General features: G+C 44.0%; 1 non-coding gene and 1 pseudogene across 1 annotated transcript; one reads left to right on the top strand and one right to left on the bottom strand.

Annotated features, from left to right (window-relative positions):
* Positions 1–37,178: 37,178 nt before the first annotated feature.
* Positions 37,179–42,078, bottom strand: LOC136319261 (large ribosomal subunit protein eL18 pseudogene; annotated as a pseudogene).
* A 22,834-nt stretch (positions 42,079–64,912) lies between these two features.
* Positions 64,913–65,071, top strand: LOC136321373 (U1 spliceosomal RNA). The gene has a single exon (XR_010728631.1). It is a non-coding gene; the product is annotated as a U1 spliceosomal RNA (small nuclear RNA).
* Positions 65,072–72,089: the final 7,018 nt, after the last annotated feature.

The raw sequence follows: 72,089 nt of genomic DNA, 5'->3' as shown, positions 1-72,089 counted from the left end.
ATGGATAATCCTGATGGATCTGAGCTAACCACATGAGCCCTTTAGATCTGGGTCTAGAGGTCAGAGATGCCAAGTAGGTGTCTGTGCGTGTGAGTGTATGCACAGGGGAGGGCATCTACTAGGATGGTGGAAATGGGGTTAGGTAGCTCATCATCTGCGATTAGTGCAGGGGCGAAGTCAGGTTGGGTGGGGCGATAGGCTTCACATGTGACTGTGCACTGTGTGTGCTTGAGTACGTGGTGATTGTGTGAGTGGGTACTGGGAGGGCCTGTGGTTGGTGGCAGTGTGGCGGAGGGGGCAGAGAAAGGGGGTGTATTTATGCTTCAGCAAGTGTCACTTGCACTCTCCACTGACTCACAGGGGTGTACATTTCCAAGCGCTGACGCCCCCGGCTTCCAGGGGCCTGAGGCTGCATTATATCTTCCTAATGAGGAGCCCTGTCTAACCCAGCTGTCTAACAGCCGTAATTGCCCAGTAAGGCACAGGTGGAGTTTAGGGGAGATAGAGTTCTGTCTCCCTAAGCGGCCCCTCAAATGAGAAGCTGGTCTTCTCGGATACCTGTACGACAGGGCAAGATAATATGAGAGCCTGAAGTCCAGTGGGGCGGTTTGTCTGCAGAAGTCCTGTGTGTGGCGTGTGTGTGGCGTGTGTGTGGCGTGTGTGTGTGTACATGTGTGTGCTTTTTTAGAAAGAGCCATGGCTTTACCAAGTTCAGTTCTTGTTTCTTCAACAAGAGTCTCGATTCTTCTCATTATCTTTAAAAAGTTATTCTTTTGCTCGTTTTGCTAGTTTACTGATAAGCTGGAAGGGCCTGCTGATCGCCTTGCCCAGCTTGGGAAACAGAGCAGCACTGGGCAGCTGCCTCCTGTCTGAATGTCCTCAAAGCCCTCCCTCCCAACTTAGCTTGAGTTCTGTCTGTCTTCACTGTTGGGAACAATGCTCTGGGCACTTCTGAGCTGCTAGAGTTGGGACTCACTTTTCTTTTTCCTTCCCCTTGTCTCTGGTGCGGCTGAAGGGTGCTTGATTAGCCACAAAGAACTACTGAGTTTCTGTGGCGGTATGATGCCTAAATGTAACTTGAACAAATATGTTTTCCCGGAAATCTTTTAGATAGTTTGACCTGACGTTTACTAGGTGGCAGACACTATCAAAGGCATTTCCCCCTGTCCTCATCCTTTTAACCTACTATGGGGAAGGCATTGTCTTACAACCTGAAAGCGGGATAGGAGATGATGGAGAGAAATTCTCAGAAAAAAATAAGTAAAAATAAAATATGCCTCGTTTAGGGGAAAGGGTTCTTGGAAGAGCAGCACCCAAAAGACAGAGCTGAGCCCTCAGCATCACAATGACCATCAGCATCACAATGACCATCAGCCTCACAATGACCATCAGCATCACAATGATCATCAGCCTCACAATGACCATCAGCATCACAGTGACCATCAGCCTCACAATGACCATCAGCATCACAGTGACCATCAGCATCACAATGACCGTCAGCCTCATCCTCACCAAAAGCCCCGTAAGCAGTGGATCATTGGTCTCACTTCTTCTGATCTCAGATCCATATTAAAAGGGCAAAAGATTATTGATCTACCCTAAGCCTTGGCCCCTTCAGTGAGGGTTTCACAGACCACAGACTTTATGGGATCACCTCTCTGCCCACGATCATTCTACTCTCTAGTCTAACTTCAGATCAAACCCAAATTCTTCTGACAGCTGATCAGCATTCACCACGCGCCGTTATCTAAGGTGTGGATTCATCCTTCCTCAGCACTTGCCACACAGTGCCAGGCTCTGTGAACTGGGGATCCAGAGAGGGTAAGCAATACAGAGCCTGGTCTCTGACCACAGGTAGCTTGCAGTCCAGCAGGAGGGGCAAGGGGCTGCAGAGATAAGGACAGCCAATGCGGGGAGAAGGGTGGTCATGGAGGGTCGATAAAGCAGACACTGGAGCTGAGCCTTGAGGACCATGCACCAGGGTTCTAGGAGAAGAGAGAGAGAGGCCCACAGACTGGGATGGTGTCCTCCATTGTGCTCTCTGGCTTAGACACTACACGCTCTAACCTCCAGGCCTTCCCTGACAATTTCTACTGTTAGAAATGTCTGCCTCCTCTTCCCTTAACCTAGCGACATCCTGCCTGCCCTGCAGGGACCAGACCCAACCTTAGCTTTGCCATGAGGCCTTCCCAGACCCCTGGATCCATCTTCCCTCTCTCCTCCCTGAACTCCTGCAGTCTGTCCCAGACCACTGTGTCCAATATCACTCACTTGATGATGGTCTTGTTTTCTACTGAGGAAGAAAACCTGAGGACAGGAGGTCCAGCTCTTCCCTTGGAACCGTGACCTGGTAAGGCAGGGCAGTTCAGAAAGCCAGAACAGTGTGATGTTTATTTAGAGGCACATTTATAAAAGCCAGACTCTGAGACTTGAGCCTATGAGAGTCCAGTGCTCAACAAATGTGTAACTTTCAGAAAGTTATTTGAATTTTCTGTGTCTCAGTTTGCTCATCTGTAAAATGGGAATGATGAAATAGATTTACTGCCAGACTTAAGTAAGTTCATAAGTGTAAGGCCTTTAGTATAGCACCTAAAAAGTCTACCAGCCTCTCTGCTCTATAGACCAAGAGGCACAGAAAGGGGATGTGACCTTTCTAAAGTCACACAGCTAGTGAACAGCAGAGCTGGGACCAGAACACGTGTGTCCTAGGTCCTAGCCAGAATAACACCCCTTTTTACCCTTCCCACAGAGCCTAGCCCATTCTTAACTGACAGCTCCATGTGTGACTGACCATGGAACCCAGCCAGATGTCCCCAGAAATACTGGCTGGAGTGTAAAGAGAACAGCGGAACAGATCCAGATTCCGGTGACCCACACTCCAGAGAAGACATTGCCTATGGGCCGGAAGAAAGGAAGAGTCAAGGCAGTTGGAAACTAATGCACTTGGGTTGGGCTTAAACACTCCACCTTCCTCCCTCTCCATCTTCTGTTCCAATCTGTAGGCAACTTAGCTTATGCCGGTTTAAGAAGCAGCTCCATTTAAAAGCCATTAGTTGTTTAATTGCAGAGAGATTGCTCTCCTGCTGCCTTTCTGCAGGCTCTCACTGAGTCCCAGGTATCTGGGGCGGGATGCTTCCGGCAGCCAGCCAGCCATGCCCCATGCCCCACAGAGCAGAGCTGGCCGGACGCTCTCCCTAACCCTGCCCAGGTCCTCTTCCTACCTGAAGGTTCTCCTCCTGACATGGTCACACCAACTGGAGGCTGGGGAGACAGGCGCTATCCTGCATTCTGTTCCTTCCTCAGCTGTAGACTTGCTCTGTGACCTTGGGCGAGTTCACGTGGCACTCTGGGCTGATGTCCCTTCATGCCAGTAAAGACCATTTACTGAATGTTTTTTACGCATTCAATTCAGGCCCCTCCTAATTCATCTAACAACCTGGTAGAGAAGGTGTTGTTGTCTAGGGTCAGAGAGGGAAGTGTCTTGGCCAAGGTGCTGTGGTTCATATGCGGTGGAGCCCGGACTTGGAGCACTGTGGTAGAATGGGAGGAGCTGGAAATACCTGGTATTGGTCCAGATTCTGCCAGTAGCTGTCAGGCATTCTTGAGCTTGTTCTTTCTGCCAAGTAGCAAAGCCTTCTATTTGAAAAACAGCTGTATGTTTGATATTCTGTGATGTGGCCATCTCCACACATGCCTACATATCTGACTCACCACTGGAAGCTTGATTGAAAACAGAGTCCTAAACTTTCATCTAAGCATAGAGCATCTCCAATCTCTGTGGATGGGACCTGGAAACGTGAAGTTGAGCGAACACCTGTCTGACACTTGGGGAGGTGTGGTGGTTCACCAGTTCTCCCATTCTATGAGAAGGAGCCTGTGTTAGTCAAGTGCAGCAGAGTAGAGCAGTGATAGACACATCCCACATTGTGCTATGCAACAGAACACCAAAAAAAAGGGTTCGTTGCTCCTGTAACATCTGTTGTCAGCGTGGGTGCTTCTCCAGCGTAGCTGTGCTCCATGTGGTGGCTCCCACCCAGGAGTTCTTGACCATCCTACGGCAACATGTGACACTCCCTGGCCAGGGAAGAGAGCCCTGGAAGTGGGATACTTTCACCCAGAAGTGACACGTGCCACTTTTGCTTATATTTCATTGTTCAAAATAAGCCCCTCTGGCCAGTTGGAAAGCTTTTGTTAGGCAAATAAGGGCAATCATCCCTGTGTGTCCCAACGTAGAGATGACCTGGGTATCGGTAAACAATAGTAGTGCCCATGACCATGACCTCATGGAGATGCTTGGATAAAGTTTTATCTTCATCTGGTTGTGCAGATAGGGAATAAGAAGGAAGGCTGAAGGGGCAGGAGTCATTCTCAGGAGTGGAAATAGCTACTCACTCATTTATTTGTTTACTCATTCATCCAAAAAATACCCCCCGAGCCCTCGCTATGTGTTAGGCACTGACCCAGGGAGTGAAGAAATGAAGATGAGTCACACGCAGGCTGCTGAACCGAAGGCATTCAGTCAGGTGCACAGGAAAGGCTGGTGTGTGTGTGTGTGTGTGTGGGGGGGGGGTAATGAAATAAACTGCCACAGATGCCAATTGAAGATAAGAGTACAGAGGATTTTCCAAATGAGGAACAGCATGTTGGAAGCCATGGGAAAGGTGATTCAAAGAGTATTGACTGACAGGCCACTCACAGAAATGGATTATTTAAACACAGCAGGCGTTCACAGAGTTTGATGAAGGTCAAGCTTCATATCTATTTTTCAAGTGATAATGCACAAAGAATCCAGACCTCGTGAGGAATCATGAATAGTGCAGTAAAGTTCTAGGGTTCCCGAATTTTCCACTAGCAGATAGATGATGTAGTATATTTGCTTACAGTCCAGGTTTGGGGGCAAAACAGACCTAGGTTTGAATTTCTGCTTTTTACTAACTGGGCATTACTGACCAAATTTTCTGCATCTTGAAACCCTAATTTATTGGGTTTGTGTGAACATTAAACAAAGTACATGACTAGCACTGTACCTTGATTAAATCCTTAATATGTATTAACTGTTATCACCATGTAGTTATTATTGCTAACATGGTAATTGTGAGCCCAAGAGTCAGACTCCCTGGGTTTGAATCTATCCCACACTGCCCCTTATCAGCTACATGGCCTTGTCCATCAAAAGTAGTATAATAAAACCTGTCTCCTAGGGTTGTGGGGGATGTTAACCTGAGTTAATAAATGTCAAACATGTAGAATAATACCCAGAACATAGAAGACTCCCACCAATTCTTAGCTGCTCATATTGTTACTGAGGCCTCTTTGTCTTCTTTTTGCTAGGAATTCCACAGATTGGAAAATGTGGTCTATTCAGTCACGGAAGAAATGTTTAATTTCTTCTCTCTCCCACCATTTCATTAAAGCAGACCAAAGACATTCGTGGCTGCAAATGTAGATTTCTGAATAGAAAGAAATGGGGATAGTGGCGGGGGACCCAGCCATGTTATCAGACTCATTCCAGCCAAAGCAAAAGCTTTTGGCATTTTTGTTAACCAGTGAAGGAGCATTGTACTTCTTACTGCATTTTGAAAACTTTTGAAATAACCCTAAACCTAGAAAAAAATTTACCAACCCAATATCAACACTTTTTCCGAAACCATTGGAGAGTAAGTAACCTGATGTCCATTTTCACCGGAATTCTTTCATGGGTGCTTCCCACGAGCAGTGACATTCTCCTACATAACCACAACTCAGCCCTCGCACTGGGGAGTTAGCATGAATATTTTAGCAATAGCCACTAATAGACCCACACATGTTTTTCCAAACTGTCCCGTAATTTCCCTCATGGCTAAAGGACTAGTCATAAATCATGCATTGAACTTCATGTTATGTGATTTTTTTGTCTCTTTCAGTCCTTTCTCAGTCTTTCTTTGGCTTTCATGACCTTGACAGTCTTGAAGAATACAGGTCATTTATTTTGAGGAATGTCTCTCTCAATGTGATTTTATATTCGCTTACGATTAGATTCAAGTTATGCCTCCTTGTCAGACATATTACAGAAGGGACGCTGTGTTCTCTCCACTGTAGCCCATCGGTGGTAACTGATCCTGTTTCTTTTACTTTGATCTTTTGATAAAGGTGGTATCTGCCAGGCTTCTCCACTGTAAAGTCATTCCTCTTTACTTTGTAACTAATATTTTGGATACTATGTAAAAATGCCATTGTCAACAAACTCCTAAGTTATTTTTATCAGTCTGGGTTCATGGTTTCCTATTGTATTCACTGTGTTCAAATCTATCACTAGCATGTATCTGATTACTTAAGTTGTCCTCAGTTTGCCCAGTGGGGTTCCATGCACTGGTCTTTGTGCCCCTTTAGTCTATTATTTTTCTTGATCACAAAATGTTCCTATCTCATCTTCTACTTTCCCTGCCCCACCCCTGAAATTGGCAATTTCCAAGGAGTTCTGTTTTCTTTTCGTGGAGAATAGTGTTAAGAAACCAAGACATGAGTTCTAGGTGTGCTCATGGCTATTGGGATGTCACTACCCCAATACCTTCTCAGTCCACAGGTCCGGGAATATGTGTGTGCATAGCCACACATGCATTCATTTCTATCTAGCATTATGAAAAACCATGAATTCGTTCCCACCGCAGTCTAGCATGACAATTATTACTCTTATTTTATGCCTTTCCATACTTGTATCTCCCTTCTCGAAATGGTCCCCACCATCCCTACTTTATTTACTTATTCAGTCAGTAACTTGTATGTGACTCATCTCCCATCTCCACTCTCCCCCAGCAGATGTCCCCCCACTCCATTTGAATTCGAACATCGCAGGGGGACCAGCACAGTGTATGGACATCCTCCTTACCCTGCTGGGTCTTTAACACCCCTGCACCATCCCCACATACACTCATGATCCTACTTGGAGTTTGGCACCACCCCTGCAGGCTACCCCCTCACTGTGGTCATGCTCTGACCCTCTGCTATGAGCTAATCCCTGACCCTGTCCCTCATGACATCCCGCAGACTGTCCTCATGGGAGTCATGCTCTTCATCCTGCTCAAATTCTGACTTCCCAGGGTGGGTACTGCCCCCTCGACCCTGGATAGACACCCTCCTCACCCCACTTGGGCTCTGAGGGCTGCTCCTCTTTGTGAATGTCCCCTTACCACCCTTGAGATGACTCTTACTTGAGATGGTCAAACTCCCTGCACACTCCAGCCAGACGTTTCACATCACGCTGACCCCTTGCATGGACACTCGCCTCCCATGACCGGGCTCAGGTCAGTCTGCTTGCTGGGCTTGACCCCCACCGCACAGACACAATACCTGTTTTCTTCTGTCCCATCTAATAGACATAGGACTGAGTTATCCAGCAAAGAAAGAGAAAGCAAGGGGAGGACATAGAAGAAGAGAGAAAGTAGAAGAACAGAGAAATGTTTGAGGACAGAATTGTTCTTCAACAACTAACCTCTTGGTTTTTACAAATATGTACATAAATTAATTTTTAAAAAGCAAGACCCCTACTACTTTTGAGAAGTATCATTTAAAAGAAAAACATAGACTTAAAGAAAAAGGTTATTTTAAAATATTTTCATGCAGGTAGTGTTTTCAAGTACGTAAAATTGAAGTCTATCACTTCATCTTTCAAATAGGATTAAAGTTCTATCCCCAGCCAGTGCTGCAGAGGGGCTGTAAGGATCAAATGGGAAGCCACCCTCAAACTGCCAAGTACTATCCCAGGGAAAGAAGAAAATGCCCAAGATAGAGTCTCTATTCTCTACACACACAGGAACCCTGTAATTTCCACAACTCTCATTATTGTGCTCTAGGAAAAAAAAGAGGGCCACAATCCATCTTTCTTTCTTTCCTGTCTTTAATGCTCCCTGAAGATATACCAGGCGCAAGATCACAGCATTCCCCCATGGAGGAGCAAGGGTTGGAAGGAGTGCCTGATTCCAGGCTATGGGACCCATGATCCCAATGGGTGGTGCTTTCAAAGGAATAAAAGGTTGATGGATATATTCTTCTCTGTCTTCTTTCTACAAGGCAATGATGGTACAGGCTGCCCTCTCTTCCTCTCCCTGTTGGCTGCTCTCTTTTCTTTCAATAGACAGTGTGGCCCATCGGTGTTGCCCTGCACTGAGGGAGGTCTGTGGGCAGCCTAAGCAAGCCTGAGCTTCCACGAGTGGGGCAATGTTCTTTTTTCTCTGGATCCTTTTTCTATGGTGCCTCTAGGTTTCTTGAAATAATTAGGATACATATGTGAATAATGGGAGGAAATAGACAATGATGGGCCTTCATCTTGATCTGTTCAAGGCTATATTTAGAGCTAACCAGTGTGGGAGATAAAGAGATCCTACAAGAGGCTGAGTGTTGCTTATTAGAGCTCAACTCTCATGTAAATTGCCCACCTTGATCTTCTTTCTTTGTGTACATAGTTCTCCTAGGAACCATAGGAAGGAGATGTGGCTCATCCACGCTAGCGTGTGGATCTTCTTGGATTTTCTTTATTCACTCAGTAACTGTTTCTTGAGCTCATATGTGCTAGGCACCTTCTAAAGATGCTGATCTATAGTGGTAAGCATACGCAATATGATTCTTCTCTAAAAACAATATGGATAATGGCAAATTACATCTCTTGAAGCTATGGCACTTAAACCAAGTAGAAAGTAGGCAGCTAGGGTTCAAAGAAACATGTATCAGACAGCAGCAACAGTGTGTACAAAGGCCCTGGGATGAGAAACAATTTGATAGGTTCAAGGGAAGAAAGGAAGGGTTTGCTGGTCAGAGAGCAGTGAGCAGGGGGAATGGAAATGTGAAATTAGACTGGAGAGGCAGGCGGCTGCCAAGTTGCACTAGTCTTGCAGGCTGGTAAGACTTTCTGGCTTTATCCTGAGTCCATGAGACCCTTTGAAATATCTTAAGCGGGGGAGTAGCATAATTTATGTTAAAGATATTCTTGCTACATTGAAATGAGCTGAACAGGAGCAAGGTTAAAATGCAGCAGGCCATTAAGGAGCTCTCGCCCATCACCTGAGTGAGAAATGATGACAGCTTGTACCACCAGTGCAGCTCAGGGCTCCCACCCCCACCCTCGGGGTCCCAGGCCGGCCTGAAGGTGGCAGACCCACATGAGGTTTTCGGACATGACTTTACCTTATTAAAGCAATCTCCTAATTTTTGGCCAAACCAGCCATAGTAAAATATGGTTATTTCCTTTCATTTGAGAATCAGACCCATTAGCCTTCGTAATACTTGGGGATAGTCACCAATTCCTCGTTCTACAAATTACAGAGGACATTTGAGGTAGTTGGCCTCGAAAGTGGCCCACTATGAGACACACCTCTTGGTATTGATACTTTGTGTCATGTGCGTCCCCGGCCCCTTGAGTATGAATGGGACTTAATCTCTTCTAATGAACAGAATTCAGGGGGTCTTCAGGTTGCAACAGTCTTGGCATACGACCTTTCGAGTTTATGACACTCACTCCCATAAACACTTAAAAAAATTGAGAGGTGAGAGTTTCAGCTTATGCCATTAGCATCGTACTTCCCACAATGTGGGCGACCTCCGCGTGGCGGAGGAATGAATACGCAGTGACGTAGTGTGTGAGTGAAGGACTTGGTGTCCCCCAGCACGCTTACCTATGCCATTTTGGACTGTTAAAAGCACAAGTGTTCTATTTGTGCTAGGATAGGATATGTTTTGACTTACACCAAAATTTGGGTTATATCACTGTCATAGGAACAGAGCTGTGTCGTAACCCGAGGATCCCCTTTACAAGAGAAATATTGATTGTCACTTCAAAAATTAATGGCCATAAAGACTGTGGCTTGCTCACTCTGAAGGAAGCCTGAAGCCCTTTGGTGAGCTGCTCTGTGAAAAGGCCACACGGGGACCTGAAGTCCACCACAGCCACATGAGGGAGTTTGGACATGGATCTTCCCCCAGGCCAGTCCTGACTGTGGTCCCACCTACCACCGTGGTTGCAACCTGTGAGAGACCCCAAGTCAGTGGCACCCAGCCAAGGTGTCCTCGGAGTCCTCACCCACCGGAACTGGGAGAGAACAAATGTTTCTCGTTTTAAACTGCAAGTTGGAGGGGGAAATATTTTGCATAGCAATGAATACCTGTATTAAATACCTAATACAGAAACATTATAAAATGTCTCATGTGTTTGTGAATTGTCTCTAAAAATGATCTTGGTTTTGGACCCCCAACTTCAACAGCCATATGAGTGGGTCCATTGTGTCAGGACAGTAGTCACCAGCCACAAAGCAAAACGTTCCTGACACTTTGGTTTTAGACCAAGGAGAACCTTAGAGCTCAATGTCCAACCCTCCCAGAAATGAGTGAGTGGAGATTCAGAGAGGAGGCAGAGCTCCCAAGCTCACTGGGGACAGTGTCTCTGCTCTCGTAACTTCCAGATGGATCTGTCATCTCTGTGTTCTAGCTTTCAGGGCAATGAGCAAGATTCTTTGGTTGGAAACTTCTAGGTGATATTGAGAATGTTGGCACTGTATTATTTTCCTGTTGTTTTCATGATGAATAACCACAAATATAGCAGTTTAAAACAGCACAAATTTATTATATTATAGTTCTAGATGTTGAGAGTCTAAAATGAGTCTCACTGGGCTAAATCGAGGTGTTGGCAGGGCTGGATTTATTTCTGGAGATTCCAGGGGGAATGCCTTTACCCGCCTTTCCCAGCTTCTCCAGGCTGCCCACATTCCTGGGTGCTCGCCCCACTTCCACCTTCAGAGCCAGCGATGGCCAGCTGCGTCTTCCTCATGCTGTATCACTCTGCGTCCTGTCTTTGGCCTCCCTCTTCTCCATTAAAAAATCCTCTTGTGAGCCTGACCAGGCAGTGGTGCAGTGGATACTGCATTGACCTGGGATACTGAGGTAGGTCCTAAGTTTAATCTTAAGGTTGCCAGTTTAGGCACAGGCTCATCCGGTTTGATTGTGGAGTCACCAGCTTGAGCATGAAACCATAGACATGACCCTATGACCACTGGCTTGAGCAAGGAGTCACTGGCTCAGCTGATGCCCCCAGTCAAGGCACGTGTGAGAAAGCAATCAATGAACAACTAACTAAGGTGCCACAACTATGAATTGATGCTTCTCATCTCTCTCCCTTCCTACTGTCTGTCCATCTCTGTCAGTCCCTCCCTCCCTACCTCCCTCTTCTCTCTCTCTCTCTGTCTCTTTCTAAAATACATAAATAAATAAATAAGCTATGTATTAAAAAAAACTCTTATGATTACAGCAGGTCCACCTAGATAATCCAGGATAACTGACCCACCTCAAAGCTAGCTGATTGGTAACCTTAATTCTATTTGCCTTAATTCTTTGCCATATATGGTCACAACACAGGTACTTGGGTGTGGACATCTTTGGGATGGGGGCATTATTCTAGGGACCACAGGCATCTTTCCTCTACCTCCTCGTTGATTGTTATGGAAATGTAGCATCATTATTTACCAAATATATATGCCCTTCCCTCTCTGCTTTTGAGTTACACCTTCAATCTGCCCCTTCAGAGTCCATCGCATTGTGGGTAAGCCATTGATCCAGCGTGTCAGTCACTAGGTTTTCACTACAGGTATTCGCAGTCTCAGGTGCTGAGTCAATAGGTAGTGAAAAGCACAGTGGGGCTTTTATGGGGACCGAGACCAACACTTGGAAATTTAAGAGCATGCTGGCGTGTGCATCAGCCTAGACTTTCTGCAGGCAGAGGACGCTGCCTGGTGTGTGGGGATGGCCACATGTCCTGTCATCCCAAGGACACGTCATGTCTTCATTTTCTGTGGGGATCTTTGTTACTGCCTGAAGCTCACAGGGCTTGGGAGATGAAGTATGAGATGGGAAAGGTAGAAGAAAAATTTCTTGTTTCAGGTGCATAATTCATGAAGCCTGAACATTAATATTAATGGTCCTGTCCACCAGAGTCAGACAGATGAAATATGCAAAGGAAGATAAACTTGGAAGCTCAGAAACTTTAGGTCTTTCAGACTTAGTTCCCCTGAGGGTATAGCTATAAAAGTAGAGCCAGATTTGTATAGCAAAGGGTAGCTTGCTAAGAACCTAGATGTTGATTAATTTATGTGTTGCTCACACTAACCCTGTAAAGTAGGGGAGACAGGGGAAGCTTCCATTTTATGGATGAGAAAAATGAGGCCCCACCAGAGTCCCACAGTTGGACAAGGCAGAGCTCAGGCTAGAATCCAGGTGACCGGATTCCAAACCTCATGCTCCCTCCATGACCTCACTCTGCTCTGTTGGTTGTTACATGATATAATTAAGATGACACACATGGCCCTCTTAATGTTAAACAAAATAACAAATAAAAGCCACTGTGCCAAGGACATTTTATAACCTCTCTGACTTGTAAAATGTCTTTGTCTATAAAATGAGATCTAAGTAGGGCTCATTGCATAAATTTCTTGGATGATTAAGTGATATAATGTACAAGGAAAAGTCAACAGGGTGCAGGAAAATAGCAAGCATTCGGGGAACGGCAATTATTACAAGAACTAAGTAGGTATAGAAGATAGTGTTTCAGGCAAAATTACCCTTATTTACTTATTCAGTTATTCATTCAACAAGTATTTATTGAACTTTTTAACAGCTTTGTTGAGGTGTAATTTATATATAAAGTATGCACACATTTAATGCCCACAATTTGATGTGTTTGAATATATGCACACACCTGTGAAGCCATCACCACCCTCAAGGTGACAGACATTCATTATCTCTAAAACCCCCTTGAGTTCCCCCACTGCTTTTTTTTTTTTTTTTTTTGTATTTTTCTGAAGCTGGAAATGGGGAGAGACAGTCAGACAGACTCCCGCATGCGCCCGACCGGGATCCACCCGGCATGCCCACCAGGGGGGCAACGCTATGCCCACCAGGGGGCGATGCTCTGCCCCTCCGGGGCGTCACTCTGTCGTGACCAGAGCTACTCTAGTGCCTGGGGCAGAGGCCAAGGAGCCATCCCCAGCGCCCGGGCCATCTTTGCTCCAATGGAGCCTCAGCTGCTGGAGGGGAAGAGAGAGACAGAGAGGAAGGAGAGGGGGACAGGTAGAGAAGCAGATGGGCGCTTCTCCTGTGTGCACTGGCTGGGAATCGAACTCGGGACTTCTGCACGCCAGGCCGACGCTCTACCACTGAGCCAACCAGCCAGGGCCACCCCACCGCTTTTTTTGTGGTAGGAACACTGAACCTGAGTGTTAACCCCAGAGCCTCTGCTACAGACCCACATACCTGTTCTGAATGCTGAAGTTGCAATGCTGAACAACAGAGACAAAGATCCTTCTCATTCACCTGTTAGAGCAGGGGGCTGACGACTAACAAGTACGAACAGTAGTCAACTGGAGATGGAATGGAGGTGAATGTGGCCGGGAGGGGAAGTGTATACCCAGAGTACCAAGAGGGTCAGAATGCTTTCTGAGGAGGTGACTGTGATCCACATGAAGTAAGGAATGAGCCCTAAGGCTCTCTTGGGGAAGAGTGGTCCAGACATGGAAAACAGCAGATGGCCAGTTCCTGAGACAAGACACTAGCTTGAATCTTGGAGGTTTTCAGGAAGACTCAAACTCAGGGTACCACGTGGTTCCATTCTCCCACACCTCCCCACGCCTGCTGGCATTCACGCCCCGTGTCTCTTCAAGAAGGCTCCCAGCAGAAGGTAGAATCGCACCCTTCACACTTTATTCCAGGGCACTTCCTTCTCACCACGATGCTGGTTCACTACATTCTCCACCAAACCCACACCCTATCTCTGCTTAGGCTCCACTAAAAACCCCTCCTACATCCTTATCATGCATCGCTGCCCTCTAACTACCTGTTTATTTAATTCAAAAATATCTGTTGAGAATCTAGTGTGGACTGGCACAGTTCTAAGCATGGATAGACAATCATTTGTCCATCTCTTCTTGGTTTTTGGAGGGCAGAGATTGTGACTTCTTAAGGTACCCCTGGAACTTGGGATTTTATTGATAAAAAGCATGAGCTTGAAAGAGATTTGGTAAATTACACTGAAATTCAATGTCTTTCTTACCATTCATGGCTCCCTACTTCTTAAGGTACCCCTGGAACTTGGGATTTTATTGATAAAAAGCATGAGCTTGAAAGAGATTTGGTAAATTACACTGAAATTCAATGTCTTTCTTACCATTCATGGCTCCCTACCTTTTCATAAAAATAATATTAAGTCTCATATTTTACCTCCCTGAGGTCCATGCAGCTCTTCTGTGTAAATTATCCCCCTGGGAATTAGGAGCCGTCAAAATATTCATTCACTTCAACTGGGTAATTGTACTTTGGAGAAATTATTTCAGGCAAGTGAAAAGAATCTAGTCAAATATTTGAGTGTAAAGGTACTATGTTCAGTATGATTTGTATTAATTAAAATTGATTATAATCTATATGCTGAGAAATATAGTAACAGTCACATAAACTATGTTCCTTTCCACACGTTTCCATCTTTCTTCTTCTCCTACTCTTTATTCTCATTCTCATTCATATTCTTTCTTTTTTTTTTTTTTTTTTTGTATTTTTCTGAAGTTAGAAACAGGGAGGCAGTCAGACTCCTACATGCACCCGACTGGGATCCACCTGGCATGCCCATCAGGAGGCAATACTCTGCCCATCTGGGGTGTTGCTCCGCTGCTGCTGGAGCCGTTCTAGTGCCTGAGGCAGAGGCCATAGTGCTGTCCTCAGTGCCCAGGCCAACTTTGCTCTCATGGAGTCTTGACTGCAGGAGGGGAAGAGAGAGACAGAGAGGAAGGACAGGGGGAGGGGTGGAGAAGCAGATGGGCGCTTCTCCTGTGTGCCCTGACTGGGAATTGAACCTGGGACTTCCACACACTGGGCTGACACTCTACCGCTGAGCCAACCAGTCAGGGCCCTCATTCATATTCTTATCCTCCATTCTATTTTCTTCTTTCAAAGAAAGCTATATTATCCAGGACTCAACTGAGAGCTTGCTATTTGAATGGTGAAGATTACAGGGTTGACATAGGAAGCTAGGTCTCACCTGGGAAAAAAACTATATCGAGTTAGTGTTTTACATCACTTAGCTATGCACATTTACCTTGGCACTTTACCTCTTGAAACAACTTGAGACAGGCTATTCCAAGGAGAAGATTTACCTATAATTTCTGCCAACTGCCTGGGGACAGGGTCTACCAGACTAGGACCATGTTAAATTAAATTCTTAGCCTGATATTTAAAGGACAAAGTGAATTTTGGCTGCAGCCTATAAGATGGCTGGTTTGTATTTATAACTTCTCATGGGACCCTTGCCTTTCCATTTATTGCCAAGGTTTCTTGGGCAAACTTTTATTATTGCAGGTTTTTTTGAATACTCCACGATGTGTCTTTCTACCCTCCCTATGTGCTAAAGTATACTAAAGCTTTGTAGAGTCTGGCTTTACTGGGGAGAATCTGTGCTAGACATACCCCTTCTTGGGTGGACTCTGGGTTTTGTCTTCTGTCTCCAACATGCGTAAGGCTGCAAAAACTTAAATTAAGTTTCACTAAATTCAGAAAATGCAGAAAATGCCCTCAGGCATAAGGCTGCCTCAGTGCTATGCTTACATCTCTAGATTCATATCATGAGCATGACTTAACTTCTTGCAGGCTCATAGAAGCATTCAAAAAGATGTTTTTAAATGTTTTATCCAGCATTGACAGTTCTTTGCATTAAGGGGATTGAGGGGCTGCTGGGAGCCGGTACCCAGTTTAGCCTGTGGCCAGAAACAGAAGCCCCTTACTCAGTATGAGAAATTGGACACAAACTCAAATGTGCCCACCTTTAAGAACGCTTACTCATTCTATTGCATACCATCAGAGCCATATTACATCTACTACCGGAACAGTGATGGTTTTCTGTATTCCAGTTGAGTCAGACTAAATGGGTGCTACGTTTACTACTAAGAACTCATGTGACTTCATGACTTACCACCAGAATGCACAACTGTGTTTCGCTCATTCCAAAGCAGACAGAGCTGAGCCTGGTGGCAGGAGAGCAGCCAAGAGCAGGTTAAAGAGCACAGCCAGGACTTGCTCCTTGGGGTTGTTCTGCCCCATGAGTGGTAATAAGTGACAGGGCAGCCCATCTTCCTGCTCATCCACCTCCGGACTCTTCCTTCCCTCCCTTGTCAACGTGGGTGGCATTACTCTCAGAATCCAAAAGAGAGGCAAGTTAAGATGAATGGACTCACATATTTATATAAAATCTGATTTTCCGTTTCCTCTTCAGTAAGACATGCTGTCACATTACGATGTGTAATACAGATGCCACAACAGGTAAACATTTTAGTTCCATTTCCTCCGACTCCATCTAAAGAAGGCATCAACTTTGACCTGATGTGTTCTAATAGAATTACCATGGGGAAAAAATGAGAGTAAGGAAAGTTGTTCTGGCTGCATAATTTATTTATGTAAGAGGAAACTAAAATTCTATACATACCTGAAAGGCAAAGGTGTCCTTTGAATGCATAGGTTGAGTCATCCATCCACTCATCTCATTACTCATTCATTAACTGGCCTGTTTGCCTCTGATTCAGTAAACTGATGGCTGCCTCCATCATCCATCACCCAGGCCATTACTGCCCTCCATATTTTATTTGCATCCATCCATCCGTCATCCATTTATCCAACCACAATTCTATCAATATATTTTCCATCCATCTATTTTTCCTCTCCACCCATTTATTCCTCTATCAATCTATTTAATCATCAACATTTTTATTTTGCTTCTACCCACATATCCATGTACCTATCAGTCCATCTCCTGATCCATTCATCAATCTATTCAAAAATATTTTAGAGCATTCATAATGGACAAGATGCTGAATGCAAAGATAAGTACCACTAGGGTGTACAGGAAAATATAGCAAGTACTTTCTTTTTTTAAAAAGTCTTTTTTAGATTTTATTTATTGATTTTTCTCGAGAGAGAAGAGAGACAGAGAGAAAGTCAGGAGGTCGGTGAAGAGTGGGAAGCATCAACTCATTGCTTCCCACATGTGCCTTGACCGGACAAGCCCCAGGTTTCAAACCAGTGACCTCAGCATTCCGGGTCGATGCTTTATCCACTGCGCCACCACAGGTCAGGCAGCAAGTACTTTCACATGAAGAAAGTGGTAAGGGGGATCTGAGACTGTAAGCAATTAGTGTTTCAGGAAAAAGAAGGATAAGATAAAGAAAAATGGCATTTTATTTGGTACTTAAATACTATGCTAATTTGTGAACACTGGATGGGTAGAGTTGGAGCTCACAGTGAACACAGGGTTCTCAGAGTTGTTTCAGTTCCCAGAGAGGTTCTGTATTCTTCCCAGCTATAGGAACCTTAAGTTCCCCTTTGGCGTAGGCTATATTGGGCTGTCTTTTTGCATTAGGACTGACAGTGTCTTGATTCTCAAAAAACTAAACCTAATTCCCCTATCTGGTGAGTGGCAGCATCATGTAAGAGCTTGAATTCTAAATCAGACAGAGCTTTGTTGAGGGTAGTAATTATTGTCTCATAAGGTTATAGGGTACTATTTAAAATATTTGCATATAGGAGGTACTCATTAAATGGTATTGTTATTAGATTTTTATGTAAGATCTTCAATAAGCAGTCATGTAGCCTTTGAATAAGCCAAAATTAACTCTGATTCTGTCTGTTTAGTATCCCTGGCCCTGGTCACCATTACCCCCATTTATTAATCAATTCAATAAACATCAGAAGAATACCTACTTCCATTCTATTTTAAGGTGCTCTGCATTTTACTATGATATCTTTCCATCCCAAACCCTATCAGAGAAGCATTGCTATCCCTAGTCTAAAAATAAAGTGACTAAGTCTCAGGGACACATTTCAAGTCAAGTGATCAGTAAGAAATGGCTGTGAGGTTCAAATTCATGTTTATTTAATAACCAAGGTAATAATAATACCCTCTCATGTGTGCTAGACATTGTGTTCAAGTTTTTCCAACCCCTCTCTTATGTTAGCATCCACAACACCTATGATATAGATGTTGGCACCTCCATGTTCAAGGTGGAGATGCAGAGAGTTGGAGAGAGTTTGCAAAGCTTTCCTTAGGTCACAGAGTTAGTAGTGGCAGGTCGGGCATGTGAACCCAGATCTCTCTGCATCGAAAGTCCATGTAGTGATCACAGTGCCTGGATTCCCTCTAAGATCTGTGGGGGTGGTTAGAAGCACATTTCATCATCATAATAGCAGTTGATAAGGGCTTATTGGTCAACAATGGACAGGCACAGGGAGAGATCTTGTCTGGCTAAGCAGAACCAGTGAAGACTTGGGATAGGAAGAAGCATTTAAGTTGAGCCTTAGCAATAAAGTAGGCCAGTGATTTTCAACCTTTTCACTGGGGGACCAGTGAAAATAGGAGAATGATTTTGGGGACTGCTAAGGCAGAAATCACCCTGGGCATAAGCGGATTCGACTGAGATCATTGGCTCTATTACCTTCCTACAGGGGTGGTTCATTCTTCTGCGGACCAGCGTGAAATTTCTGGTGGACCTTGTCCAGCAGTTGAAAAACACTGGACTAGGCTATACCAAAGAGGGTAGCACTGGGCATCCAGGCTTTGGGACAAATGATGAAGGGTCAAACCAGCAAGTATGCTCTGTATGGGACAAAGGGTAAGCAAGCCAGTCAGGCTGGAGGTGGGCATCTGGCATGCAGGAGCCCCTGCTCTGCTCACATACTCAGAGGTTGTTCTGCATAGAATTCACATTCCTGAATATAGAGGGGGAATATCCAGTAGTAGTAGTAGTAGTAATAATAATAATAATAATAATAATAATAATAATGGCCAGAACATCTATCTATTAGAAAAGGTAAAACAAAGCTGCCTCCCTCCCGATCCTGTACTTTCTTTCCCATGAACCATGTAGCCCAGAGCTTCCTGGAGTAAGTGGAGGTGAAGGCAGTAAAACTAACAGCGTTAGCACAAGGGGAAGCAGAGTGGTGGAGTTAAGCAACAGCATTAGAACAGGCACTGGGTTCAGACTCCCTGGACTTCAAGTCTCTGTTTTGCTGCTTATAGGCTGGGTGACCTCAAGTCAATGCCCTCAGCTTTCTGAGCCTTAGTGCCCTCATCTTTCAAATGGGGACAGTAGTGCCCACCTCATAGGAATGCTGTAACGATCATAGGCATGTACCTGGCATATGGTAGACTTCAATAAATATTAGCTTTACTCCCTTGACATTGTGGGAAACAAAAAACAAAGAAAGAGAGGTGGCGATAGAAAGGGAGGGAGGAAGAACCAGGGCACCAGTGAGGGATGGCAAAGGTGGCAGGTGCCTTCCCGGGGACTGTGACCTCTGTGCTGTCTTAAGTGTTTTTTCTCAATTCCACCCACATGGTTTCCTGCAGCGCTGATTATGTTTGGAGCTGGAATATCACACATTTTGGGCCTTTACTGCAGCAATTAAGAGCTCATAAAGGCATTCTTACGAGTCTATAATAAACAGCTACATTTGGAGTTGCCCGAGTGTGATTGCCATGCAGGGGACTCAGTGCGAACCCTGGAAAGGTGACATTGAAGACAGCAGATGTGAAGAATACTGTGGCCATAACTCTTCCCGCTCCCCACCAGGGAGGAGCACAGAAAAGACATGGGCAGGGGGAAGCTGTCAAGGATTCCACCGTGTGCCGGTCGGCCTGGCTTTGGCCTCATCGGTTCCATCAACAAGTGCTTTATTTCTCACATAAAATGTGCATTTCTGTCCCAATGTTGTGTTACCTGATCTGTAAATTCAGCTGAAATCCAGGGATTCTTCCACGACCCTTCAGCCTGTCCATCTGTTGAAGTGGGATGAACACGTGCTGGTTTCTCCCTACCCCCCAGTGCAACCCCAGTGCCCAGGAGGAGGCCGGCGCTGGACTGGGTCCCCTCTCAGCTCCTGCCAAGGCTGTCCTCCTTCTCGATCTGCATTCACCCACATGCCATTACTTCTGCCTGAATACTCAGTAAACGTTTTCTGAGAAAAAGGGAGGGTTGGAGGGAGGGAGGGAGGGTTGGAGGGAGGGAGGCGGGGAGAAATGGAGGGGGATCGGGAAAGAAGAGAGAGAGAAGGAGGGAACGAGAAGTGTGGTCCTTTTCCTCAGACATGCTCATCACTCCCTCGTATGTCCCCACGGCTGAAGTGGAGGATTCTGAGATCGCAGAGCCATCTGACGCAGGGAGCCAGATTCCCAAGTAAACTCTGGGTGCAGAGCTACCCACTTGAGCCATTTGACATTTAAGGGGCTGTGAAGGAGTGAGAAATAAACTTCTGTTATGTTGAACCACTGAGATTTATTTTGGGGTTTGTTGTTTCAGCAACTTGTGTTAAATATCCTAACTAATTAAAGCACTTACAATATGCCAGTGTATGCCCAACATATTTCTGAGCATCACAAGGTTTAAGAGGTTGTGTGTATACTGCCAGTAATGAGCTGTGAGATAGCCTCCCTTCCCTTCCTCTTCCTCCTCATTTCCTCCTCCTTAAACTTTGTTTACTGTCCTTCTTCTTACTCAGTAGCCCTGCAGCTGATGTTCCTGAGGATGCTTTCCTTCTGCAACCTGCACCAAGCTGTATCATACCTGGTGGCCATTTGGTTCTAATGATATGCTTGTCTCCCCATAGTTCTCATGCTCCTCCAGTGCAGGGTGGGTAGCTTGCAAATCAGAACCTCATTGCAGCTTCTACTGCATTGCTGGGGATATTCTGGGCACTTAAGAGCACCTGTCATAGCGCAGAAGCCTACCACCCTTCTCATTCCTGCCATGCCTGTGCTCTGACTATACCTTTGTAGAGGTTTTATAGCTCATTCTTCACTCACATCTCCCAACACCCTAAAGAGACAGACCTGGCAAAAAGTATTGTCTCCATATTAGAAGGAGGAAATTGAAGCATGGTGAAGGGGAGGGGCTCTTCTCAGATTACTCAAGGGGTCATCACTGAGCAGGTGTTACCCTCTAGGGTGCCTTGCTAGTGCTGTTCTCCCTGTGGTCACCTACTCTTATTCTCAGTGTGTGTACAGACTGCCCCAATCAACCATCCATTGTAGGTTCTTCATTGGGTGAGAGATGAAATTGGATCATCTGTAAGGCAGTCCAAACTGCTGTTAGGACACATTTACGAGGTGTAGCAGGTAACCCTGAGGGTGAAGAATATATGGTAAAAGTTTTGGGAATTCAGTCTCCTTTCTAAGCAATTCTTAAGGTGTGTCAGTGTCATTTTGAGCCAAAGACCAAAAATGTCAGCTCCCTGTAGTCCTTTGGAGACCTCTGCTCATGTCTTGGAATGGCCACCCTGAGCCATCACCAGAAGGGCCCTGCTGCGGGAAGCCAGCGCAGGGAGAACAGGGTGGAGACCGTGGCAGACAGTTCCCTCATTCCCACTCTCCGTGGCAGTTGTACTGGCCACATGTGATGAGTTCTGGCTCCTGGACAGAGCAAAACTGACCCTTCAGTGTGCTGCTGTGTGACTTCCGGTACCTCTCTGAGGAGAAGTTGATTTCTCTACCCCAGTGATGTCGACTTTGGCCACTGGAGTGTAAGCAGAAGAGATTAACATGCCACCTTCAAGCAGGAACCCTTGACATCATCCAGCCCTTTCTCTTTTCCCTCCGTAAGGATAATGGCAAGCTCCTTTGGCCTGAATCCTAGAATGAAATAGACTTGTGCAGTGGAGTTCTGGTCTACCTACAACCTGTATTGGAGCCTTGCAGTGCTACTGAAAAATAAGCCTTTGTTCTTAGATACTTCTGAGGCTGAGGGCTATCATCACAGTGTCACCTAGAAAATGCTGACCCGTACATCAACAACTGGCAGAGGCTCTGCACACCCTGATGGGACTTCTCCCCAGGAAGCCTCCCTCATCCATCTTCACTATAGTCTTGGTGAAGTCCGGAGTGACTGGGGTGTGGGTTTTGATGAAGGAGACCCCAGATGGGGCAATTCCACATGCTATTTGATGGTGGGGGGGTGTTGAGGAAACGAGGGCCCAGGTGACACAAGGGGCCTGAAGAACAAAGCTCTTGCCTGCGCCATCTACACAGCAGGAATCAAGGACTTCCATGGACCATGGTTTTGGAAGCCATCCAGGGCACATTAATTTAAATCACAATGGCCTCATTGATACCTGATCACATCAGGAATTTGCTCTTAATTAAACAACAGAAATTCATAAAGTTGCATGATTCACACTTCTGAAACATGATACTAATTTACATATAATATCTATGACAATTTAACTCTTACCCTCCTGCATTCCGATATGCTTCTTCACAGGGGTGAGACAGGAGGTTCTAGCAGTGACATTGTGCCTAATCCTCAGCCAGTCTTGTCTGTGCTGCCACCAAAGAGAAGGTGCTGGATTTGGATTTGCCCAATAGATAATGTAAACTATACGTGTAATTTCACATTTTCTTTTTTTATAATTTTATTTTTTTTAATAAAACACGGTCTCCACCCTGTTCTCCCTGCGCTGGCTTCCCGCAGCAGGGCCCTTCTGGTGATGGCTGAGGGTGGCCATTCCAAGACATGAGCAGAGGTCTCCAAAGGACTACAGGGAGCTGACATTTTTGGTCTTTGGCTCAAAATGACACTGACACACCTTAAGAATTGCTTAGAAAGGAGGGGTGACATAAATAAATCAGGTTACATATATTCAAAGATCAACAAGTCCAGGTTATCTTGTCTTTCAATTATGTTGCATACCCATCACCCAAAGTCAGATTGTCCTCTGTCACCTTCTATCTAGTTTTCTTTGTGCCCCTCCCCCTCCCCCTTTCCCTTTCCCTTTCCCCCCTCTCCCCGTAACCACCACACTCTTATCAATGTCTCTTAGTTTCACTTTTATGTCCCACCTACGTATGGAATAATGCAGTTCCTGGTTTTTTCTGATTTACTTATTTCACTTTGTATCATGTTATCAAGATCCCACCATTTTGCTGTAATGATTCGATGTCATCATTTCTTATGGCTGAGTAGTATTCCATAGTGTATATGTGCCACATCTTCTTTATCCAGTTGTCTATTGACAGGCTTTTTGGTTGTTTCCATGTCCTGGCCACTGTGAACAATGCTGCAATGAACATGGGGCTGCATGTGTCTTTACGTATCAATGTTTCTGAGTTTTTGGGGTATATACCCAGTAGAGGGATTGCTGGGTCATAAGGTAGTTCTATTTTCAGTTTTTTGAGGAACAACCATACTTTCTTCCATAATGGTTGTACTACTTTACATTCCCACCAACAGTGGATGAGGGTTCCTTTTTCTCCACAGCCTCTCCAACATTTGCTATTACCTGTCTTGTTAATAATAGCTAATCGAACAGGTGTGAGGTGGTATCTCATTGCAGTTTTGATTTGCATTTCTCTAATAACTAAAGAAGATGAGCATCTTTTCATATATCTGTTGGCCATTTGTACTTCCTCCTGGGAGAAGTGTCTGTTCATGTCCTCTTCCCATTTTTTTATGGGATTGTTTGTTTGTTTGTTGTTCAGTTTTATGAGTTCTTTGTATATTTTGGATATTAGGCCCTTATCTGAGCTGTTGTTTGAAAATATCATTTCCCATTTAGTTGGCTTTCTGTTTATTTTGTTATCAGTTTCTCTTGCTGAGCAAAAACTTCTTAGTCTGATGTAGTCCCATTCATTAATTTTTGCCTTCACTTCTCTTGCCATTGGAGTCAAATTCATAAAATCCTCTTTAAAACCCAGGTCCATGAGTTTAGTACCTATGTCTTCTTCTATGTACTTTATTGTTTCAGGTCTTATGTTTAGATCTTTGATCCATTTTGAGTTAATTTTTGTACAGGGGGACAAACTGTAGTCCAGTTTCATTCTTTGGCATGTGGCTTTCCAGTTTTCCCAGCACCATTTATTGAAGAGGCTTTCTTTTCTCCATTGTATGTTCTTGGCCCCTTTATCAAAAATTATTTGACTATATATATGTGGTTTTATTTCTGGACTTTCTATTCTGTTCCATTGGTCTGAGTGTCTATTTTTCTGCCAATACCATGCTGTTTTGATTGTCGTGGCCCTATAATAGAGTTTGAAGTCAGGTATTGTAATGCCCCCAGCTTCATTCTTTTTCTTTAGGATTGCTTTGGCTATTCGGGGTTTTTTATAGTTCCATATAAATCTGATGATTTTTTGCTCTATTTCTTTAAAAAATGTCATTGGAATTTTGATGGGAATTGCATTAAATTTGTATATTGCTTTGGGTAATATAGCCATCTTGATTATATTTATTCTTCCTAACCAAGAACAAGGAATATTCTTCCATCTCATTATATCTTTCTCAATTTCTCTTAACAATGGTTTATAGTTTTCATTATATAAGTCCTTTACATTCTTTGTTATGTTTATTCCTAAGTATTTTATTTTTTTTGTTGCAATTGTGAAGGGGATTATTCTTTTGAGTTCCTTCTCAGTTGTTTCATTGTTGGCATATAGAAAGGCTATTGACTTCTGTATGTTAATTTTGTATCCTGCGACCTTACTCTATTGGCTTATTGTTTCTAGTAGTCTTTTTGTGGATTCTTTGGGGTTTTCGATGTATAGGATCATATCATCTGCAAAAAGTGATACCTTTACTTCTTCTTTTCCGATATGGATGCCTTTTATTTCTTTGTCTTGTCTGATTGCTCTGGCTAGAACCTCTAGTACCACATTAAATAAGAGTGGAGAGAGTGGACAACCCTGTCTTGTTCCTGATTTAAGGGGGAAAGCCTTCAGTTTTGTGCCATTTAATATGATGTTAGCTGATGGTTTATCATATATGGCCTTTATCATGTTGAGATATTTTCCTTCTATACCCATTTTGCTGAGTCTTAAACATAAAATTGTGTTGTATTTTATCGAAAGCCTTTTCTGCATCTATTGATAAGATCATGTGGTTTTTGTTCTTTGTTTTGTTGATATGGTGTATTTCGTTAACCGTTTTACGTATGTTGAACCATCCTTGAGATTCTGGGATGAATCCCACTTGATCATGATGTATTATTTTTTTAATATGTTGTTGTATTCGATTTGCCAGTATTTTGTTTAGTATTTTAGCATCTGTATTCATTAGAGATATTGGTCTGTAGTTTTCTTTTTTTGTGCCATCCTTGCCTGGTTTTGGTATGAGGGTTATGTTGGCCTCATAAAATGTGTTTGGAAGTATTGCTTCTTCTTCAATTTTTTGGAAGACTTTGAGTAGAATAGGAACCAAGTCTTCTTTGAATGTTTGATAAAATTTGCTGGTATAGCCGTCAGGGCCTGGACTTTTATTTTTGGGGAGGTTTTTAATGGTTTTTTCTATTTCTTCTCTACTGATAGGTCTGTTTAGGCTTTCTGCTTCTTCTTGACTCAGTCTAGGAAGGTTGTATTGTTCTAGGAATTTATCCATTTCTTCTAGATTGTTGAATTTAGTGGCATAAAGTTTTTCATAGTATTCTACAATAATTCTTTGTATATCTACGGTGTCCGTGGTGATTTCTCCTCTTTCATTTTGGATTTTGTTTATATGAGTTCTTTCTCTTTTTTCCTTGGTAAGTCTTGCCAAGGGTTTGTCAATTTTATTGATCTTTTCAAAGAACCAGCTCTTTGTTCTATTAATTTTTTCTATAGTTTTTCTGTTCTCTATTTCATTTATTTCTGCTCTGATTTTTATTATCTCCTTTCTTCGGCTGGTTTTGGGTTGTCTTTGTTCTTCTTTTTCTAGTTCCTTAAGGTGTGAAGTTAAGTGGTTCACTTGGGCTCTCTCTTGTTTGTTCATATATGCCTGAAGTGATATGAACTTCCCTCTTATCACTGCTTTTGCTGTATCCCATAGATTCTGATATGTCGTATTGTTATTTTTATTAGTCTGTATATATCTTTTGATCTCTGCTCTTATTTCTTCTTTGACCCATTCATTTTTTAAAAGTTTGTTGTTTAGTTTCCACATTTTTGTGGGATTTTTTTCCTCTTTTTTGCAGTTGAATTCTAGTTTCAAGGCTTTATGATCAGAAAATATGCTTGGTACAACTTCGATTTTTCTGAATTTGCTGATGTTGTTTTTGTGGCCTAACATATGGTCAATTCTTGAGAATGATCCATGTACACTGGAGAAAAATGTATACTCAGTCACTTTGGGATGAAATGTCCTGTAGATGTCTATCATATCCAGGTGCTCTAGTGTTTTGTTTAAGGCCATTATATCTTTGTTGATTCTCTGTTTGGATGACTGATCTAGAGCCGTCAGCGGTGTATTGAGGTCTCCAAGTATGACTGTATTTTTGTCAGTTTTTGTTTTAAGGTCAATAAGTAGCTGTCTTATATATTTTGGTGCTCCTTGGTTTGGTGCATATATATTAATAATTGTTATGTCTTCTTGATTCAGTGTCCCCTTAGCCATTATGAAATGGCCATTTTTGTCTCTGAGTACTTTTGTTGTCTTGTAGTCAGCATTATCCGATATGAGTATTGCTACGCCTGCTTTTTTTTGGATGTTATTAGCTTGGAGTATTGTTTTCCAGCTTTTCACTTTGAGTTTGTTTTTATCCTTGTTACTTAGATGAGTTTCCTGTAGGCAGCATACAGTTGGATTTTCTTTTTTAATCCATTCTGCTACTCTGTGTCTTTTTATTGGTGAGTTTATTCCGTTTACATTTAGTGTAATTATTGACACTTGTGAGTTCCCTATTGCCATTTTATATCTTGCTTTCTGTTAGTTTTGTGTCTTGTTTGATCCTTCTCTTTCGTTTTTTTATCTTTTGTTTTTATTTGGTTGTATTCCATACATCTTTCCACTTTTGCTATCTTTTTTATTTCATGTGCTTCTGTGGTGGTTTATTCAATGGTGGTTACCTTTAGGTAATGAAAAGGGTTCCTACCCTGTTCATTGTAGCACACTATTTTGTGAGTACTTTTGCACTCCATTGTCCTTTGCTACTGTTAATCTCTGTCCTCTCCCCCCTTTCTTTTTGTTGTTGTCACAGTTTAAATTTGGTTTTATTGTGTTCTTCTTGGAGCTTTTACTTGTGGCTTTGTTTTTTTTTTGTTCTTTGTATCTGATTGGAGAACCCCCTTTAGTAATTCCTGGAGTGTGGTTTTCTGATAATAAATTCCCTCATCTTTTCTGTATCTGTGAATGTTTTTATTTCTCCTTCATATTTGAAGGATAGCTTTGATGGGTATAGTATTCATGGCTGAAAGTTCCTCTCTTTCAGGACTTTAAATATTGGGGTCCACTCTCTTCTAGCTTGTAGAGTTTCTGCTGAGAAATCTGATGATAATCTAATGGGCCTTCCTTTATATGTTGTATTCTTCTTTTCCCTGGCTGCCTTGAGAATTTTTTCTTTGCCATTGGTTTGTGCCAATTTCATTATGATGTGCCTTGGAGTAGGTTTGTTGGGGTTAAGAAAACTTGGAGTTCTGTTTGCTTCATGAATTTGAGGCTTTAGTTCTTTCCACAGGCTTGGGAAGTTCTCATCTATTATTTGTTTGAGTATGTTCTCCATTCCATTTTCTCTCTCTTCTCCCTCTGATATACCTGTTATTCTTATGTTATTCTTTCTGATGGAGTCAGATAATTCTTGTAGGGCTATCTCATTTTTTTAAATTTTTGAGTCTCTTTCTTCCTCTCTCTGTTGTGCCTCAAGTTGCTTGTCTTCTATTTCACTAATCCTCTCTTCTATCTGGCCTGTTCTATTAGCCAAGCTTGTTACCTCGTTTTTCAGCTCGTGAATTGAGTTTTTCATCTCTGTTTGATTTGTTTTTATAGTTTCAATTTCCTTGGACATATATTCTTTGTGTTCATTGAGTTGTTTTCTGAGCTCCCTAAATTGCCTTTCTCTGTTTTCTTGTATATCTCTGAGTATTTTTAGGATTTCGATCTTGAATTCTCTGTCATTTAACTCCAAGGTTTCCAATATATTAAATTTTTTCTCCATAGATTTTTCCTCTTCTATCTGTGTTACCTCTCTTTCTTTTGTATCCATGATATTTGATTTTCTTTTCCTTAATGGCATCTGAGGGTGGTTTTGTTGATAGTATTAATGAGATTTAATAAAAAAAAAAGTTAAAAAAATAAAAAATTGAAAAAAGTTGTTTTTTTTTTAAAAATTAATAATGAAATAAAGAAAAATAAAATAAAATAAAAATTTAAAAAAAGGAAATTATTCCCCCCCTCCATTTTTTCTCTCCTCTCCTCTCCCCTCTTTCTTGAGAAAATCTTGTGGTGAACTGTGAATTATATTGTATTTAATAGAACAAACAATGCCTGTAATGGAGGGCCTGAATTGGGGAAAAGTAATAAAGGGCAAGAAAAAAAATAATAAAAAAAAAATAAAAAATAAAAAATAAATTAAAAAAATGGGGGTATGGACCCACAAAAAGCAAATAATGAAAAAATTTGGATCAAGAATAAAATGATTTGCGTTTAGGTGTTGGTTGACTAAGAGTTATGATGAGAGGAGTAAGAGGGAAACAGGAAAATGGGGGGACAAATTAAAAAATTACTATTGTATTTAGTGGAACAAGAGGTTGATAAAATGGAGAGCCAGGGATGGGAGCACTGCTAGTGAGTTAAAAAGGTGAAGTAAAAACCCCCCAAAATGCCACAAACATAAGTTTGAGTCCCAGATAAAATAATTTGTTTGTTATTGAGGTTTGAATGAGAGGAGACATAAAGGAGAAAGGAACAAACTAATATAGAGGGAGAAAAGAAAGAGAGAGAGAGAAAAAAAAGAGGGAACCACTAAAAGAAGAAAAAAGAAAAAAGAGGAGAGAGAGAGAGTTAAGGGTTTTGGAGTGCAACCCTCATAGAGAGAAAGGAAGAGATAAGAAAAGATAATGGGAGATGTAACACTTATGGGTAGTGTAGTTCAAGGAGAGGAGAGAATAAGACTGGTAGGGAGTTAAATGACCAAATTGGAGGAGGAAAAAAAAAAAGAAAAAAAAAATCAAGGATGAAGATAAGAGAAACAAACGAACAAATATAATAAAATGGGATAGGTTATAAAGTCTGCGTATTATTCTGATTTTGAGAGGTTATCTTCTTGCTTTTTCTTTTCTCTCCCTCTTCCTGGTCGGCGACTCTGTACTCCGGGTTCTGCCCCTTTGGCACGCTCAGGTAGAGGTTTGCAGTTGATAAGTCTCTATGGCGATGTCATGTATTGTGCTTCAGTCTCGTTGGCAGTTGAGGCTCATTAGCATTTATAGGCTCCGACAGTGAGAGAGTCCGTGTTCCAGGAGCCTCTCTCCTAGTCTTTCCTTCCTCAACCAGCAGCCTGAGAATCCAGCTATGGGGTTGCTGCTGCCTCTGCCTGGATAGTAAGAGGCTCAAAGAGCTGGCAACTCCCCACTCTATTCCCACTCAGCACAGGGCTCTGGGTAAGGCTCAGTCAGTCAGAGCCGCTAGCATAATCAGCCGGGGCTTCCGCCTACTCAAAGACCTCTGGCTCTGCCACTCTGTCCGGTAACACGGGAGGGTCTGCGCGCACAGACCAGGATGTTAGACCGGAAGTCTCGCCCTCTGAGTGAAACCCCCCGCCCGCACTGAAAAGTTCCAGTGTTGGAATTGGCTCTTGCTCTGTCCCCGTGTGCCGCTTTTTCAAGGTGCTGGGGCAGCCCGGGACTCCGCCCTCAGCCCACACAAAGGGCCCCAACTCTGCCCCTCCGTGGGACAACACGGGCTCCCACTCCGGAGGTGCTGGGAGGAGTTTCCTTCCCACTCTCCGTGCGCGCAGACCAGGATGCGAGGCCGGAGTCTCGCCCTCTGAGTGAAACCTCCCGCCTGCACTGAAAAGTTCCAGTGTTGGAATTAGCTCTCGCTCCCTCCCCGTGTGCGGCTCTCCCCGGGTGCTGGGGCAGCCCGGAGGCTTTCGGCCCACACAAAGGCCTCTGACTCTGCCTCTCTGTGGAGTAACACGGGCGCACCCTCCGCGGGTTTTGGAAGGAATCTCTCGCCCACTATGCGCCTACCAGGGGATCAGGTAAAATGGCTGACCCGCTTGTCTTTCTTTGTCTGGGTTTGGCGCGAGTGTTAGCTGTATTGCCCGGGTTGTCACAGGAACAGTTTTTCCTTGGCTTGGATCTTCGTGCCACAGCCTGGTTCGGCCGTTTGTGCCGCGGCCTGGATCTATTCACCCCCTTTGCCCGCCTTAGTTTCTATATTCTCAGTTTCCAGTGAAAATCGCCCTGTTTAGGTTAGTGAGGAAGGCGGAGCATTTCTTACTCCCTATTTCCTTCGGGGTTTGGTTATATATTTAGCCAATTTTTCGCTTGATCATACCTTTGGGTGTATTGCGAAACATCTGGAGGCTCCAAGGATAGGTTTTTCTGTTTCTGGTTGAAGATCTTGTTGAGGTTTGGGGGAGATTTATCGGTATCGCTTCCTACCCCACCATTACTCTGACATCATCTCCCTATTTCACATTTTCTAGTAGCCATGTGAGGTCAATTTTAATAATACATGTCATTTAATCCAGTATATCAAAAATATTGCCATTTCAACATGGAACCAACACAAAATATTATTGATGAGGTGTTTTACATTCTCCCATCACATTAAGCCCATGAAGGTTGGTATGTCATTTCACACTTACATCAAGCACATGCATCTCAATGAGCTGCATTTCAAGCACTCAGTAGCTACAGGTGAATAGTGTCACTGAACTGAACATCACAGCTCTGAGCTCTCCCTCTGGAAGAAACAGCCAGCACAGGCAGTGGGAACATCTCCAGTGAGTGGGTCTGATGGTGCCCTGGTTAGTATGTTGGACCTCTGACCTCCCCCACTGCTCCCTTATGAGAACATTAACATCCTATATGGAAACGGGGCAGATCTCACCAAATGCCTGCCCAACCAGGCCCCGCCCAACAGCTGCCGATTGGAGGAGAAATTTGGGAGGTGCCAGGACGCAGGTTGCCTGGGGGGCAGTTTCATAGCACGCTTCTGCCGGCAGCCCACTCACTTCTCCACAGGATCACTTACAGTCCTGCCCCTGCAAGTTCTCTTGGGAGCAGACCCTCCCTGCCCACCCCTGCTGCACTCATCCCTATTTTGAGCAGAAGTGAGAGAAAGGAGGACCCTTATTATTTCAAATGGGGCTTGATGCAGCTTCACAAAGAGCATAAAATCAAAACATTTTCATGGGCAATCTTGCCCAGGTCGTTAAAACAAACTGAGAACTCAATTACCACCCTTTACGGTCGGACCCAGTGCTCACTGTCTCTCCACAGGCGTGGGCTGCCAGGAAACAGGGCAGGATGGGGCAAAGGGCACCCACTTTTGTAGTCCAGTTAATAGATGAGGCCCACTGAAAAGACCTGGATTTTGCCCACCAATCCTCGTGGGAAAGGCCAGTGAACAAGTCTGCTGCTGTTTAAACAGCTGCAAAGCAAATGATGATGTTGACAAGATCTATGCAAAGTACCTTCCAACACTCTATTAGCCCTATGAACCAAAATGTGCGTGTATACGTGTGTATGCATATGCATGTGTGTGTGTGTTTTCTTCCTCACGCCTATGTAGTGTATACAGATATCAAACTGAATGATAGTGAGTCAGAGCACATCAAGAATTCAGTTTCTCATGGACCTCGTGAACATATCCAATGAATGCCTCTTCTATAACGTGGGAATGATAATACCGTCTACCAAACATGTTGTTTGTAAAGACCAAACATAGGCAGCCGTACCTCAGTTGCTCTCTGGTTTTTGGGGTGTTTGCTTATCAACGGAGGGAGTGTGGTGTGAGCCACGGGGGCCTGGGGAATGAAACGGTAGACAGAGCAACAGAGGATTTCCCAGGGTAATTTGAAGATGTGAGCACATTTTGAAACTTCCCTCTCCGATCCAATTACATAAAAATTATAGTGAAAATATTTTATATAAGAAGAAGAAGATGGCTGTGTTCAAAAGCATTATAAAAAACAAGAGAACGGAAAACCCAGAGAGGTCAGCCTGAAGCTAAACTATCCTGCACTATGGGGGTTTGGATCAGATTTAGGTAGTTGGTGTTGGGAACCCCTTTCCCAGGAAGGGACAAGGACCAAGTGCATCCCGTGTGTGGGAAGGCGTAGACGTCTGGTCCCCCTGTGAAGTCAGGGCCTGGATGGCCCTTAGTAGATCTGCCTTCTCACTTGTGGCCAAGACTCTGCCAGCAAGATGTGACTGGTGGAAAGTAGGTCCCATTTTGCGCCCGGTGCCTCATTTTGCAGGTGGACCCAGGGCTGTACAATACAGGAGAGGATGAGTGCTGTTGCTCGGCCAGCTTTATGCACTTTCTAGCTTGCGCATTCTTCACTTTATTGTTCTTCTCTGTTGAAAGAAACATTGAACTATCTTGTCTATCTTGATGACACTCCCATGGTGAAACAATAATGATAATAGTCATTCATTCATTCATCACATGTCTTCTATTGTTAGGCGGATTCTATATTAGGCAAATACAAAACAATAACACAAACAAGTATTTGTGGTCATAGCCTATCTGAATCCCACATTAACCCTGTGAAGAATGGTTGTACCCCACCTATTAAACAAATGAGAAAACTGAGGCTCTGCCAGGTAAAGTAGCCCTCAAATCACCCAGCTGGTATGCTGTAGGCAGAGACTGGAACTCAGACCCTCCTATGCTTGTAAGAATCCAGGTGTCCCTGCAAATAAAAGGGTTTGTCTGGGATGTGTAAAGACTCTGCAGTTGCTAGAGATGGCAAGGCATGAAAGGGGCAAAAATTCCAAAGAATAAGCCCTTTGCAACAGGAGAAGAAGTGGGAAATGAGGTGTAGGGGAAATGATGGATAAGGGGTCAGGCAGTACTTTACAGCCACTAGGATTCCTATAACCCCCTCCCCCCAAAAAACCACAGAGGAAAATATACTGCTCACAAAAATTAGGGGATATGAATATGAAGTGATAAAATATCCCCTAACTTGTGAGCAGTATAGCTAGTGTTGGTGAAGACCTGCAGAAACTGGACCTTCTCCCCCATGTGTTGCTAATCTTAACGTGCAGGGGCTTTGGGGAGGGAAAATGAGGAGTAACTGATTCATGGATAGCAGTTTCCTTTCTGAGTGATGAAAATCTTTTGGAACTAGATAGAGGTGGTGTTTGCACAACATTATGAATATATATACTAAGCATCACTGAATTGTTCACATTACAATGGTTGATTTCATGTCATGTGAATTTTACATCAATTTTTTAAAAAAAGAAAAGAACAAGAAAATCCCAGCCACTCTGGCTCAAAGCTTACAGTCACCGTGTTTGGCCATGACCATGATGCTTCTGATCATGGAACCAAAATGGGGCTCCCTGTGACAAAAAGAATGGAAGTTACATGCACATATTCTCAAGAATGACAATGAAACTATCAAAATAAAAATATTCTTTTAAAAGAAAAATTTAAGACATTTAAATAGCTCCTAAGCCCTTCTTAATACTTAGTTTCAATGTTTAACCGAGAATGGGAACTTTCTTTACCTCGTGGCTGGTGCAGGTCAGGATTGGGAGTGAGTTAGGGCGGAGGGAGGAGTGGAGGGGGTGGAGGGGCCGCAGACGAGGCAGGGGTGGGTCGGAAGACCTGGGGGAGAGGATCTGGAACAAGTGTGTACATAGCCACACTCCCTGATGGAGAGTAAACTTCTCTCAGGTCAAGGAGCATGTCTGATTCATCACCAACAAAACCTATTATAGAATCTAATTTAGAGTAGACACTCAGTAAATATTTGTTTAATAAATAAACTATCAAGGAGAACACATTTGTGGTTTACCCTGCTGGCCTAATTCATAAATCATCACACTTAGGAAAGGCAATGCTTTTAAATCCCATATCTAATTGAATTCTTTTGTTCACTTAATTCTTCCATCCATCCATCCATCCACTTTTCTTCCATTCAAAGTTCTGCAAGCTTGTACTGATGGCTTACCCTATGCCAGCCAGGATTCTAGAAGCGGTGGCTACAGATATGAGTAAGACACTAGCCCTGCCCTTCACGGGGGTGAAGAACAAATAAAATGGAGCTGGAGAGAGAGACTAGGCAGTGAAGGTCTAAGAGAGAAGGACAAGGAGGAATCAGGCAGGTGGAGAGCTTTTCTGGACTGGCCAACCACAAAAGGAGCTTTGCTATGGATGACATGGATGAAAACCGGGGAAGCCCAATTCTTTATTAAGCCCCAAGGGACAAGGACAGAATTTGAAAGGGGAGATAAAAACAAGATCAAAATCCAGACAAATTCAAGAATGAGGTATGGAGCAAATATTAAGGGAGAAAGATCCAAAATACCAGCAATAGTTGAATTGTGGCACACAGCCTCGTCATTGCTGGGCTTCATTGCTCCAGAAAGGGTTAGGCCTGCCTGATAGAAAGGTACAGGTCATGATGAACAGTCACCAGCATGGCAGGCCCGGCAGGCCTGTTGCTCTACACTGCCTGTAAAAGACAGAACTGTCCCTGAAAGGTGGCCACACCCTCTTCCTTAGAGCCTGGGAATGAATAGGTTATGTTCCATAACAAAAAGAGACTCTAAGTTTGTAATTGTAATTAAGTTTATGAACCTTAAAATAGGGAGATTATCTCAGATTATTGGGAGAGCCCAATCACATCAGCCCAAGAAAAGGCTGGAGTAAGAAATACGTGACAGAAGGAGAAGACAGGGAAAATTGGAGCAGGAGAGGGACTCATCCTGCTGTTACTAGAGGCGGGACAATTGAGGAGCATGAGGAGAGACCTGGGTGGCCTCTAGGAGCAAACACATAACAGCCAGTGAAGACATAGGACCTCAGTCTTACAACCGTAAGGAATTGAATCTGACCAGCAACCTCAATAAGCTTGAAAGTACACGGACCCCCAGAGCCTGCAGAGAGGAGCCCCGACAAGGAAACCTGTCAGATACTTTCATTTCAGTTTGTGAAATCTACGCAGAAGACCCTGCAGAGCCATGCTGCCTCAGAGGTTTGACCTGCAGGACTCTGAAATGATACGTACGCAATAAGATGCTGTATCTGTGGTCTTGTCTTAGGGCAGCAATAGAAAACTGATCACTGCCTTTAACCAGAATTTGTCTCACATTTAATGAAACAGTGATTTCCTTCAGAGTTGGAAATACCTCTTATTATTCTTGAGGTTAAAGAACACAGACTCTGGAGTTAAACCACTAGGTTTCAATCCTGCCCTGACATGTACTGCTCTGCTAAGTGATATTAGGTTGAACTCTTAATGATTTTGAGGGTCTTCATAAATAAAGCTTCCCACAGGGCTGCTTTAAGAAGTAAAGGAGTTGATGTCTGTAGCTCAGGACTTGCCTGGAACAGAGAAAACACTGGAAGTACTCGGTTATATTGGGAGGATGTGTCTGGAACAGGGTGGGAGTGTTCGATGAACAGCAGGTTTTCTTCCCGTCATGGATGCAGGATATGTCATCTAGATCCCATCTTTGGGCTGAATTCTTATTCCCCCAGGTGCTGGGAGTGCTGACTAGGGGGAGCTGCCTAGTCAAGGTCATGTCTCCCTGGGGCCAATCTGCATCCAGTGACTGGTCATCACTAGGGAGCAGGGCTCAGCTCTCTTGCGGTGATTTAAGACAACTTTAAAGGGCCCCTGGGGGTCAGCCAAGGTCTCCATCACAGCTTCATAGACATTTATCTTCTCCTTCTATCCCTTCCGCTTCCCTCACTCTCTCAGAGGTGTTGATCCCAACATCACTCCCCAAGAAACCTACACAGGCATCCCTGTTCCAGAGATTGTGTCCCAGTGAACTTGGTGGAATACTACACATCTCCTTTCCCTTTGTTCTCCTCCTGTTCTTTCTCTTCTTGCTATGTGCAGCCTATGAACTATGTCTTACATAGAGACATTAAAGCTAAACCTTGAGACAGATATTCTTACTTAACTGTCCTAGAAGGAGGAGGCCGAGACATTGAGGGGTTACATACCTGGCCAAGATCAAAGAGCAAGCAGAAGGAAAGCCAGGATGAGAACTGGGACATGTGGGAAATTCAAAGCCAGAGGCGCCTTGTTTATTGTATTGAATTTCCCAGAATGCCCTGGGAGATGCTCTTTGGCAGTGGTCCCCAACGTTTTTTGGGCCATGGATCGGTTTAATGTCAGAAAATATTTTCACGGACCGGCCTTTAGGGTGGGACGGATAAATGTATCACATGACGGAGACAAGCATCAAGAGTGAGTCTTAGACGAATGTAACAGAGGGAATCTGGTCATTTTTTAAAAATAAAACATCATTCAGACTTAAATATAAATAAAACAGAAATAATGTAAGTTATTTATTTTTTTCTCTGCGAACTGGTACCAGATGGCCCACGGACCGGTACCGGTCTGCAGCCCGGGAGTTGGGGATCACTGCTCTTCGGGACATGAGCTCCATGTTTGCTTGGGCTTGAGTTGGCACTCCCCTGAGATATGGGTCTGCAGCTACTTGTGCTGCCATGGAGGGCTTTCCCTAATCCTTGTCCAGCTCTGGTTTGGCCCCAGCATCCTCCTTTCTCCTGAGTGGGAACAGTCAGTGGTCCCGGCAGCAGGGGCCTCACCCATCCTGAAGGTTAAAAGCTCCTGTGTGACCACATGGCACTTTCCCTTTAAGGGCACAATGTGCTTGATAGCTTCAGGAACCAGAGCCCCTCCTCTCAGGACCAAGGCCCCTCCCACATATTCATTCATACAACCCCATCACCTGAGGAGCTTGTCAGGCAGGCAAGGGAGTGGCCATGACCAGAATCACTCTTGTTTGTGGGTCTTGGTTCTTCTAAACTGGTCTGGACAATAAAACATAATCCATAAATTTATACGCACACAGTCTCTGGGCATGAGAGTTGAAACCCTAACACATCATCCTACTACTTCACGCAACCTTGTACAGAGAAAACTTTATCTCACATGTGAACCACAGCGTTGCTTCTGGAAGGAAAAGGACAAGGGGATGACCTAAATACACAAGAAGAGGAGGACAGCTAAATAAATGTAAGCGAATAGCACTGTCCTGAAACTCATGCTTTCAAATAATATTTAAGGGCATGAACAGTAGCTCAAAATATGATATTAAGTGAAGAGATTACTTTAATTTTCACTTTCATTAAATCTTGTCACTAATTTTCAATATAATTTGCTAATAGGGTAAAGGACTAGAAAAAGTAGTCCATATGGTGAGTTTTTAGGGGGAATGTGGTATTGCATGGTTTGTTTTCATTTTCTTTTTTTTTTTTTTTTTGTCAGCCTCCAAAATCTTTTTAATAAGATAGGATCTGGGGTTAGTTTTTGTAGCCACGGCTGGCCCGTCGGCCTCTTGCCCGCTGGAACTTCCGGCCCTTGGACCTTACGTAGGGTTTGGTGTGGCTGTGAGGGGTTCCTGGAGCCTTGCCGAAATGCCTGTACACCTCTCGGCCCTTGCAAGGACCGGAAAGCAAGACAGTGCCACAGCCCTTGGGGGAGTCCAGGGCCAGCTGGTCAAATGTGAGGATCTTGCCCCCAGCCTTGAGGATGCGGCTTCGGGCGCGGCTGGTGACTCGAAGGGCACACACCTTCAGTTTGGGCACCTCCTGGATACGCACGTCATCGGTTATAGTCCCTACAACCACAGCGGTTTTGCCCTCCCGGCCAGGAAGCTTCATCTTCCGAATCATCTGAGAAAGGGACAGAGGTGGCCGGTTGGAGCGACTCATGAACAACCTCTTCAGCACCACTTGGTTGAAGGTCGAGTTGGTTCATCTGGCCAGAAATCTGTATAGCTTAACCAACAGCCTTAGGTAGATGTCCTGGCTCTTGGGTTCCTTGCGCCGAACCTTTCGGTCTTTGTTGTGTCGGATGTCGACTCCTGTTATGGCGCCTTCTGCTCCACCACATCCGGAAAGAGACTTTTTTATTTATTTTTTACAATATTAGATTATTCAAACTTGTGCAAATAGTGGGAACTGCCATTATCAAGAAAAACAAGTATTTAAAAAGATACTGTAAAAACCTGTTTTTTAAAAAATTGGTCTATTTAGCTTAGCAATAAAACACTTTTGAGGGCTTATAATCCAACCTAGTGGAGTTCAAGGAGTTAAGTGCATTTCTAGCCCAGGTTTTTCGAATTTATAACCTGTTCAAAATGTCTGCTATGTTTTGTGCCTGTCTGTCACTCAGAAGTTCATTGCGCCGGGTGGCTACCTAGCCACACCATCCAGGTGGTTCTGCTTACTGAATATTACTAGAGTTATCTATGTGCCATTCTTTTTTTTTTTTTTCTTCTATCTTTCTGAAGTTGGAAACGGGGAGGCAGTCAGACAGACTCCCGCATGCGCCCGACCGGGATCCACCAGCATGCCCACCAGGGGGCGATGCTCTGCCCATCTGGGGCATTGCTCTGTCACAACCAGAGCCATTCTAGCGCCTGAGGCAGAGGCCATGGAGCCATCCTCAGTGCCCGGGCCAACTTTGCTCCAATGGAGCCTTGGCTGCGGGAGGGGAAGAGAGAGACAGAGAGGAAGGAGAGGAGGAAGGGTGGAGAAGCAGATGGATGCTTCTCCTGTGTGCCCTGGTCGGGAATCGAACCTGGGACTCCTGCACGCCAGGCCGATGCTCTACCACTGTATGTGCCATTCTTTACCACCTTGTTGTGGTTGTTGTTGTTTTGAAAGGATACAGGAAGAGCACAATCATTCACAGAAGGCTCCTGCCAGCTCCTGCCTTAGATAGCAGAGCTACAAAGATCCTTTAAAAAATTATGCTTCTCTTTTAAAACCAAAATGCAGTATATGGTGTGTTCTCATTACCTTATGCACCAGCAATTACGAGAGTACAGAGTGGAATAACCAACCCCAGGGTCGTCTGTATATACTAATTGGAGAGAGTGATTTTTGAACTGGGCTTGGAAGGATAACTAGGAGTAATCTAGCCATTGGAAAAATGGGCGATGGGGATAATATAAGCAAAAGTACGAAGTGGTGATGGTGCGTGCAGCGTTAGGAAAATATGCAAAATCAGTGACTCACATGGCGGGAAGAACAAGATGAGCCTGCCCGGGAGAGTATTTGAATGTTGTGTTAGGGAATTTTTAGTTTGGTTTTTGGAGGAAATGGGAAATGTTGGCTAATTGCAGGTGCAGTATATAGCGCATGAGTGGGGGAAGTGGTTCAGCCACTCAGCGTAAGTTCACCAATTCCAACAGCTTGGCAAACAGAATTGATAAAAGTGCCCAAACAAGTCACAGGGCAATCCTTTAATTCTCTAACATTACATTCTATGCGCTCAGCCCTGTTTCAGTCTCTGTGAATAATGTGTAAAAATCTGTTAAATCATTTTTTTTCTCTTAAGTATATATGCAGCTTGCCAAATATAGGCCACAGGGTAGGAATAATACTACTTTAAAAATAAATGTTATTAAGAGATAAGACCAAAGTAAGTGACTCAGCGATACAAGAACTGGGAGTACTGAGATTCTTCCGCTGCGTCAGTACAATTCATACCATAATCACGTGTGTGTGTGGACTGCTCTTTCCTGTCTTGGTAGACGAGGCAGTATAGATGGCCAGTGAACATGGAGGGAGGTGTGACCCAGTAACCCACTGAGAAATGCTTTGTAGGTTTTCAGAGCTGTACCAAGTCCTTCTGTTAGTTAACCTTTGTGGAGTCAGCTAACCAGGGAGGCAGGGATGTTTCTACAAAGCCACCTGCTTTACATTTAACAGGAGTGTGTGTGTGTGTGTGTGTAATAAAATGGTTAAAATAAGACATTGCAGTCACACAACCTAAACTCAAATCCAAGCTCTCCCCACATTCCAGTCCTGCAACCTTTGCAAGTTCAATCATCTCTCTGAACCTCCTTTCCTTTGTAAATGGAGATGGTTAGAGTTTCAACCTCCTGGGACTGTTGTGAGGATTTACTATGAAGCCCTCAGAATGAGGCTAGGCAGGTAGGACACAACTGCTAAGCATTAGTGTTACATTACCCAGGTCTGTGATCATTTGCTAATGAACCAGGAAGTCACAAAGGAAGAGAGAGGTTTAGGTCAGTGCGACCCTGAAGAACCCACTGGGAGGGAAGGATCAGTGTCTAAAGATTATCCTTTCCTCCCTTCCACATTTCCTGCCTTCTTTCTTCCCATAATTATTGATTGAGTGCCTATTATGTGTCAGAAACTCTTCTAGATGCTATAGAAACTACAGTAAATAAAACAATTGCAGGTCTGCCCTCAGGGTCTTTACATTCTAGTGAAGGAGACAGAAAAAAACCACCAATTTAATGTCAGGTAGTTTTGGCTGCTGCAAAGAAACTGAATGAATTGGATGTGGGATTTTTCCCCCCTGGGAAGATCTTAATATTGGTAGGGATAGAGAGAGTGAAAGGCCAGTAGGGAGACAGATCTACTGTGAGGGCAACATGGGGGTGTCCAGGATCCGTCCTGGACTAGAAAACCAGCCCGGCTCTGTAGCCCAAGGGGTGTCTCCCCAGGCTGGTCTCATTACCTAGAGCAGCAGTGCCCTTTGCCCTCAGATGTTACACATGGAACATCTGGGAAGCCCAGGAAAGGACCATCACCCTGGGTATGGAGACCTTATCTGGCTAACAATCGTCACACACCAGCTGACCAGCCACTATGTGGGGAATCCTTCCCTCAACACCCAGGTCACTGGTGAGCTGGCCTATGGCACCACCAGGTGCCGGGGTATGTTACTCTATTCTGTGTCTTAGTACATAGGGTACAAGAGTATGATTAATTTTATGCCTCAACTTGTCTAGGCCACAGTGCCCAGATATTTGGTCAAACACTAGTCTAGATGTTACTGTAGAAGTATTTTTTAAGTGAGTTTAACATTGAAGTTAGTACACTCTGAGTAAAGCTGGTGCCTTTTCATCATGTGGGCCTCATCCAATCAATGTAAGAGAAAGACAATTGACTTCCCTCAAAGAAGAAAGAGTGCTCCTTATAATCTATATTTGGATTCAAGCTGCAACATCAGCTCTTCCTAAGCTTCCAGCCTTCTAGCCTATACTGCAGATTGTGGACCTGCCAATATTGTGGACTTGCCAATATTGTGGATTCAACAATCATGTGAGTTTTGATCTCTTCATGGATGGATTGAATAGATAGATTTGACCTCTTTGTTTATTTATCTGTCCATTCATGCATCCATCTACCCATCCATGGATCCATCCACCTATCCTTGGATCCATCCACAAATCCATTCATCCACCCACCCTCCCATCCATCCACACACCCATCCATGCATTCATCCATCCATGCATTCATCCATCCACCCATCCATGCATTCACCCATCCATGCATTCATCCATCCATGCATTCATCCATCCATGCATTCATCCATTCATGCATTCATCCATCCACCCACCCATGCATTCACCCATCCATGCATTCATCCATTCATGCATTCATCCATGCATGCATTCATCCATCCACCCATCCATCCATCCACCCATCCATCCATCCATGCACCCATCCACCCATGCATTCATCTATACATTCATCCATGCATCTACCCATCCATCCATCCATCCATTCACCCATCCACCCATCTACCCATCCACCCATCCACCCACCCACTCATCTATCTATCCATTCTTCCACCTATCCATCCACCCATTCATCTATCCATTTATATATACACACACACATTCTATTGGCTCTTCTTCCTTAGAGAATAATACTAATATGGGGGATGGAAACCTCAGTCACATTTAGATAACTCCTATTCTTCCTTCAAGATTTAGTTCCAGTGTCACCTCCAAAGTGATATTTTCCCTGGTGTTTCAGTCTTGAAAGTTGCTGTACTTTCTCATTATGTAATAATTATTTCTATATATTTCCTGGAGAACTAGGCCACTTATAATTTATATTTATATACCTAATGCCTAGCAGAAATCCAGACCTCTGGTTAAGAGCTCCCTAAACAAGATTAGGACATGAATTTAATGACCACGTTGGGCAGGGCCATTTCCCAGTCATCTCTGAATATATTTAATGCCTGATGGATTGATATGATATACTTGTACTAAATCTTAGTTGAACTGCATTAAACTACCTCATTGTCTACCCCAATCATGGCCAGTTTTGCCTGAGAAGGGGTTGAGTCATCCATGCCGCCTCCCCCCCCATACCTCCGAATGTGACTATATGTGGCAATCTAGTCTTTATAGAAGTATTCAGTTAAAATGAGGCCATCAGGATAGGACCTAATCTGGTATGATTGGTGTCCTCATAAAAAGGGGAAATTTGGACCCAGAGAGGTACATAGAGGGAAGACAATGTGAAAAAATACAGGGAGGAGAAAGTCACCTAAAGGCCAAGCACAGAAGAAGCCTGAGTCAGAAGAAACCAGCCCTACTACCACTTTGATCCTGGCCACCTCGTCTCCAGAATGGAGAGACAATGCATTTCTATCATTTAAGCACTCAGCCAGTGGTAACTACAATAGTTACTGCAGTCCTAGCAAACTAACACAGGGCATATCCCCATCAACAGGTGTGTCATTTTCCATTCACCCGGGCATCTGGCCCCCTGTGAAGCTCCTTCCAAATATTTACTATTTGAGGGAGGATCTGAGTATTTAAGTCAATGAGCTATCACCAAATCTTTTTTGACTACCTTATCTCCTATTAGCGTCCTTACTTTGGATTGTCACTATAAGGTGAATTATCTCCAAGGCAGGACCTGGTACACAGTAGTCATTCAGTAAGCACCTGTGTAAATGAATGGATAAGTAGTGAAGACGCCTGCGGCTTGCAGCACTATCAAACCACCCTTCCTCATTCTGTGTGACTCTCTCAGCTCAGCCTCTGCGTTCCACTCAAGACCCAACCCCTTTTAGAGCTGCTCTGTCTGCCTTACCAGGTGCCCTGATTCATTAGTAGTTTCCATTAAAGCTATGATTGAAAAGACACTTTCATTGAAAACCCTCAAGCATGGTGTTTTGTTGGCGGGCTTCCCCTGCTCTGCAATAATAACCTTTTATGAGGTGCTGAACTTTCTCATGTTAGTCTCTCCTCCATAACAGCCTTTTCTTTGATCCTTTCTGGAAGGACCTGCCCAGGCCCATTTAGTAATGTCAGAGGATCTAAAGCAAAATAAATCCCTGACAATGGAGGCTGGAAAAGACCTGGGGAGACGCTTGTGTTCAAACCCCTTACTTCTCAATTGTGTCACAGTTTTCAAAATAAGTCATGCAGACGGTGGTAGTAGCTGTAAGAAAAATAACAACAAAAAGCACATGTCCTAGGCTTTATACCATTGGCAAAGAATTCTCACTTGTGTGATTTTATTTCATACATCAGCTTAAATAAAGTGAGGTGACCTGGAGTGTAAATACGATCGCTGACCCTGGTGCCAGAGCCCCCGTGAGGATTCCGGCTGGGCCACGTCCGTTCTCCTGGGACCCTGGGCGAGTCACTTCGCCTTGATGAGCCTTTGTTTCCCTAGCGTGGACACAGGGATGAGCAAGGTTCCTCAACCCAATGAGGTTGCCAAAGGCCAAAAAAATACAAAAGAGCTTTGAATACTATAAAGTTTTACAAAAACATAGTGTGGTGATTTTTTTAAAAAAACTTCAACGTCTCTTCGTTGATTTTTTAAAAAAATTGTTACCAGCAAAACAAGGACAGTTTTTTTAAGGAAATTTTATTTTTAAGTGAGAAACCGACCGGTAACTTGGTTTCAACTATCAGTTGAATTCACCATGGGAAGCTTAATGTATCAGAGAAACTTGCTGAATCACAGCACTCATTGGTACAGTTCTGATTTGAGACGTGTATATCTGAGTATTTGTTTCTGCCACTGATAAGTTGCTTTTTTAAAGGAGTAATTTCTTCTCTGTCCCCTTTTGGTTTTGATATATTCTTTCTAATTATTAAAAAAAGTTCACTTGAGGCCCTGGCCGGTTGGCTCAGTAGTAGAGCGTCGGCCTGGAGTGCAGAAGTCCCAGGTTTGATTCCCGGCCAGGGCACACAGGAGAAGCGCCCATCTGCTTCTCCACCCCTCCCCTCTTCTTCCTCTCTGTCTCTCTCTTCCCCTCCCGCAGCAGAGGCTCCATTGGAGCAAAGTTGGCCCGAGCGCTGAGGATGGCTCCATGGCCTTGCCTCAGGCGCTAGAATGGCTCTGGTCGCAACGGAGCAATGCCCCAGATGGGTGGAACATCGCCCCCTGGTGGGCATGCCAGGTGGATCCCGGTCAGGCACATGTGGGAGTCTGTCTGACTGCCTCCCCGTTTCCAACTTTAGAAAAATACAAAAAAAAATTTTACTTGTTCATTCACTGAGCAAAGATTTATTGATCCATTGCTGGGTACATATTGAGGCACAGGGAGACAAAGCCCTTGTCCTCATGAAGCTCACATTGTAGATGGAGGAGATACATGGTGAATATAAAGAGAATGTCCAGTATGTCAGACGTTAATATACATTCTGGAGAAAAACAAAAACAGTAGCAAGAGAAGGAGTGCTCAAAGGTAAATAGTGGGTCAGAGAAACATTGTACTAACCAGAGTAAATGATGGAGCAGCCATGGGGATATCTGAGGGAAGAGAAACGAGGCAGTAGGAACAGCAACTGCACAGGTTAAGAGGCATGACTGTATTTAGCATGTCTGTGGAACAGCAGGGAGGTTAGTGTAACTGAGGGTTAGTGAGTGGTGTAGAAGAAGAGGTTATGAGGTCTGAAAGATAAGGGTACTGGGAGTGGGAGTGGCAGAAATGACCCTAGAAGGTCACTTAGAACCATGTGAACAATTGTGTGAGGATGCTGTCCTGTTTTGAGTAGAGGAGCCATTGGAAGGTTTGGAGTAGAGGGATGGCATGATTCCACTGATGTCTCTAAAGGATGCCTTTGGCTCCTATGCTGAAAATAAACTGCAGTCGAAAGAAATAGGAACAGAAAGGCTGTGGTATGTTTACTTCTAAAACTGAAGGAGGCTTAGACTTGTGTGGTCACAGTAGAGGTGATAAAGTAGTTTGTATCAGTCAGGATAGGTTGTGTGATGCCATAACAAAAGATCCCCAATAGCTCAGTGGGCTAGAATAATATACGTTTATTTCATGCTGAAGTGCACATGCTACAGGGTATTTTGAAAAGCAATGATTAGACCTTCATTGTATAATGACCAATTTCATAAAAGAAGCTGCTCTGAAAGTTTCTGTAGTGTCATCTGGTCTATGTGGTGAAGTACTCAGCCCCTACTCAACAAACAATTGCTCAGCTCTTGCCCGTAACACGCCCTATACCAGTTTTTTCTGGAATATGTAAAGTGTGCCTGCTATGAGCTGGACCGGGCAGCCTATCCCATTTAGAAGGAGCTCCATTGAAAACTTCTTCCTAAAAGTGACTTGGAAGTCCGGCTGACTGCAGCTTCTGTTCGTTGGCCAGTCTGTAGCCTCATGCATCCATCTAATGCCAGACGGAGAAGGTTCAGGGCAAGAGGGAAATTTTCTTTCCTCTCCCCTGCCAGTTCTCCACAAGGACAGGGGAATTACCCACCTGATGGGTCACAGTTCAGACTACACTTGTATCACATTTGCAGTGCACCATGCTACCTTGCACCAAAACACTGCACACAGTTCTTTCTTCCCTGTTCCTCCACGCAGCTGGGCTGGAAGCCGAGCTACAGTATAATATCCAGCTACTGTGAGCTCCTCTTCCTCTTTCCCTGCCTGCATATCTGACAAGCATGTCATCATGTTGTTTTCCTGACCAGTGCAGCGAGCCAGAGAACTTGGGATTTTAAGATCCGTTGGGCCTTGAGAGAAGGTGGGAATTCTAGTGGGTGTGGGGGTGAGGCTCTTGCTGGAATCTAGTGACACCAGATTTTCTGTTTTGTTTTGAGTTGAAAGAAAAACAATCTTTTTGGCCCAATCAATCCTAAACTCTTCATTTGTCTCTCATTTGCCATTGTTCCTTGTGAGTATTTTCCCTGAGAACTTCAAAGGCAAGAAGTCACGGGGAGGGATGGAGCTTGGATTTGGACACCCCCCGCTTTCTCAGCAATAATGCTATCGGAACCTTGTGCCAGTTGTACAAGAAAGAATTTATAATATTTCAACAATTTATTTGTTGTTTGAGCGTTATTACCAACATCTCCTGGAAACACTCTGGCAAGCTCTGTTTATACACTTCCAGTGACAGGGACCTCTACCTCCTAAAGCTACTCTTTCCATCTTTACACCCTTCTGGTGAATAAAAAATTCCTTTGTGTGTCAAGCCAAGTCTGACCCCCCAGTAACTTCCATCTCCTGGCCCTCTTTCTCTCCCTCAGGGTTAAAATGGAATAAATGTAAAGAGCCTGTTTCCTTGTCATGTAACAGCTCTTCAATGTGACCACAATTCCCTCTAGTTCTGTTAAGGTCTGATAACGGAGGGAAGGAGATACTCCCAGGTGCTCTGGCTGTTTCTCTGTAATTGACTTTTCTGCTTAGTGCTCAGCTCCAATGAGCTTCTGTTGATTTGCTGGTCTGCAATCCCTTCTGTGTATACAGCCTAATGGAGTTCAACATCTAGGGGACAGGTAACGGCTACGGATGGAAGTCATGGCTCCTGGTATGTCTCCATGCTGTTTGTCATGAGATAACCCATTCTCAGAGCCCTACAGGAGACCTGCCTTTGATACTTAATGGTCCTAACATTTGCCGAGTGTGGAGTTTTCATGTAAAGGACACCTTTGTTTAGGTGCCAGATGGGTAAGTAGTCTTGGTAGAGCCAGGCATCACTGTATACACACAAAGACAGTGTTTGTACATCACCACAAGGAAGAAGCCTTGATCCTCATCTATGAGCAAGAGAATGGTGAACACACAAGAGCAGGAGCTATGGAATTAGACCTGATTCAGATCCTGCCTCTACCATTTACTCTCTCTTGTGCTCTGTAACCAACCACTCTCTCTCCCTCTCTCTCGCTGGACTTCATTTTCCTCCTACATTTGCAAACCAGAGAAGTAATATCCTCCCCATAGGGTTGTGGTTAGGATAAAATAAGTGAAGGGTCTGGTGTAGAGCTTGACACATAAAAGATGCTCAGAAATGTAAGTTATCTTCTTCGATTTTTCAGTTTACAAGATTTTTTTTTTTTATAGACGGTCTAATGATACCTGGGATTTATTTGATCAGATTTTCACCCTTCCTGCAGGGCCACTGCAAATGTAAATACTCTCTAGTCTAGGAAGACAAAAAAAAAAAAGACTTCAGAGGGAAATGTGCAACCTCATCCTTGAGAATTTCTCTGCTCGACCCAGCTTGCATTATTCATGCGTTCGCCTCCCTATCTACAAAATGCTTGGGTTGAACTAGATGATCTCTACGTCTTACACTCTATTCTGATTCTCATCTATTATTCTTGTAGCTGTCTGTGGCTATTTTTATTCTGTTTTTGAAAAATAAGTGAAGGGAGAACAGTTCCTGAAATCCCCCTCACTTCCAGGGGTTCGGTTGTATATTCTTTTTACAATTATTTTTTGCTCACTGCCACTCTAAGAGAGAGCTATTACTCCTTTCTCATGGATGAAAAGGTCAGAGAGATTAATAAATTAGCCAAATCACTCTTGGTAAGTGGCCAAGCTTTTTAATTTGGGTGGGGACACGAACTTGAGAATGTTTCTACTGCTCAGAGGTTCGAGTCCCTTCCTCAGTGCTCTCGTCCCCAAGAGAGAGCATCATGGAACAGAGAAAGAGCACACGGTCCCCAGAGTTAGCTTTTATTCTCCCTCTAAATTGAATCATCCTTTCCCAGAGGGAATTGAAAAAAATTGCCTGCTAGATCTATTTTTACCTTCATGATCACCTTAAAAGGCATATGAGCTGATGCAATGCCAGTAGCCACGGACGGCCACCATCATCACAGATGCCTGGCCCGTGCAGGTTCGCATTGGATTCGGACAGACAGTAATGAAACAACAGAGCCAAGAACTGGTGGGCTATTACCTTTAATCCTAGCTCGCACCTGGCGGGCAAGAAATACACACAGCAGAAAATACTTCCCTTTCCATTCACGGCTCCCAAAACCACTGACTCATCCGAGTATTCCTAGAATCAAAGGCCCCACCAGCCTTATTCACCTTTGTTCCCCATCTCTTTCTCTCTGCATAAACTCTGCACAAACTGTTTTCTCCTTCAGCACTCCACCATCTTGGCCTCTCTTCTGCAATACTGATGGCAGGATCTGAGCAAGAGCCCCTGGTCTGTCTTATTGTATAATGTAGAAATTAAAGCCTTTAAACCAATATACAGTTAAGGAAGTCTCTGATACAAAGCCACTTATCTGAGGCATAAATGGGATTCCTCATAAGAGTGCACCACCTCACATCATGCAACAGTCAAGGGTATGGGGAAAAGCTTAGTTTTGAGAAGATCTTAGTATTAGAAGGATGTTAAAAAGATCTTAGTATTTAAAAAATGGAAAAGGCTTAGTCTTAAAACTAAGCCTTAGGCTATAAGGACCTTGCCAGCTTACAGCCTGTCCCCCACACCCAATGCAAACTATAAGTGAGCAAACATATACATCATATTTGCAAACATTTGACCAACAGCTGGACAGAGAGAAATTAAATACAGGGTCCAGGGGACTGCAGGTCTGGGCCGTAAGTTTCCTTTACTCAGTGTGTGACCTTGGGGAGGTTGTTGGCATCTTCTGAACCTCAGCAGTGTCTTCTCTATCCAATGAAAGGGTTGGAGCAGGTTTTCCAACTGTGCTCCCCGGACCAGCAGCTTCAGTGTTACCTGGAAGCTTGTTAGAAATGTAAATCTCAGTCTCCACCCCAGCCCTTGTGAATCCGATGCCCAGATGAGGGAGCCCAGTGGTCTGTGCTTTTATAAGCCCTCCGGGAGGCGTGGGCCACAGTGAAACTGGAGAGCCACTGGCTAGCCAGACACTAAGGGCTCTGCCTCTGGCAGAAGTCCTGGCAGGTGTGATATCACAATCCTAGGGAAGTGAGTGAGGGAGAAACTGAGCGAATTATCAAGGCAGATGGCCTGTCAATGAAGGAGCGTCTTCTGCACAGTGTCCTGCCTCCCAGTTTTGCCTCTAGCACACACGCGTATTGTTATAGCTTCCTTCTCTCTCACTCTCTAATTCTCATCAGCCAAGGGTAGGGGAAGTGACGGTACTAACCTCCTCTGTTTTCTGGGAACTGAATGATGCAGCTTGCAGGAAGTACCTATCCTCCCTGGGTCTCCATCCTTATTGTAAAATGTAAACAAATAAGAAAATAAAAAAAAACTCTTTTGATAAAAAAATATCTGGGTGACATTGTTTTTTTCCGCTTGAACTCATGGAGGTCAGCCCTGAGGAAACCTAGCTCATCACAGGTGCCATGACCCACAGGATGGTTCCCAGTCCGTTTTCGGGACATCTGAGTTTGTCTCGCGAGGAAGCTCCCGCTCTTCACAGTTGATTGGAACTTCTTTAGGGTATGTGAACAGGAAGGGCACGTTTTGGGTTTTTGTTTTTTTTTAAAAAGCCGGAACCAACTTATGCTTTAAGCAAAATGAAAGTAGAAAGTGTTCTGACACAGAACATGGTCCAGGCTCCCAGGGCAGGAAGGTGGTCAAGTCCTGGTGGCAACTGTTGGTAACAGAGTCCGTATAACCAATCTGGCTCTGCAGGGCTGATGTCGCTGTTGCCAGTCCTCCTGGTGGATTATGGTCACCTGCAGCTCTGGAGTCTTGTGGCCACATGATTCTGTACCCTCTGCCTCCCTCTGCTCCTCCCACCCCAGCAGTCTTCCCCCTCCTATTAGCAAATCCCTTCAAGGGGGAGAACCTGGTCGGCTGACCTGAGTCAGGTGTGCCCCACCCCTTGGTCTGATAAGGTGTGGCTAGACACAGGCCCAGCCTATGCACTTAGCCTTCCCTGCAGGTAAGACAGCAGTTCCGGAAGCTCTTAGGAACCAGACAGACCATGAAAGATGCTCATTTCATAAAAGATGAGAGAGAAATCTGCTGAATCCTCCTCAAGAACTAGAGCTGCTGACTGCTGACAGGCACAGGAGATCATCAAAATCCTGCCATTGTGTCCCTGCTAAATGGTGACGATTTATAATGTAGGATGCTCTTTTAAATTTCACCGACAAGAAAGGCTGACTAAACAGGCATGGGATATGGAAAGGAAATCTTTGATTCTATAAACACACTGAACATCAGCATAAACAAGGCTATACGGGATCACCTAAATTACTGTTATCTTCTGTGAATGTTGTGCTTAATAACAGCTTATTGAATCTCCGTGTTATGTAAGGTTGTTCTGTGATGATGACACAATTTTTGTTTTTGGTTTTACAAGAGGTAATTGAATACAGACAAAAAAAAATGTTTTTACTGATAGCAAAGAAATTGGTGTAATGTTGTGGAAAGCACTGTGGGCTAACAGTCTTTCCTCACCCAGCCACAGCTTAGCTGTCCTATGGGCTTCGGCCCCCTCAGCTGCAGGACAGCAGAGCTAGCCCAAATGATGTCCGAGGCCCTTCTGACTGCTGACATCGAAGTTTTCTCTGATCTCCTGTGGGCAGAGGTTCTGTGCAATGTCCTCTGGACACTGGATCCACTGTGGTCCAGCAGGAAACAAATGGCATGCTCAAAGGGTTTGCTGGCAAAGTTTAATGAAAAGATTGTTTATGGGGGCTTGGATTGGGGTTGGGAGAACCCTTAAGGGACTCCAGGTGGTGCCTCCCATTGGCTGAACCCAGAGAAGACGGGGTGGAAGGTTGCCCAGGGAGATAGTCGGCCTGTTGTACAGAGAAGGACAGACCTAGACCTGGAAGGACAAATGGAATCCAAAAGAAATAAAAGGGACTGCAGTGGCTCTCTCTCCACCCCTGTGCTGCCAGCCTCAAACAAATATACAATACATTTGCTCTCTAACAGAGTCCTCATCACCTCTGGCTTTGAAGGGTAAATGGAAATGTTGCTCTCTGTAGTGTGCCCCCACTGGATGCACCTGAAGCCCCCAGGCTGCACAGGAGAGCTCTAGTTGCAGACATCCAGCTCTCGGACGGAAGAGGGGGTCTGGGGCCCATAGCACCCCCTCCTCCTGGGAGGTACTGGGACCTGGGACGGTCTTCTCAAGGTTTTCCAAGCCTTTCCATTCCAAGCTACCATGAATATAAGGGGATCCAGTCTGTGCCATAACTTACAACAGCCTTGAAAATGGCCTTCCCAGCTCTGACCTGCTCTATCTTCCTCACACTCCTGCAATGAGCCACCAGTATTCATAACAGACTTTTCTTCAAGTACTCTGCCCAGTTTACCTGCAGGCACAGGTGGTTTCTTATTACAACACCTGCTCTTGGCTGTTTCCTTCTCCTGGTGTGTGCTTCCTCTTCATCTCCCCGAAAAAACAGCTAATCTTAGGTGCTCAGTCAAACCCCATGAACTCAGAACTGCCTCAAATGGAAGTGAGCTCTCCTTCCTTTGTCAAACAGCTCTCCTTTCTACCTGTCTTTAAGCTCATGGGTGTCATGTTAATTGAACCCTCTTTTAAGCTCTCCTTTTGTCCCATCACTGCTACCTTAGCTGACCTTTGGCTTGCTTGTTCTCAACAATCCACTCTAAGGTCATCTCCTGTTCAGCTTCTCACCATAAGGAACTACACTTCCCAGAATTCTTTGCTCCTTGGCTCCCAAGTAGTTTCAGCTAATGGGAGGCCCTGGTAGAATACAGAGAGTCCTGGGGTGTTTCTCTCCCTCTTTCTTTGGGCTTATGGAAGCATCTCCAGCTCCAGCACCATCTCTTCTGGATTCACCTCCTGCACAGGAGTCTCCACGTGGTTCCCACTGGAGGCTCTCCAGTTCTGGGCTCTGGTAGCACCATCATTTCTCCATGATCCTGAAGTGCTAGGAGGGGGCAGCAGCTCTTTACTGATGGAAACCTATATGGCCTTTCAGCTCTTCCATCACCTGTTACCTGATTCCCTATGTTATGTTTCCTCTGTTTTAAATACCTGGAATGGTTTCTGTCTCCCCGAGTGGGCCAGGCAGATGCACCAGCTCACCTTCAAATGAGAGAGGCAGCATGAGATTGTGGAAAGAGGAGTCATTCACCTTCGTCAAAAAAGATACAGGGGGCCAGATTCAAGTTCTGCCTTTTTCATGACAGTGACTTCGGGCAACGTCTGCAACCTCTAACCAATGACAAGCGTACCTGTTTCCCAGGACTTCTGGGAAGATGTTAAGTGAATTCAGATATAGGAAAGTAGTATAAAGATGACTTAATATATGGCAGATACTCAGTAACCTAACCTAGAGTCCTATTTCTCAATATCAACAAGAACTAGATTCATCTCTTTTCCTGCTCTGAGTTGTGAGTTATTGTGACTCCCAACTATTTGTGGATAAGCTCTATAATCTTTCTAGAAATCAAAGAATTACCAATGGAGTGGAGAAAACCAAAGGAAGGCAAAGGAGAGGAAATATGTTGATTAATCCATTCGAGGCACTGTGCTAGGTCCCTTAAATATCTCTCCTGGTTTACTTTTCCCTGGAAGAGAGGATTTTCAGAAGAGGAAACTGGGACGTTTAAGAGGCCTAGTAGCTTGGCTTGTCCAAAGCTGTGCAATGAGTGCCTGGTTAGAATCCAGCACTTTCCAGCCCTGGCATCCAAACGCACCATCAGGACATCAGGCTGGAAGTTAGGCAAAAGGAGCTAAGCTTCCTTGAAAAGAAAGAAGAGGTTACATCAGGTCTTAAAACAGAAAACTCATTTTCTTTTACTCTTGCAAAGCAAACCCGAGAGATGTGGGTGAGGGAGGAAGAAAGAAAAGAAATGAAGAGAAATGTGATGAGCTGGAGATCTGGAAGATCTAGGGGGTGATAAGGAAGAAATGGCATGGAGAGGGTGGTGGCAGCTGTGACAGTGGAGAGATAAGCAGCTGCCTCTCTCTAATAGAGATTCTTCCCTGCTCTGAGAAAATCCCATCCCCGGGACCTGTCAGGGGAGACATAATCCACCTCCGAGGACAGGTGAGACAGATAAGAGAAATAGAGGTGGGGAAGGCAGTCAGAAGGGTGCTGGTGTCTCAAGGACAGTCCCAGCTTTGGAAGTCACCTTGCTTCTGACCTTCACATGCCCCTCCTTTTCACAGGCACTGATAAAAGTGGACTGTGTGTAGCAGATTCAGCACTAAATTCCTCTGTAAGGCAAATAGTTCTGTATCCAGCAAAGAAGACAGTCATGGGCCATTGGTTTCTAATACTGCTACTTCCTCTCCTAAAGTCCTCAGATAAAGATGCTGTCCTCAGTTGACCCTTCTCAGAAGGTAACAAAGACATTATCTGTCATTGGGGAGCTTCAGGCTCAGCTGGACTTTGTCACCTGTATCTTCAGTGCCAGGGGCCAGGTCTTGGTGCTTCTCCATCTAATCTAATCCTTGCAGCCAAACTCGGAGATGGATTGTGCTCTCTTCAGTTCATAAAGGAGGAGACTGGGTCTCAGAATAGGAGGATGGTGGACAAGGGTCAAACAGCAAATACCTGGAACCTGAGCCTGCTGGTTCTAGGCTGGGTATTAATTCCTGAAGTTGCAGTAGGGGCAGGTGCCTTGCTGAGCTACAAGATGATTGTAGTGTCACAGGTCTAAACAACCTCTAAAAAATGTAGGGCTGTAGGTTTATTTTATTATAAATTAGAATATATTAGAAAGAATCTTCTCTGTATATTACCAAGCACATAGATACCATTGCCCTGCAAGAAGTAAGATGCATGTTTTATTTAAAAATACTGAGTTTATAACAATAAAAGGTCTACCAGTACAATGATAGCAAACATTTTTTTAGTACTTATTATAAATTGATCACAGTCTCAGGGAGATAGAAGAGAGGATGGCGCAGCCTGAGCTGAAGAGGTATTCATCCACTTTGCCTGCCAGGAAAAGCCTCCTTTTCCGCTTGGTGTTTCGTGCCCAACTGATTGGGGCCCCCTGGGAGTGAGGGAGGAAGGAGGCAGCAGCTTTGAGGAGCCAGGAGATGAAAAACAAGTAAATCAAAGGGCACCTGAGCTGGCTGTGGGGGCAGGAAGCCAAATTCAAAAAACTCCGCAGGACTCAGGAGTTCCGGTGAGAAGGGGTTAGACACCCCTGCACCAAAGGCAACATAGGGTCCTCTCTTCTGGTCCTGGTGACGTCTTTTAAAATTCAATCATTTATTTAGCACCTGCAGAGCAAGGCACCGAGGAAGAAATGAAATGAAAGTGCACAAACTGCAAGGCGGGAGGAAACTGAATCTCAATTTCTGCTCCTGGGAAAGCTTCAGGGGTGGGGTGGGGGGCAACAGGCAGGTAAAGAAATGAGACCCCACAGCAGACTGAGGTAAAATCATACTGGTTTTTTTTATGTCATGTGAAATGACTTTGAATTTATCTTCTTGAAGATAAAGGGTGTCATTGATGGATTTTAAAGGAGGAACATGATCAGACTTGCATTTTGTGAAAGCGACTGAAGGACACCTCTCCTTCTCTTGACACCTTAGGGCTCTTGCTGTCATCGGTTGGGATGAGTCTGTCCCCAAGCCCACCAACAAGCATGCTGCATCCTTAAACCTGCTCCAGCCACCTGCCACCCCCACCCCTGTGTGGAAGCTGTTCAAGTCACAGTCACTGAGAACTTCCACGTGGCCGAATCCTGTGGTCAGCCAAGGCTCAGTCTTCACCTAAATTGTTGATCAGCGGATAGTTCACCCTTCACTGAAATACTGTCTTCACCTGGGTCCTAGGACAGCAAAGTCTCAAGGCTTTCCTGCTGCCTTCTGGATGCTCTTCTGGGTTTCCTTCGTGGAATCTCCTGTTGCCTCCTAAACTCTGCATGCGGGGCCCCTCCCACCCCAGGATAGGACTCCGAGCGCTCTCTCCATGGTTTCTCTCCATCTCAAAGCTGTGCATACCATCGGTAGGCTGTTCACGCTTAGGTTTCTAGTCCCATCGCAGAGCCGCATACTCATATGTGCAGTGTGTAGTCAACATCCCCACTCAGCAACCAGCGGGAATCTCCAACTCGGCACGTCCCATCGCTTAGTCTTGAGTCTACCCCCAAGCCCACACGGTCTGTATTATCCCCATCTCTGTAAACGGTACTTTCCTCCTTCTAGTCACTTAAGCCAGAAACTCTGGAGCCCCCCTGATGCCTTTCTGTACCTCACTCTGCCTTCCAATGCATCCTCAAGTCCTGTCTGACCCACCTTCCAAATGTGTCTGTAACCTGGCCACTTCTCGCCGTCCATTGCAGCCGAACCCTGGTGGTAGCCTCCTGATCGCTCTCCCTGCTTCCATATTTGTTGCCTTAGAGTCTAATCTCCACAGAGCAGATGGAGCAGTCTTTATAAAATGTGTGTCAGTTCACGGCCTTCATCTGATAAAATTCCCCTGACTTCCTGCAGAGCCTTCAGAGTGAGGTCCCCAGTCCTGACCATGGCCGGTACAGCCAGGTGTGCCATGACCCCTGACCTGCTTCTCGTTCCCTCGCCTCCCTCTCTCTCCTCACACCACCTGCTCCTGCCGCACTGGCCTCCCTGCTCCTGTCAGGTATGCCATGTGCTCCCTTGTCGGGGACACTTCCCAGCAACCCCGTGGTTTGCTCCATCACCCCAAACCAGCCCCTGCTCGGGCGCAACCTCCCCGGAGAGGCCTTCCTGGGCCATCTTCTAGAAAACAATGCCTTTCTCTGCTTTCCATCCCCCTCACTTGCTTTATCTTTCTTCTCAGTATTGACATGCTCAATACCAGTTTACTAATTTAGGGTCTGTCACCCTCACTAGGACATAAGCTTTAGGAGAGCAGGAATTGGCTTATCTGTTTGCCACCCTTTCCTAGAACCTGGCATGAAGCTTGCCACACACAGTTTGCTCTACAGATACTCGCTGAAAGAAGCCACGTCGGCTCTCCCATTCAACTTATGTGCAGACTCGAGCACAGACACGCGGCACAGTTCACAGTTCTCGTGTGCCCTCTGATGCACACTTTTTCTCTCACTTTCAGATTTACACACCTGCAGGGTGTTCACAACGTCCCTGTGCTATGGTGCCTAGTAAAACCAGGTGCAGCCTAAGCTCTCAGCGACTGTCGACATAGAAGAAGATGGCCAGAAGGAAATTTGAAACCCATGTTGAGCATGAAGGAGAGCATAGAGACATTTTTAGCTAGTCTGCAGAAGGACTCTCGGGCCACTGCGTATGCTCTGGTACATGGCCATGTGCACACACTCACAACCATATACACACTCTCACAATGCTCCATATTCACAGATCCACATGTGTATCATCGCACAGATATACACACTCAGAAATATACCTACTCACCTGTTCATACTCACTCAAAACTCATGCATCTGTGGGCTCTTCTCCACAGAAGCCTACATACAACACACACACATGCCCAAACACCAAACTGTCACTCTATTACACACCATCAAACACACTCAGAGCTCAAGGGGTTGCTCACACGCACTTGCTGCCTCTCTAACTCCACACACTGGCACACAAAAATGACTCATACTCTTGCCAATTTGCTTATATCCAGCCACATGCACAGCCACAGAAGCACCTACTATAATGCTCTTCAGCACTCCAGACCAGAGTGGCAGCACATTTGTGAGAACACTCAAGTCCTTTTGTACACATGCAATTGTGTCCACAGACACACAGACATGCATGCACACTTTAAGAACTAATCCTGTTGTTATGGATTAGTTCCTGCTCCTGTCTCCCAGTCTCAGAGGCAGCGGTTGTCTCTTTACCGTGGTGGACCCTGTCCATCAAGGCCGTTAATCTCATGCCTTCCCTTCCGACCCAGACACTGCTCTGTCTCTCCATCCACACCTTGTCTCTCTTGTGGGGGCTGGCTCCTTCCAGGACAGAGAGCCTGCGCCATTGTCTTCCATAGTAAGAAACTCTCCATCGGCCATTCATTTCTCTCCTGTCACTCTGTCTCCCACCTTCAGAGCCAAGTAGCTCAAAAGAATTGTCTACTCTTGGTGTCCCCACTTCTTCCCATGTCACCATTCAATCTCTACCGTCGGGGTCCTCCTCCTCTATTGACTGTCACTGTCCTGGCAAAGTCACCACTGACCTCTTTGTTGATAAATGCAATGGATAGATGACTTCTCCCCTTCTGGACCCAATCAGTTAGCAAGTCCTTGAGGTTCCATGTGCTTTTCATCTCTCATATCTGTTCTTTGGTACTGCCTTTCCCAACAACAACAACAAAAACTCCAAAAGCACGTTATCTCCCATCTACCTGTTGAAACCCTCCTGGACCTGTCCTTCCTAGTCATGCTACTTGTCATCTTAAAACCCTTCATTCTTTAGCCCATAGGGTGAATTTTGTATCCAGATAAGAACTCTAGACTTGCCCCTTGTTCTTCTGTCCCCTCTCCCTTGTACCTGCAGGTCCCTAGTTCTGGCCATATGGGTATTCCTGAATGCTCTGATAACTCCAGGATGGTCAAGTCTTCATGAATTTGTTAGTGCATGCTGCCTGAACTGCCCTTGTCCCTCACAGTTCCTCCATGCTTCCACTTGACATGTGGTCATCCATTCATCTTTAAAGACTCAATAGTTTCCGCCTCCTTGGGGCCCTTCAGCTGACCATTTTCACTCCTCTTATCTTTGTTCCTCTGTTTGGTTTTAAACAGGCTTCTATCACTGCAACTGTGACATTGACACCACTGGTGTGGGTCTGTTTCCTTACCAGACTGACACTTAAGAAGGCAGGGTGCTTCTACACCACACGTGCCTGTGCTCGGTCAGGTGTGCGTTCACAACCTACTCGACGCCGTCATAGATGAGGAGCTCAGAGCTCAAGCGCTATGGGGACCCCAGATAGGGAGCGACTAGCCCTGAACCTGTGATGTGCAAAGCAGTGCTGCTTATTCTCACCCTGTGGACTGACTCCTGCAGACACACGTTGGGGCTGACACATACAGTGTCTGTTAAAAAGTTGGATGAAGTCTGGAACTGATGGGAGGCCTACTGCTGCTCCCTTTCATTTCATCTAACACCTTCACATAGTTTTGTTACCTGCCTGGTTTCTGAATGCATTTAATTCAGAAACCTATTGCTGAGACAAAGCTACGATTTGGGGCTTATGCTGAACAGAAAGGGGCCCTTCTCTATTGTGTGGTGATTGAAAGGGGAGATGTTTTAGAATCAAATGGCCTGTCTGGGATCCTGTTAGGATACTAGGGGATGACCCAGGAGAAGGGTAAAGCAGGGGAAGGAGGGTCAGGTGAGCCAAGGGGTTGGAGTAGGGAAGTGGATAGCTTTATTAAAAAGAGTGGCTGGTGTAGGCTGCATTGAGAAGGAATTTTTAAGCAAAGACATGAAGCAGGCAAAGAGTTAGCTAACTGGGAACTCGGGGAAGAGCATGCAAGGCAGAGAATATCTAAGGCAAAGGCCCTGAGGCAGGGGCATGTCCAGTGTGTTTCAGAAGCAGGGAGGCCTGAGAGGCTGGGGTGGACCAAGGGAGGGGAGAGTAATAGGCAGACCAAGAGGTAGGAGGGACTAGACCGTGGAGGGTGTAGAGGGTTCTCATAAGAATGACAGCTGTCTCTCTGGAGAAATGAGGACTCGTTGCAGGATCTTGAGCCAAGGAGTGGCACGGTCTGACTTCTTAAAAAGGATCCCTAGAGCTTCGGCATTGAAATTGGGATGTGAGCGGCAAGAGTGAAAACAGCATCTTATTAAGAGGCAGTTGCAAGATGAAGATGGTAAAACTTTAGAACAAGTTTTAGGATGTTGGAAATGGAAAAAATGAAAATAAAATCGAGTGACAGCTAATTTGTGAAGGTGAACAGGTCCAATCAGAAGTGGCAAATTCAACTAGGTCTCTGGTCTTTCACAATCCTGATTCTTTGTGTTGCCTCCTGCTCTCCCATAATGGCCCCAAGTATAGAAAATAATAATAATCTCCATAACAATAGTAACCCAACAGCACCTAACATTTACCTAGCATCTAGTACCAGCGAGCAAAGCTCTGTTCTAAGTGCTGCACTTATGCGAACTCTTTCAAAGTATGGGGCGGGTTTTCTTACCCCATTGACAAAGGTGGACAGCGAGACACACTCAAGCTAGTGACTTGTGCAAGGCCTCGTAATTAATAAGTGGTAGAGCCAGGGTTTGATACTGGGCTGCTTAACGCCAAGGTCTTTACTCTTTGCCAGAATACCGTGCTACTGCCCAAGTAGTGGAAATGTAAATTCAAGGACTTTTGTTTATTATTCATTCTTCATTTCATAAGTATGTTTTAATTCCCTGCTGTTACCAACTTTGATAAAGCTAGTTGAGCATAGGAGTAGGCGATGGAGTGGGGATGATTTTTGAAGTGGCCACTTATATACAGCTGTTATGTATGAATGTCATTAGTATGTTTCTTTAGATGTTTTTGGTAACCGTTCAGTCTTTAATTGTGTCAATATTTTATGAATTAGGTTATCTTTGTATTTTCTTTCTCTTAAGAGACATCTTCAGTTGAGGGGATGTGGGAGTTAGGTTGGATTGTTGTTCTTTTTATTATGTTACAAAATAAAGAAAAACAGTTTTGTTCCCTGTTCCCATAAACAAGAGGGTCCTGGCACCTTCTCAGATTTCTGTAGGGAAAAATTTTATTCCAAGTTTCAAACTAAAACACCTCAGAGAACCCTAAGATCTTACTATTTCTTTATTCATTTCTTGAAATTATTGTTGTTTTTGAACTTTTGAATATAACTATTAAAGGCACAGGAAATGGCTTAGAGTACCTTTACCTAGTTAAATTAACAAAACTAATTTAATCTTATAAATTCCAGCTTTTATCTATTCTTAATTTGTTTATTCAATCATAACAGGTATCTAGGCAGCACCACAGTCTAGATGGTTTCAATAAAAATAGATTTTTCTGAATCTGAATTAACATTCTCCAGCTTTGAAGTATTTAGAGACAGTGAGTGAGAGGGTTGGTGGTGGTGATGGTAGTGATGGTGGTGGTGATGATGATGGTGGTGGTGGTGATGGTGGTGATGGTGGTGGTGGTGGTGGTGATGGTGATGATGATGGTGGTGGTGGTGATGGTGGTGGTGGTGATGGTGATGATGGTGGTGGTGGTGGTGATGGTGGTGATGGTGGTGGTGGTGGTGATGGTGGTGATGGTGGTGGTGGTGGTGGTGATGGTGGTGATGGTGATGATGGTGATGGTGGTGGTGATGGTGGTGGTGGTGATAGTAGTGATGAAGTGTGTGTATCTATGTGTGTCTATGTGCATGTGTGAGTATTAGGGTTTCTCAGCCTCGGCACTATTGACAATTGAAGCCAATAATTCTTGTTTGGGGAGGGGGTAACATCCAGTGTTTGTAGAATGTTTTGCAGCATCCCTGGCCTCTACTCACTAGACACTAGTACCACACTCTTTGGCTGTGACAACTAAAAATGTCTTCAATTGTTGGCAAACACTCCCCAAGGTAGGACAATCCACCCTGGCTGAGAGCCACTGCCCTGTCTCGTGACCCTGTTTGGCAATAACCACTGTGTGACTTTATGTTACATACTTATTTACATAGTGTGTCTTCTAGACTGTAAGCTGTGTGAGTGCGTGGGGTCCGTCCCACCAGCAGGCAGCCCCATGAAGGTGCACACCGCCCTGTCCCGACCACCTGGCACTGAATCGAAACCCAACCCGTATTTGTTACACTCATGAAAAAAACTTTTAAAATAGGCCTATCTGAAATGTCACTTGCCAGAGAGGCTTTCTGTGCCTCTATTTAAGTGGCTTAAACTCCCTACTCCTTAGTTTCATCTATGGGATGGAGATAATAATAGTATCTACCTCATGGGTTTGTGATGGGGGTTAAGTGAGGGTGACCATATATTCTAACTCGCTTCAAACAGTTTTGCCTGTTGCCCTGTATCATTACTAATAATGCCATTGGCTGGTAAATCATAAGAGAACTGTTTAGTGACAGTCCTCAGGCTGTTGCTATCCATTGTGATGGCTGGACTACCCCGTGGTTCTTACTGTGATTGCAAGATGCCCTCAGCAATGACCGTCAGGAAACTTGGGTGGGTGGGGGGGAGTTTATTACTTAAAGGTCCTGGAATGACACAGCGCTCCTGGGGCCACACAGTGAGGTCGGGGGTAGAGACTGAGAGAGAGCCTGGGTCTGGGATTTTGCTTTTATTGGGGTCCTGGCTGAGGCCCTGGGGTTTCTCTGGCTCCCTCTTTATTGGTGAATTTAAACATAAGAGCAGGAATTTAAAGCATGGGAAGAGAACAGTCACATGGCCCAAAAGGTTAGTTGTGGAAACCAACCAAGATCTCTAAAACATAAGTGCCAGGTGGTGGGGCTGCCTGTTTGCCTAGTCCTGTGGCGGGCGGGGAGCTTGGGAGGGCCATCTCTGCAGTGGATGCCTCTTTGAAGTGGCAACCAAAGCTTAAGTCAGGCCCTTGCATTACAAAAAGGAAAACCAACTCTCAGGGCTTCCAAGACAGCAACCAGAACTAGAGCTTCGGCCCGGACACTGCTTAGAGAATGCCTGGCACATGGCAGGGAGGAAACAGTCCTTAGTTATTCCTGATGGAAACGTCTCTGTGGCTTTCCACATGGTCAGCATGAGCTCCAGCTGTGTCCAGTGGCTGATGAGTCTACCAGTGATCCTCCAGCCTTGACTCTCAAAACCCACGCTCTCCATTCTCCCCCTGCCCATTTTGAGAACTTCTGTTTCTCCAAGTCATGGTCTTCCTTACTTCCAGGACTTTGAACTATTTTGTCTGAAAAACTACTTCCTTCGCTCTTACCTGTCTCACCCTGACTAGTTCTACAGATCTTGTCCTTCTTCCAAGAGGCCAGCGCTCAATCCGCAGACTCACCTCCTTGGTTCTAGATTGCCAGAATATCTAATACCCTAACTTACTAATATAATTAATGCTGCATAGTCCATCTTTTTGTGCTGGGCTGGAGGGTGTGCGGTTCTATGGCTTGTGGCTGTATTTTTCTTATTCTTGTATCCTTGGGATTAAATTTACATTAGGCAGCCAACAATTATTTATTTATTGGATGAATAAATTAATTGATGTCCGATCCTGGTTTTGACAATGCCTATAAGTTTGTACCACTTACTTATGCTCCTAAGGGCTCTTTTTATCTCATTAAAATAGTAACTGCCCTGTTGTGTTAAGTATAAATGTAATAATGTGTGTCAAACTTCCTGCACATAGTAGGAGCTCAGTGTATATAAGTAGATGGAAGCCACCTCTTTTAAACCAAATCCTCACCCCCTCACAGAGTCGCCACCATATTCCTCCTGGTTTAACCCAAGGAGTGGGGGACAATCTGACTCTTTCTAATCACATTGAATGATGAGATCCTGAAAACAAATGAAAGATGATTTTGTCACAAAGGGGTTTCATTTTCATAATGCTAGATTTGAAAGTAATGTAAAGTGGAAAAAATATGCCATGTGTCCTAAATAGTTAATGATCCTCAGCAAGCAATCTGTCCAGCCTGAGAAAGATTTCTTCTGCAGTCTGACAGCTGATCTATAATCAGGTTATGCTTGGTTGCTATCCTGAGCCCCTCCCCATAGCTCTCCATGGGGCTCAGTGAATACCCTATAGAGGAAAAATGCCCAAACCCTTTATTACATGCATTTCTGATTTTCAAGAAGCTTCTCAACAGAGGGGGTCCGTGCAGATGCCGCCAGATGTTGCTTTACCTGGGGGGTGGGAGGGAAGGCCTCCTCCAAGTGTCTGAGGTTTAAGCCTGGTAAAATTCTAAGGCTGGTGTATTGTTTCCCTTCTTTTCCTTTATTCATTCAACACCCATTAATTTAGCAACTATTACTTCAGGGACAGTGGTTGCAAAGATAAGCAGCATAGTTTCTGCCACATAAACTCTCAATTTAATAAGTGATATAGAGCAATTAAGCAGAGCATTATAATAAAGAGCAGTTGCTGCTCTGAGAGAAAGTGCACGGGGTGGAGCAGGGACCCACAGAGTGGATGCCTAATGCATTTTGTGCTAGCATCCGGGAGGTGTCAGAAAGGATAACCACAAATTAGAAAGGGGAGTAAAAGATATTTTAGGAATGGAGAAATTGCATGTGAAAAATCACAGGAAGTCAAATAGCCTAGCATGTGGAAGAAATAGCAAATTGTTCAGAAAAGGGCATTTTCTGTTCCAATCAGAGGGTAACGGAAGTGAGGACACAGAGGTAGACAGGTTTAGGTCATGAAAGCTTTAGATGTCCTTTTTAAGAGAGTCAGCTTATTTTAAGGCTATGGGAACCATAGAGAGTTTTAAGCAAGGATGAACTTCAGTCCAAAAGGATCAGACAAGGGATCAAGCCTACTAGTTAGATCTGGTATCTAATGCACTGGCAGGCTGCTGGTTAGTGGACACAGTCCTACCCACAATTCCCATCTCTTTGGTTCCTGTGCAGTCAAGTGTGGCTGAGTGACAGAGCTCTGATGAAGGGGATACACCCCCAAGTCATGGGAGGAGCTCTAGGAAGGTGTTTGAAAGAGACAGACTTGGCCAGCATATACCTACACTTCCTACCAGGCGTCCCCAAACTACGGCTCACGGGCTGCATGTGGCCCCCTGAGGCCATTTATCCGGCCCCCGCCGCACTCCCGGAAGGGGCACCTCTTTCATTGGTGGTCAGTGAGAGGAGCACTGTATGTGGCGGCTCTCCAACGGTCTGAGGGACAGCCCCCTGTGTAAAAAGTTTGGGGGCCTCTGTTAGACCCTTGGTCTTTCTCTCTTCCTCCTCCCTGGATGTCGGAATGAAGCCCAAGGTATAGCAGCTGTCTTGAGATGTGAGGCAACAAGCAGATGTGGGAAGAAAGGAGAATCTTTTTTAGTTCTTTGTATTTCTATATGAAGGTTACAATCAGCCACAAAACTATTGTTTGGGAGGTTTTAATTGGGGTTGTGTTGTATCTGTAGGTCAACTGGGGAAAAACTAACATTTTTTTACTTACTGGGGATTTTAATCTGTGACTTCTCTTCAGTTGTTTATATTCTCTTTATACTGTTTTTTAAAGGTCCTATAGTTTTCCTTGTACGTATCTTGAACACCGTCTGCTAGATTTATCCCTAAGTATTTTATATTTTTTGATGCCATTGAAAATGTTATTGTTTCTGTAATTTCACTTTTTGATCATTTGTAGCTAGTCTATTTATTGATAGAATATAGGAATACAATTGATATTGTATATTGATGTTGTATCCTGCAACATTGTTAAATTCTCATATTTGTTCTGGTGGGGGTTTTTGTGTAGTCCATGTGATTTCTTGTTTTTTTTTTTTTTTTTTTTTTTTTTTTTGAGAGAAAGAGACAGACAGGGACAGGCTGACAGGAAGGGAGAGAGATGAAAAGCATCAACTCATAGTTGCGGCTCCTTAGTTGTTCATTGATTGCTTTCTCATCTGTGCCTTGACCATCAGAGCAAGTTACTTGCTCCATCAGAGCAAGTGACGCCTTGCTCACACCTGCAACCTTGGGCTCAAGCCAGCAACCATGGGGTCATGTTTATGATCCCATGCTCAAGCCTGTGACCCTGTGCTCAAGCTGGTGAGCCTGTGCTCAAGCTGGTGACCTTGGGGTTTTGAGCCTGGGGGTCTTCAGCATCTCAGGCTGATGCTCTATCCACTGGGTCACCACCTGGTCAAGCTATAGTCCATGTGATTTTAATGTAGATGATGGTGTCATCTGTGGAGTCAGACAGTTTTACTTCTTTCTCTTTTCTGGGATTCCTTTATTTCCTTCTCTCACCCTATTACACAGACTAGAATTTTCAGTGCAATATTGAGTAGAATTGTTGAGAATAGACAACTTCATCTTGTTTTAGATCTTAGAGGAAAATTATTTAGTCTGTCACTATTATTCTTTATAGGTCTCCCAATGATCATCTTTAACAGGCTAAGAAAGTTCCTTTTTTTTATTCCTATTTTGCTTAGAGTTTTTTTTAAATCAAAAATGAATGTTGGATACTTACCTGGCAGGGGAGAGACCATGATCATGAAGGTGGTTTTCCCAGGGCGAGGCTTATCCATTGCACTCCGGATGTGCTGACCCCTGCGATTTCCCCAAATGTGGGAAACTCGACTGCATAATTTGTGGTAGTGGGGGACTGCGTTCACGCTCTGAATATTAAAAATAAAATAAAATGAATGTTGGATTTTACAATGTTGTTTCTTCTTCTTCTTCTTCTCCTTCTCCTTCTCCTTCTCCTTCTCCTTCTCCTTCTCCTTCTCCTTCTCCTTCTCCTTCTCCTTCTCCTTCTCCTTCTCCTTCTCCTTCTCCTTCTTCTTCTTCTTCTTCTTCTTCTTCTTCTTCTTCTTCTTCTTCTTCTTCTCCTCCTCCTCCTCCTCCTCCTTCTTCTTCTCCTTCTCTTTCTTCTCCTCCTCCTCATCCTCCTCTACCTCTTCTTCTTCTTCCTCCTCCTGCTTCTTCTCTTCCCCCTCCTCCTTCTTGAGATTATCATATGATTTTTTAAATACTTAGTCTGTACCCATGGTGGATTACATTGATTTTCAGATGTTTAAGGCTATCTGATTAGCAATTTTGATTTCATCCATAACCTTAATTTCCCTTTGTCATATGTGTTAGTTGCTTTTACCACTGTAACAAATTACCCAAATTTAGTGGCTTAAAACAACAATATGTATTCTCTAACCATTCTGGATGTCAAAAGTCCAAAATAAATCTTAAAGAACGGAAATGAAGGCATCAGAACAGCCGGTTCCTCCTGGAGGCTTCAGGGGAGAATTCGTTCCAGGATTCTTTCAGCTTCCGGAGGCTGCCAGCATTCTTGGGCTCCTGGCCACAGTATTCCGTCTCTGCTTCTGAGGCCACACCACTTTCTCCTTTGCCTCTGCCCTCTTGAGTCCCTCAGATGAGGACCACTGTAAAGATAGCAGGCTCGCCTGAATAGTTAGGGTAATCTCCTATCTTGAGATCCTCATGTTAGTCACATCTGCAAAGTCCCTTTGGAATGTGGAAATATTTTGGGAGCCATTATTCTGTGTACCATGTCATGTAACATGTATTTACAGATGTTGGAGATGGGGATTTCAACATCTTTAGGGACCATTTATTCCTCTACCACATCCCTTTTACCGATGGCTGAGTATATAACAAACAAATACTGGAAATTCTGTATCTGTTCCTCATGCCTCTTAACCTTGTCATACTTTTCATCTCTTAGTCTTATTGCACTCTATTTCTTGGCTAATTATTTGTTTCTTTTAGCTCATTAATGGGCTCTTCAGCTATTTACATTCATTTTATATATTTTTTCTAATTATCCTATTGTTAAGTTCCAGAACCATGGTTATGTTTCATAGCAGATAGTTTTTAATCTCCCTGAGGATATTAACTCTACTTGTCTGAAGTATTTTTCTGTATGTCCTCAATTATATTTGTTTGGGGAAGAGATAAGTTTTCTGGTTATTCAGTCTTCTGCCTTTTTAAAGGTGTGTGTTTGTTCAGATATCTGATGGTTCTTGACTATTTGTAGATAAAAGCTGGACTGAGCAATAGCAGAGGCTGGAACTCGGTTTATTAGATCAAATCCATATCCCTGCTTACCTGCCAGCGAACCCAAATCCTGGACGTTCACAAGAGCATTTCACTACTGATTAGTTTCTGCGCTTTACCATCTGGGTGCCGTATCTTGTCCCTCTGGACATAGGACATAGTAAGTCTCCCAAGCTAAACCTGGACTTCTGACCACTTTGTTGGTGACTTTAGATGAAACTTTCAAAAATGAACCTGTTTCTATGTGTGTATGTATATCCTTACAGATTTCCCTCAGACTGTGGTGCATTTGTTTCTCCAGCTCCAACCTTCATGCTAAGAGCCCTTCTAAGAAAACTTACTCACTTCATTCATGTATTGGTTCTCGGGGCTTTTCCCAAGGACAAAACCATTGCCTGCAGATGTTCCATGTGGAGAAGAGGGGAAAAAAAGTTCCGTGTGAGCAGCTGCTCCACATTCAGCCCTTTAATTAATTCCTCTGGTTCTCTCCCTGTGTTCCCTCCAGATCTCTGTCTTTGTTGACGCTTAGCCTGGGCAGTTCTCTGGAGAGTCTCTGCCATATGGGAAACTGGCTTGAAGAGCAGTCATTGCTTCTCCCCAAGTTAAGTTTTTCTAGCCTGCTTTCTCCTACAGAGCCATCCGATGTACTTTATTTTTGTTTCCCTTTGATGCTTTGTTTTTCTGTGATTTGTAACCATAGGTGGAGTTCCTGAGTCATCAAGGATGTTCATCTTCAGCTATGATATTGTCAAATTGTTCACCAAAATGTTTGAAACCACTTCCCTTCCCGCGACAGCATGTCAGAGTTCCCATTCCATGACTTCACATTTCTTAAACTTTCTAAACTTTCCTTTACTGGTAGGTATGAAATGGTATCTTGTTTTAATTTTCATTTTTTCTGAACATTGGCAAGATCAGTGTCTTTTCCAATTTTATTGGGTGTTTTGTAATCTTTTCTGTGAATTAACATTTTATTGATTAATTCACCTTGTTATTGAAAGGAGTTTCTTCTGTATTTTTGTTAGTAATTCTTATTGATCACATTGAATTGCAGACATTTTCTGGCAATTTATGATCTGTCTTTGTGCTTTAATGATATTAGCTTTGGTTTGTAAAAATTATTGATTTTAATGTAGTCTTTAAATGTAATTATTTTTATGCTCTGTGCTTTTGTGTTTTATTAAAATAAAACTTTGCTACCATGAGTTTATATAGATAGCCTTCTCAATTTTATTTATTTATTTTTTTTACACAGACAGTGAGAGACAGAGAAAAGGACAGATAGGGACAGACAGGAAGGGAGAGAGATAAGAAGCATCAATTCTTAGTTGCAGCTCCTTAGCTGTTCATTGATTGCTTTCTCATATGTGCCTTGACGGGGGGGGGGGTAACAGCAGAGTGAGTGACCCTTACTCAAGCCAGTGACCTTAGGCTTTAAGCCAGTGACCTTTGGGCTCAAGCCATCGACTGTGGGATCATGTCTATGATCCCACGCTCAAGCCACCGGCCCCGTGCTCAAGCTGGATGAGCCTGCACTCAAGCCAGCGACCTTGAGGTTTCAAACCTGAGTTCTCTGTGTCCCAGTCCGATGCTCTATCCACCAAGCCACCAACTGGTCAGGCCTCAATTTTTTAAATAAAAAATTATTTTTATATTTAGGTCTTGAGTTACCTGGAATATATTTTTATTTACATATGAGTTAGGAATCCACTTTTTTCTCTATTTATAATCAAATACCCCCCCCCACACACACACACACCTTTTCTTTTATTTTTTTAGAGAGAGAGAGGAAGGTAGAGAGATGAGAAGCATCAACTCATAGTTATGGCATTTTTTCCTTTTTTTTACAGAGACAGAGAGAGAGTCAGAGCGAGGGATAGATAGGGACAGACAGACAGGAACAGAGAGATATGAGAAGCATCAATCATTAGTTTTTCGTTGTTCATTGATTGCTTTCTCGTATGTGCCTTGACCGTGGGGCTACAGCAGACCAAGTAACCCCTTGCTTGAGCCAGTGACCTTGGGTCCAAGCTGGTGAGCTTTTGCTCAAACCAGATGAGCCCGCACTCAAGCTAGCGATCTCAGGGTCTCGAACCTGAGTCCTCCACATCCCAGTCTGACGCTCTATCTACTTACTGCGCCACCGCCCGGTCAAGCAGTTATGGCACTTTAGTTGTTCATTGCCTGTCATGTGTGCCTTGACTGGGAACCTCCAGCCAAGCCAGTGACCCCTTGATCAAACCAGAGACCTTGGGCTCAAGCTAGCAACCATGGGATCGTGTCAATGATCCCATACTCAAGCCAGTGACCTCACCTTCTAGCTGGTGAGCTTGCATTCAAGCTGGTGACCTTAGGGTTTCAAAACTGGGACCTCAGCATCCCAGGTTGACGCTCCATCCACTACACCAGTGGTCCCCAACCCCCGGGCCGCGGACCGGTACTGGTCCGTGGGCCATTTGGTACCGGTCTGCAGAGAAAGAATAAATAACTTACATTATTTCTGTTTTATTTATATTTAAGTCTAACAATGTTTTATTTTTAAAAAATGACCAGATTCCCTCTGTTACATCTGTCTAAGACTCACTCTTGATGCTTGTCTCGGTCACGTGATACATTATCCATCTCACCCTAAAGGCTGGTCCATGAAAATATTTTCTTACATTAAACCAGTCCATGGCCCAAAAAAGGTTAGAGACCACTGCACTACACCACCACCAGTCAGGCCACACACGTTTTATTCTGTAAATAATCCTTTCCCCCATTGGTCTTCAATGCCTGTTTTATTTGTTAAGTTTCTAATTATGTGATTTTGTTTCTGGGCTCTTTAGTCTGTTCAGTTGCTTGATTTATTGATTCCTTTGAAAATACCATATTTTGTTAAATACTGTGTATTTATAGAACATGCCCCCTCATCATGTTTTTCTATTTCCAAGAGGAATTGGCTATTTGGGGCCTATTAATAAAGTAAATTTTAGAATCAGCTTGTTAACATCCACAAGTAACCTTGTTGGGATTTTAACTAGAATTATTTGAATTTTTAGATATATTCAGGAATATATGTTGGTTACAGTCTTACTTCTATATCAGCACAAACATGCAATATTTCTATTGTTTTGTATGTCATTCATACCAATGTTTTGTAATATTCGCTATAAAGGTCTTGGACATCATTCTACAGATTTTGTTCCCTCTATGATCCTAATTACTTTTCTGCTTAATCAATAATCATTGTCTAGTTTATTTTCATTGCTGGTGTAGAGGAAAGCAGCTATCTTTTGGATGATTATTTTAGGTCCAGACTCCTTGGCACACGCTCTTATTCATTTTATTAATTTGTTTATAGATTCTCTTGAATTTTCTAAATGATCGATTACAGCCTCTGGGAATTAGGACAGTCTTCAACCCCAGTACATTTTGTGCCTTGTCTGGTTTTGTTAATAAGACCCCTACATGGTGCCATACGTGCCAAGTTCTGCACTAGTCGAGGGCGCATCATAGTGACGCACCTTACGCACGGGCCAGGGTTTCTGGTAGATCCAAGGCTGGCGGGCTGTTTTTCATATTTTTGATTTGATAAGGACTAGGTTTCCAATGCTTTGCCCATTAATTATGATATTTTCTGCAGATTTTTTTTGTACATACACTTCATAAAGTATGTGCTCTTTTAATTTGCTTGCTAAGAATTTTATCCCTGTGAGCATTAATCTTTATCAAATATTGTTTCCATTCCCTATTGAAATAATCACATGGTTTTTTCTCTGTATCTCTTAATGTGGTAAATTGCAATACTAGATTATCTTAATGTTAAGTTCTTGTATCGGGGGTAAGCCCAACTTTATTATATTTATATGTATATATGCAAAGAGGAGGTGAAGAGAGGGTCATGTTGGATTTGCTAAGATATTTTGATCCTTTTTGGCCTCTCTGTTCATAAGTATAATAGACCTGCAATTTTCTTCTCACAGAAGTATTGCCTGGTATTGGTATAAATATCATACTGGTTTGATACACTGAGACCATAATGTTGCCTTAATACTCTTTGATGTCTCCATGAGAATTTATATAACCCTGGAATTCTCTGTTGCATCGATTTTTTTAAGTAGAATTCAGCTGTAAATCTGGGGTGGTACATTGTTAACTCATATTCAATTTTGGTAATGGTATTGGTTGGTTCTGGTGTCTTTGTAAAAGTTTTAGTAAGCTATGTTCTGATTGTATTTTTAAAGTTGTGCATTTGATATGAGTTTTAAAATCTATTTACCCAACTTTTTAAAAATAGCATTCTTTCACTTGTCCTTTGAATTTTTTTCCACCTATAAATGTGCCCCTTTGCCATTCTATTTTCATATTATTTACCTAGACCTTATCCTTTTCTTCTTGACAAATCATACCAGCTGGTCTGTTTTATAACTTTTCCAAAGCACTGTTGGCTTTGGTTTGTGTCTATTTTGTTTTCTATTTTACTGTCCTATGTTCTTATTTTTGTTGTTCCCTGCTCCATTTTCTTTGTTTTTATTCCATTTTATCTCACTCTAAATTTTAAGTGAATATTTATCTCATCAATTTTCATATTTTTAACACAATTTTTTTTGACAGAAGCAGTAAGTCAGAGAGAGGGACAGAGAGATAGACAGGAAAGGAGAGAGATGAGAAGTATCAGTTCTTTGTTGTGGCTCCTTAGTTGTGCATTGACTGCTTTCTCATATGTGCCTTGACCAGGGGGCTACAGAAGAGCGAGTGACCCCTTGCTCAAGCCAGCGACTTTGAGCTCTAACCAGCAACCTTGGGCTTCAAGCCAGCAACCTCTGGGCTCAAGCCAGTGATCATAGGGTCATGTCTGTGATCCCATGCTCAAGCCAGCAACTCTGTGCTCAAGCTGATGACCCTATGCTCAAGCTGACAACCTCAGGGTTTTGAACCTGGGTCCTCTGTGTCCCAGTTCAATGCTCTATCCACTGAGCTGCCGTCTGGTGAGGCAGCATAATTTTTTAAGAACCTTTGTTTTGTTCTAATTGTGCTTTCAGCTGTATCACATAAAATGGGACATGTAGTATTTATATTGTTCCAGTCCTTGTTCTTTCTTGGAATGTTTAAAATTATATTTTTAATTTTTATTTTTCTTAAGTGAGAAGCAGGGAGGCAGAGAGACAGACTTCAGTATGTGCCCAGGCTGGGTTCCACCTGGAAAATACTCTGTGGGGCGATTCTCTGCCCATCTGGGGCCATTGCTCTGTTGCTTGGCAACTGAGCTATTTTAGCACCTGAGGCGAGGCCATGGAGCCTTTCTCAGCACCCAGAGCCAACTTGTTCCAACGAATCCATGGTTGCAGGATGTGAAGAGAGAGATAGAGAAAGGGAAAGGAGAGGGGGGGGTGAAGAAGCAGGTGGTCGCTTCTCCTGTGTGCCCTGACTGGGAATAGAACCCAGGACATGCACACCCTGGGCCAACGCTCTCCCATCCAGGGCTGGAATATTTAAATTTTTTATCTTAACTTGTGTTAGGTTAAAGAAATGTGATGTGTGTGCTAACAATTTTTGGAAATCTGTTGAGTCTAGTTTTATGACCTGGTCATCAATAATTTTTTAAATTTTATCTAGAAAATTAAATTTAATGGGGTGACATTA

The sequence above is a fragment of the Saccopteryx bilineata genome, chromosome 1 (assembly GCF_036850765.1).
Source record: "Saccopteryx bilineata isolate mSacBil1 chromosome 1, mSacBil1_pri_phased_curated, whole genome shotgun sequence".
Taxonomy (NCBI): Eukaryota; Metazoa; Chordata; class Mammalia; order Chiroptera; family Emballonuridae; genus Saccopteryx; species Saccopteryx bilineata.
The sequence above is the reverse complement of the archived record's forward strand: the minus strand, read 5'-3'. Positions and strand labels throughout refer to the sequence as shown.